The sequence below is a fragment of the Arachis hypogaea genome, chromosome 17 (genome assembly GCF_003086295.3).
Source record: "Arachis hypogaea cultivar Tifrunner chromosome 17, arahy.Tifrunner.gnm2.J5K5, whole genome shotgun sequence".
NCBI lineage: Eukaryota > Viridiplantae > Streptophyta > Magnoliopsida > Fabales > Fabaceae > Arachis > Arachis hypogaea.
In genome coordinates, this window is record NC_092052.1 from 15289451 (window position 1) to 15361539 (window position 72089).

At 34.8% G+C, this 72089-nt stretch overlaps 2 long non-coding RNA genes across 2 annotated transcripts; one reads left to right on the forward strand and one right to left on the reverse strand.

The window, feature by feature from the left end:
• Positions 1–5685: 5685 nt before the first annotated feature.
• On the reverse strand, positions 5686–8866 carry LOC112767283 (uncharacterized). Its single transcript, XR_003184825.2, has 3 exons — positions 8450–8866; positions 6743–6860; positions 5686–6168 (listed from the first exon to the last, which is right to left on the reverse strand). It is a non-coding gene; the product is annotated as an uncharacterized lncRNA (long non-coding RNA).
• Positions 8867–27023: 18157 nt separating this feature from the next.
• LOC140181103 (uncharacterized) lies at positions 27024–41014 on the forward strand. Its single transcript, XR_011875761.1, has 2 exons — positions 27024–27337; positions 40403–41014. It is a non-coding gene; the product is annotated as an uncharacterized lncRNA (long non-coding RNA).
• Positions 41015–72089: the final 31075 nt, after the last annotated feature.

A 72089-nucleotide genomic window follows, 5' to 3' on the forward strand; every position in this document is an offset into this window, starting at 1 on the left:
TAATTAAGGGCAAATCATTGAGTATATATAGCGCTATATATAGCCTTGTTTCATTATATTCAAAGAATTTTATTACTTGGTGAAATATTATTAAATACCTTGAATGCTTTCTTTGTTCAGTGAATGATTGAAGTTTTTTGGTGGGTGGATAGATATTTGGATTAAATGAAATTCTTGAAGAGTGAAGAAATTCAAATTTTATAAGAAAGAATTTGTTAAAATTTTTATAAATTATTTGAGTGAAATTGAAAAATTAGAATTATATATGTTTAGAGTTGGTGAAAGTAATTGTATTTTCATCTGTGTTAGTAATATTTTATTTTTGCAGACATGACGATAGATAACAGAGGTCAATCAAGTGGGTCACATGGTTATGGCCGAGGACTACCCAGTCATTATCCTCTATCCCGACTACTCTGTCGACCCCTGTGACATCACTGGCGGTACCATCGGATCAGCAGTTCATGATGGTCCCAAGCCCTAATTATGTGTCTCCTAGCTCTTACTGCTACGCCCCCTACAGCGATGACAGACGCCGCGATGGCTAATTCCTCCGGGATGCCCCCCAAGAGGATGCCCTGCCACCACTGCCAGTGCATTGGATGAGGATTTTACCCGATGGAATGCAGGCATGAGTACTCGTCTATTTTAATCGTTTTAATTCGCAATCTATTTTGAAATTGTAAAGGTTGTATGTGTTTCTAATTTAAGTTTTTTAATTGATAGGTTCGCCTCGGACAACAATGCCTGCACGCAGGAGATCATGCAGGTCATCAGATCCATGTACGACGATGCATGATCGAGCTACACTCAGGTCCCTACAGACGTCAGAGACCACTGGATCCAGAAGTGGGCGATATGATTTTGAATTTTTCAATTAATTAACTGTATGAAAACTGTATTTTAATTCGATTATGTAATGTTGAATCACTATCTGCAGTTGAAATTTGTTTGGGATCGGGAGCACTCTATCTTGATTCACAAGATTTTCGACCATCGGGCAACCAAGCACTTTTAGTAGATGATGAGCGATCTTCATCACAGGGATAACAGAGGAAGCTGGATCCGTGTAGACATCAAGAAGAAGCGGGACAACCATTTTGCTATAGATGAAGGGTTCAAGCGTTTTCCTTTAACGAACGTCGCCAACCGGGCTTCACTGAAGTCGTCCAAGTATACCGGTGGGTCAACGACCTTCATGAAGATGAAGACCAGACTGGTAAGTAGTTTAAGTCAATAATACTCGTCTGTTATTATTAATTTAGACGAATAATGTTTGCTGATTTAGTTGTTTGATTGCTTGAATTGAATTGGTGTAGTCTAAGTCCTTGGATCCTGAGGCTACACTCGCAGAGACCTTCAAGTATACACATACCTTAAAGGTGAATAAGGAGAGATTTGCTGACAAGCAGTCTGCGACCCATTATGTACGAGTCTCAATTAATTCTAAGTTTTGAAATTAATTTGTTTTACTTTAAAAACAATTATGCGTTATCCTAATCACAACGTGTGGGACACAAGAACAATACACGTAGGCTTTGGAGGTCGCAACATAGCAATCTCAGCAGGCTACTGGGGATAATAGAGCCGGCTTAAAGACCTCAGTAGTGGATCCAAATGCGGTTTGGCGCCAGAACGTCTCTGAACCCCACAAGAATCACCGCTTCAGGTTGGGGTCGTTGTTCTTCGCCAATAGCCTTTACTCCTCCAAATTGGTGACTTCCTCTGCCTTTTCCTTTCCGTTTACCACCAGCCCTTCCGATCCCCAGATAGTTATGGACTTGAGGGAGGGGGTTTAGAAGCTCTCACAGGAGCTTCACCAGACATAGGAACAGCAGACTGATCAGAGGTACAACGACCTTCTTGTATGCATTGCCATGAGCTCCGAACTCAGTCAGAGGCTGGAGCGGGTAGACCGATTGCGGGAGCAGATGGAGGTGGAGGTAGCAGCGCTGGAAGCAGAGACGCTGGTGGCAGCGATGCTACTAGTAAAGAATTGATTTCAGCACCCACTCCGCCGCCCTAGCAGCGGGAGAACGATGACGACTACCGGTAGTCTGTAGGGTGTAGGGATGTCGTTTATTTTTTTCCAGTTCTGATTTTTTGATATTTTAGTTTTGTGACATTTTTGTGGATTCATTCATGCTGTTTTTTTAAATAAATAATTTATTTATTTTTGGTAATTAATTTCGAATTTCGATACATTAATCTTGTTAACCAGAGTGTTATAACAAAATAAGTTGTTCATTTCTATTAGGTATGGCTTTATTGAGAAAAAAAATTAAATTAGAAAAAAGAGACCATCGGATTTACTAGCAAAAAATTCCGACAATGAATTGGCGGCAAAAAACATTAAAGGGCGTCAAAATTACTGTCGGATTAATTCGATGGTAATAACGTTCTCAAATTAGACGGATACAAAGAATAAACTGATGGTAAGTCCAATGCTAAGTTACCGTCGGACAAAATAATCCGATGATAAATGGTTTTTGGCGCTACTTATACTGTCAAATATTATCCGACGGTATATTTGACGGTAAATTCGATAATAATCGGTGATTTTCTTGTAGTGAATTACCAAAAACAAACTAATCCCCTTAAAAAATAAATTATGATTAATAGACTAATCCTTTTAATTAGAGTATATGCATTTAACTATAATACTTTTAAAATTAAAAAATAAATTATTAATTATTAATGATATAATCATTTTACCTCTAGTTTAAGAACAAATAATTATGTACAATTGTAATATAATTTGTATTATTTAGGTGTAGTATAACTAATATTAAATTAGAATATTATCTTTCTCATAATAATATAATTATATATTTTTTCATTATTAATTAATTTAAAATATTAATACACATATTTTAGATTTAATAATACATAAATATTATCTTTTTCATAATAATATATTAATATCTACATTTATTAAATAACATTAGTTATTAATATTATATAATATATGAATATACGTAAAGTATTATATAGAACACGTACTTAAAAACATTCTTTTATTATACATATTTATTATTATTGACAAAGAAATATTATTATTATTTTAAATAATTTAATTTTAAATTATTGATAGATTAAAAATATATCAAAATTATATGACTTATTATCATATTAATAGCATTTTTTACTAAATTATTTGGATATATTACTGATAAAAATAAAGTCATAAATAGTAAAAATATAAAATTAAAAATTAATAAACTAAATATTATATATTTAAATTAAATAAACTTAACTAATAAAGTGAGATCAACTTTTAAATTTTTTAAAAACTAAATTTATCAAATTCTAATATTAGAATTAAGCTATTTAAATAATATCTATGATATTCAATTCTAGATTTTTTATGAATATACATTAGAATTATTTTCGTAATTATAATTAGCGAAAATAATTTGACCAGATTCAATATGTAATTCATACAAATTCAGACCATTTATCTTCATTTTAAATAAGCTCTATCATCTGTTATCCATATAATATGGAAAGACAAGAATAACCACGTTTAGCTTAATAATAAATTCATCTTTCTTATAAAAGATAACTTCACCCATATTTTATTATATTGGTTATAATATATAAAAAGATCCAACTATCATTTAGCAAAATGAAGTTCACTGCCTCTATTGTGTTGAACTCTTATATCCATATATAATTAATACCAAATTAATGAAACAACTCGAGATGGAACATGATGGAGGTGATGCATTGTAAATAATTATGGTAAAAGACAATTCTGCTACAAGGACAAAAGAAAACAAATTGAGTAAGAACACTCATTATATAATTAAAAGAATAAAAGTAAGGTTGAATTTATAAAAAAATGATAAAATCCTAATTTATACCTTAAAAAAATCAATTTCAATAATAAAAAAATAAAGAATGTATTATTATTGTATGAAAATAACAAAAGAAAATTCAAAAATAAAACAAAAAATTTTAACTCTAAAATTTACATTCATAAACAGTAAAATAGAATACTCTATATATAGTACTTATAGAGATATATAAAAAAAATTATTGTAATTATTAAAAAGATATGATGTAAAATATTAATATTATATTGACAAATCTTACCATAATTAATTAATAAATTCTAATAATATATAATTATTTAAAATTAATACTTTTCAAATAGAAGAGAGATGCAAGTATACTAGCACCAAAATGTACCACGTCAACATGTCTCGTCAAGGTAAATATCATATATATAAATGCTAGTTATATATGATTGACAATTATATTATAACAAGTGTAATAACACGTGCATGATAAAATTGAAATTATAATTTTAAATTATTCTATTAAAATTAATTTGAATTATAATAATTTAATTAATAAATAAATAATATGACGTGCATTGTTCGTATTTTTTTAAATATAATATTAAATATATTAACTCGAATGTAGCTATTAAGTGTATAAAAATTATGTTTGAATTATGAATTTTTTAAATGAAATTATCCCGTTTAAAATAGTTAAATTATTATTTAAAAAATTTCTTTGATATAATATTACATTCTTTTCTCTATTTTACTATTAATATATTGATATTGCAAGTATAAATTACAGTATTTTACTGAATCTTGACCGAAAAAGAAAATAATTACGTATTTCTATCATTTAATTTATTTAATATACCATATGCTAACACTAACGGTATTTTTTAAAAAAGTATATTGATAAAAATAGATATAATATAATTACAAATATAATATAAATAAATAAAATATATAAATAAATGCGAAACCAATATGTTTACCAATGTCTTTGTTAAATTTTATAAATTAGAGAATAAATTATGTATTCGGTTGCTTGGTGATCACATAGATGATCAAGTAATTGGATTGTAAATTGATCTCATAATGTACATCTTATTTTTTTTCTCATTTTTGAATGAAAGCGAGAATTAAGAGAATAAGTAGTAATACATAAAGAAAAAAATTGCACTACAACACATATATGGCTTTTTCAGACGAATTTTGAGACGAAATTGAAATAAATTTTGAACAAATTACAGACAAATTTTTTCTTTCAAACAAAATTGGGACAAATTTTTTTTGTCCCAAAAAGCCTTGTTGCAAATTTAAATTTTGTATGAAATTTCGTCCGAAATTTTTTTCAGACGATTTTGGGACAGATTTCGAATAGACATTTATCTGCTAGATTTCTAACTATTATGATGTGTTTTAGACGAATTTCAGACAGATTAGCCAACATAAAAACAACGTATTTCAGACAAATTTCAAACATAAAAATATTAATTTTTAGACAAATTTCAAACAAAAAATATACTTTATTTCAAACAAATATCTAACGAATTTAGTCAAATATAACAAATTTTTTTCGAACAAATTTTAGACAAATCAAATATTTCTTTTCAATTAAATTTCAGACAAATTTAATTTAAAAGAATTTACGTATTTGAAACAAATTTCATACAAAACAAAAAAATATTTTCGCACAAATTTTCTACAAATTTAATATAATATTTCAAATAATTTTCATACAAAATAATTTGCTATTTAATAGATAAATATTTTAGAAAATAAATTGTATTCGATCTGCTTTCTATATTAAGACCATCATAATCATTTTTTTCATATTATATCATCCAAATTCTAAACACATAATAAAATCATGAAAAAGTTAATTACCATAAAAGAGTTAAAAAAATATTTATTATTAAAATATTTTTGTCTATAAATGTAATCAAACTAAAATAAGAAAAAAAATACTTAAACTAAAACAAAAAAAAAGCCTTTAAAAAGGTCAAATATCATGAATAAAATAAAATGTACTAACTAAATCACCTAAAAATTCCTTAATTTAAATCAGAAAAAAACATATACTCCAAATATCAATCACCAATGTTATCATCACTAGAGCCTGTCCCAAGCTCATCTTCCATAGAATCAGACAAGGTTGAAGGAAGTGGCAGATTCAACTTTTTATACAAAGCATGAATTGTCTTTTCAGTAAAACCAATTCTTTTGTGTTGAACTTTTAGTTGACGTCCTTGATCTTTTAACTTGTGCTCAGCATCTTTCAACTTAACCTTTTGCTCTTCATTGATCATTTCTTGCTCCTTAACCTTTTTGTACTTTAATTTACAAGTGTTCTTTATTTTTTTTTAGAACCTGACATCTAAAACAACAAAAGATTTATAAGATTAATAAGACATTGCATTTAAATTTCAGTAACATGTACATCATCGAAAGAATTAAAAAAATAACAATGTAAAATAATACTTAGCTGCCAAAATAATCAATGAGGATGTAAAATAAAGTGCTACTATGCTTTAGTACTAAACTACTAATATATATGTACACATGAGCATTTTAAGAAGTTCATAACAAGGATAATACTATATTTGTGAAAGGAGCAGATTGTGTGAAAGGTGGAAACAGAAAATACTAGAAATTAATTTATCACTATTCATGTTACTACTTAGTAATATCATTCTAACTCAATAATTTTCTCTTTGTTTTTCATTACCAATTCTAACAAGGTAGCAACATGGTTCATTTACAAGCACTCAATTCAACCAAAACAATAATCGCAACACAGACATACTCAAAGTAAATCCAACCATTAAACTATAATCACAATAATATCAACGACAATTATAATTCATAGTCAAAAACCAAAGTCAATTACATCAAATAATCACATAATAAAACGCTAGGTGTTTTAGTAACAAAATTCCAGTCATAAATACCTTTTTACTCCTTTCTTTATTAGAATGCATGATTATGCCGTAGTCTTCACTAAAATATGTGTGCGTGTAGCTTCACTAAAATATGTGTGCGTGTAGCTTGTTACTGACTCCCGCTTTTCTAGAAAGAAGCCATACAAAGGATACAATCAAAAGGTTATATATGATAAAAGTCATTTTAACAAAAGAAATTTGTAGATGAATTATGTTTAAGAATCTTAATTCATCCTTCTATTAGTTCTATTTCTAATCATAACTCTTCTCAATATATATGTAATAGATAATAATAGATGACATATAAATAGTCACTTCTCTAAGAGTACTAGCAATAAAGAAGCACATTCAATTTATGTATTCTACCATGTTCGTTGCTGTGTTTGCAATAAGAGTACTAGCAATAAAGAAGCACATTCAATTTATGTCCATAATTATTTCATGTTAGCACAACAAGCAGCATATATTATATATAAAAGGAGTTCAAATAACACAAGTAAAACATAAAAGAAGTCCAAAAGAAAAAAGACAAAAGATGTATGGTTCACATTCCTCACAAACAACAATCAGCTTAATTATCAATTGTTCTATTTTCTCCTCCTAAAATAGCACAGGACGACAACTTTGAAGTTGGATCATTGGCAGAATTACTCATTGACCCTCGGTTGCCTTCTTGCAGTTTCTTCTTTTTTATTTTTTATTTTTTGCCTTTAATTTTCTAGTTTGGAAGTATGGTTGGAGCCAGCTAATCAATGCAAATACTTAATAATCATTACTTTGTATATCTTGCAACAAAAGGTGTTCCAGCAACCAATCAACTAGTAGAAATTAAAAGTGGCAACTTCATTATAAAAGAGGAGGAGCATGGATAGAAAAGGTTTGAAATCTAATTTTGTTATCTATAAGAAAATTAGGCATTTCCATGACTAGAACCTGCTCTATTCTCAATAGTCTATATTTCTTAGAGTGAAAAAACAGAGAGAACAGCCATGCTGCATCAGGTGATGATTATAAAAAGGTTTAGTTAATTGGTCATCATTAACACTTGGAGTCCTTTTGTTTTGTATAGAACTTTATGAATACTTATTTGTTATTTCTAAAACAAAATGATCTATAGACCCTATAGAATTATATATATTTAACCTAAATATTACCCCAAAAATAATTTGTATACTTAAACTAATGTTATTTCAATATTTTGTACAGAAATACATTATAATATAAATTCTTAACTTCTAACTTTAACTTTTTGATGGATAGATAGATCACAGAAGTATAAAATGAAAAATATTCACTCATATTATTTAATCACTTGTTTGTTGACTCATACTTTTTTTTTCTCTCTACTTTTTTCTGATGCTTCTCTCTACACTTTTACATATATACTGTCCTCATTAAGAATATGCAATTTAGATAGAAACAAAGCAATATAACGAATTACTCAAAATCCTATGAATGATACAAAGGGTTTGAACTTCAATTACCCGAACAAATTCAAATTTATACAAAAGATACCTCAACTCACTGTGAAGATCCGAAAATAATATCTCAATCTTAGTAAATAGTTCAAGCAGCATAAACTAGAAATACCTAATGCCATTGCCACGCAAAATGCGAATCCCACAATAATGATCATACGAATAAGCTGGTGAATGTGAATAGCTGAAACGAAAGGAAACCTAAAACAAAAAGAGCGTTGTGAAGTGTTAAAGCTACCTACGGAGTAGAATGAACAGAGGAAGGCGCAGTGTCTGAGGCTGGCAGGGGCGCAGGTTCTGAGACCGGCAGAGGAAAACACATGCAGGAGGCGGAGCGGTTGTTCGCAAGTGAAGGCTGGTACCTGGGAGTGCGATTGACGATGGTGGAGGTGGTCTGAGGTGCGAGATTGGAGGTTGGAGTGGTGGATGTCTGAGACCAGAGACAGGAGGCAGAGCACGAGCGGCAACGCACAGACAAAGGCAGAGCACGCAGAAGGAGCACGAAGCACGAGCAGCAACCACAAACCGGAGAAGGAGATGAACAACTGACCAGCAAACGGTGAAACCAAAAGACAGTTCTGAAAAAAGATTTGGTTTTTGACCAGGTAACCTAGGTAGAGGGAGAAGACACTCAAAAACTAAATCCCCTCAAACTAAAAGGCGGTTTTGATAAAGTTTTTATTTTTGGCGCAAAGTAAAATTTAATAAGTGGCAATTGAAATAATTATGTACGGCAAATTTTTTAAAATTAAAATTATATCTAATTTTTAATATCAAATTAAAAAAGATAAAATTACAACAAAAATATATTCAATAAGTTATAGAATAGAATATTGATATCTAAAAATTATTTTAAGATTGTAATTTATTTCATATTTGATATTATATAAAAATAAATTATTAACTTAATAAAAAATTAAATAATCAAAAGCATACATTTAATGAAAACATAATTTTATTTTTTAAAATATTAAAAAATATATTTAAAAAATAAACCAACTAAATTTTATGGTAGTCCCATCAGAAGTACCCATTTCATTGGCGTCAGACACAAAATGGCTTCTCCCAGCTGAAGTTCCAATTGGCGTGTGCCCCTCCTAAGATGATGACTAAATCCATTTCGCGGGTGTTTTGCGAACAATGGCCCTGCGCATTTTTGTAAAGCTTTCTGCATGCATATTATGGGAATTAATATATTTTATTTACTTATTTATATAAAAAAACCTGCATAAATAAGCACTAACGTATCTATTAATCTAATTTTTAAAAATATGTATAATAATAAATAAGATGTTAATTGGTATGATGATTATTTCATATTTTGATCAAGAGGTTTTGGAATTAAAAGGTGCAAACAAAAACTGTACCTTTTTATAAGTTATATATAATTAAGGTTATTTTAGAAAAAAGAAACCTTATTTTAGAATAGTAAAAATATTTGGGACAAATCATAGACTAATTTAAAATATAAATAATATTTTTATACTAAAATTTAAAAGTTTTCAATAAATATTTGAAATTTGTTTGAAAATTGATGAACTTTCAAACGAAATTTACAAATGATGCTATTTTCGTCCCAAATTTGTGGGAAAAAATATTGTCTACTTCAAAGGGTTCGTTATAGTAAAAGTATTTAAGATTAATTATAGACAAATTTCGGATAGAATTAATATTTTTTAAAATGCGTCATAAAGCCGTCTGAAGTTATTGCACATATTCAGATGGAATACGGACGAATTATAATTTTTGTCCAAAATGTGTTGCTAATCTGGATGAAAATTTTGGCACCATCTAAAAAAAATTTGGCGCCAAAATTTGGGACAAAATTTAGACAAATTTAGGATAGAATATATTATTCCAATGTCTCCACTAAAAATTGTTCAACATTTGTCTCAAATTTGTCCGAAATGAAAAAGTCATTCGGACGGATTAAATTTCGTTTGAAATTTTCGTCCGAAAAAACCTTATTTCTAGTAGTGAATATAATTATTACCAAAAGAAATATTCATATTAAAATTTTACATGCTGTAAATCATGAAGATCAATTATAATGTACTGGTCACTTCCCTCTATTTTTAATCATGATATAAGTTTTTTTTTTTTAGTCAAAAATCCAATAACATCTAATTGAACAAAAAAATTGAATTAAAAGTACCGAATTAAGGACAAATGAGTGAATAATATAAGAAATTATAACTTCGTACGTATACAAAATAAAGAGAATTTACTGATTTATTTTATGTTAAACGATAAAACTAACAATAGTATATTAATAAAAGGATATATCTTTAAAAAAAAGTCACAATACAATTTCAAATATTTTCATAAATAAACTGTTAAAATTTTTGTTATCGATAAAATGATGCTATTACACAATTTTTTGGCAAAGCTTAAAATCAAAAGGAAAATAATTTTGTGTGGGTTAATATAAATTAATTACATATCAAATAAGTAGAATCGTTCATTTGTTTGTTTCAATATATCAGCATGGGCAAGTAAATTAAAATCATTATCCGGAATTTTACGATCATCGACCGTATGTACTATACGTGACTCCATTTTAAAAGATATTTTGCACGTGTGTACAGTCAGAAGATATATTCCGCTTGATTTTTTAATCTCAAAATTTGAGAAGGCATAGACCTTCCTTTCTACCAATTCATTCTCAAATATTTTTGTCAAATAATTCTTGATTGAACAATGAATTTTATCATATTGCAAAATAAATTAAATATAAAAGCTATTAGCATTTATAAATCTATTAAAAAGAATTGTCTTTGACTTGTGAAATGGTGTACTTATAAAATTAACTTAAAATATGAACTACAAATATTTATAAAAAATTTAATTTTGATGCACTAACAGTGTAAAGTAATTTTACACGTGCATCCAAATACATAATGACACATCAATAAAAATAAATACCTTTCATATTGACCGCGTGAATGGTCATCCAAAAGAATGGATGTAATTGCACGACTATGTAAAACGCTTTACACTGTCAGTGCATCAAAATTAAACTCTATTTATAAATTGAACTTAGCATTACTTGAAAAAATTTAGTAAATGAATCAATTAATCTTATCATCTATTAGAACTATTTTTATGTAAACCGTCTTATTCTTGTCAAACTTGAATGGAACTTTCTATAGCCTTATAATTCTTGTCTTTATTTTCCATACGTTTTCTTCGTATAATCTACTATAAGTGATACTATTGATAAGATCGTAGTCAATAGTCATTAGGTCATTAGGTATGAAAAAAAATAAAATAAAGACTATGTAAAAATTATAAATTTTTTAAATGATAAATATGAAAGGAAATTTACTATTCCTTATTATATATACTAATAATATGTCAATAATTTTAAAATTTTACTAATAATACTAATAATTTAAAGATAATTTACTATAGTTATAATAAATTTAGTTATTACTCTAAATAAATAAATAAATAAAATAAATAATATATTTGAAAACTAAAGAAAAAAAGATTAGCAGTAATTATGTTTGGAATGTTTTCATGTTTTTTTTTTCAATTTTTTTTGCTTGCCATTCTTTCACTATAATGTTAGATCAAAAAAATTCTAAATTTAAAATATAATAATAAATATGTCATGTGATAAAAGAATAATAAACTAATATATATATATATATATATATAGGGAGTCAATACACAAAGATATGTTATCGTAATAAAATATCACACTATGAATAATTATATTTGTCAAGTAAATTTATTTATACTCTATATCTATTATATTATTTTATGTAAAATTAAAATCTATTCTTCTAATTTAATATTATATATATATATATATTTGCTTTTGACATTGTCCAAAATTAAATTGAAATTATGTCTAAAGTCTTAACACAGTAAACAGAATATAATTAATATCTAATATTTTAATAATAAAATACCTAAAATAAGTTAATAAATAATAATTAATACCTAAAATATCATACATATATATATATATATATGTTCAAAATTAAATTGAAACTATGTTCAAAGTCTTAATACCGTAATTGAGGTATAATTAATACCTAAAATTTTAATAAGTAAATACCTAAATTAAGTTAATTAAATAACAACAATTAATACCTAAAATATTGAAAAAGAATTTTTAATAAATGTGAGAAATAAAAACAAAAAAAATTAATAAATAATATTAGTGTTTAAATGAAAGAATTGATAAAGAATAATAATTATAAGTAAAAATAGTATTTTTATTTTGGAAAAAAAACACACATGAAAATTTGTTTAATAATCCATGCCATGTACATGATAATAAATTGTTCAATAATTCGTACTATGTACGTGATAAGGTTGAAATTATAATTTTAAATTATTTTATTGAAATTAATTTGAATTGTAGTAATTTGATTAATAAAAAAGTAACATGTTATGCGTTTATTTTTGGGCAATTTACGCAAATAAAATAAATGAACAAAACCTTTACACAAATACAACATTGGAAATTTCCAGACGCAAATGCAACAAACGTAACTGTATATAATCCGCTACAGGCTATCGCGGATTACGTTGAGGCTGCGTTACTCATAAACCGCTACATCCTGTAGCGGATTATGAAGAGTGTGAAAAATCGGGTTGGCTTATGTTTAAAAAAATTACACTTTCTAAAACCGGGTTTATTTTGCATAGAATAAAGGGCATTTTAAGCCATTTTCTATGCAAAATAATTTTTAAAAAAATGACTTAAAAGATGTTAGGAGTACTATAAAAGTTTGTAACATCTTAGTAATTTAAGTAAATACTGGTTATAACTATATTTTTCTTAATTTTTAAATTATTATTGATTATGTAGAGTATTTCTTTAATGTCCTAAGTCATTAGAATATTACAAATTTTTATAATATTTCTAACATCTTTTAAGCCATTTTTTAAATTATTTTGTATAAAATATAAAATATTTTTTTATAGTATAATTTAAATAAATTTATTTTTTTTCTCAAAAGATAAATTTTATTGGTGCAATAAAATAATAGGTCCATTTCGGACTTACAGCAAAAGAAAAATGGGAATTCCCGAACTAAGCAAATGTGCTGGATATTAACTCCTAATAAAGACATGGAACGTTACTAAAAGGCGTGAAAAGGATAAAGTGAAAAAGAAAGAGTTTTTGGAGGAGGAGCGTCGTTCATCAATGGAGGTGAGTCACTGCTTCCAGAGTTCCAGACCTTGTATTAAAAAAATATTCATGAGCTATTAAAAATGGGCAAAAGAGTATGTATGAAATCCGAATTGATAGCTCATTAATATTTTAAAGAAGTCTCGTAATTAAATATTTTGTTAGCTTTTTTTAATGCATGAAATAAAATATATATTTTTTAATTTTTTAATTATTAATTTTTTTAATTACTTATTAATTTTTTAATAAAATATATAGTTATAACCAATATTTACCTAAATTACTAAGATATTACAAACTTTTATAGTACTCCTAACATTTTTTAAGTCATTTTTTTAAAATTATTTTGCATAAAAAATGACTTAAAAGGGCTTAAAATGCCCTTTATTCTATGCAAAACAAACCCAGTTTTAGAAAGTGTAATTTTTTTAAACATAAGCCAACCCGATTTTCCACACTCTTCATAATCCGCTAGAGGGTGTATCGGATTATGAGTCCTGCACCATATGAGCATAAACCGCTATAGGGTGTAGCGGTTTATGAGTAGGAGGCCACTCAGATAAAGACGCCTAAAATGTCTTTTTTTAAAGATGTTTCTATGTTGTGTTTTAATTGGTTTCTGTATAATTTATTCGGTGTTTCTCATCACATATTATTAAATTTCTCAAAAGATTTTCTTTCCAAAAACAATAAAAAATATTTAATTTGGACTAAAACAAAAAAGGTAATAGATTAACTATTAGATTTTTTTTTAAAAGATTATTTACATAAAAAAATATATCACATTCATTATATACGGTAATTCTATAAATAATTATATACGGTAAACACCATAAAAATTATTTTAATCATATATAATTATTTTAAACCATGAAAACACCGTTTATTTTTAATTATATATAATTAAAAAATAATTAAATAAATATATTCGATAAAAAATTAATATTATTAAAAAATAAAATTTATTTTAAAATTAAAAATAAAGTTTATTTAAAAATAAAATTAAAAATCATGGTTTTTTTTTTCTTTTTTCCAAAATTTATCTATGAGTAATTCTATAAATATTTTATGATGAATAAAAATATTAAACTCGTACTAAAATTTATTCTAATAAAATTTATTTTTATTCTACTAAACGTTAAATAAACTATTGAAAAGAATTTTGTTTTCTTCATTAGAGAAGAATGATAAACTTCCATACTTCTATTATGTTATGGCAATAATTTGGCCTGTTCTTTTTTAATGTACATAATAATAATAATAATAATAATAATAATAATAATAATAATAATAATAATAATAATAATAATAAGAAGAAGAAGAAGAAGAAGAAGAATAAACAAGTATGTATATCACAGTAGAAAAGGAAGCACGTCATCAAATAATTTATCATCCGAATTATATATGAAAATCAAATTGATAATATGAGGGCTAACACTACAAAAATCGATAACAAGGTTAGGGATTTACAAAACCTTTCTTAAGATTATAGAAAAAAACGTTTATATTTGTGTGATATATAAAACAATTATCATATTATTATTATTATTACATTATATATATATGAGCAAAAAGTCTAACTGTTTTAAAGTAAAATTTTCTTTTAATATTTGATTAAATGTTCTTGTATTTAGTATTTTTTTTGGCACTTTCTCTTAGTTAAAAATACAATCATTATAATTTTTTAGTTATTATTGCTAGGGGTGTTTACAGATGGGATATGACTGAAATTTCGATCCAATCCGCACTAAACTCATTAGATCAAATTCGATATTTGCACTTTTTATGTTTGGATCAGATATCAAATATATCCATAAAATAAAAAATATTAAAAATTTTTATTTTTATAAAAAAAGTCAATAATTTTTTTGCTTACTTTTTAAAACATATTTACTTCTATCTGATTAGAGTGTGAATCCGATTCGATCCAATCCGATCATCTTATAATACTTATTGGTTTTTGAAATTATGTTCGTATCTCAATCTATAGTTGTAAAAATCGAACTGGATTGGCTGGTTCGACCGAAAAATTAGTGAACCATACTAGAATTGGAACCAGACTAGGTTTACTCTTTGGACCGTTTAAGGAATAAAATCGGTGTGAACCGATAAAAACCGGTGCAAATCGGTCTAACCAAACTGGTTTGCTTGAAAAAAATTTTAAAATGTCTCCACAAGGTCTCGAACCAAGAACCCTGAAACAAAAGCAACCTCTAATTGCCACTTAGCCATTGCACTTTTAAGTATTATATTTGACAAATACTAAATATATAGTATACATAAATATCTAATTTAATTTAATTTTTATTTTTTCTATTTTTAAAATTAATTATATTTTAATTATATACCATTATTAATATAAATATAAATTTTACTAAAAATTTATTAATTTACTTGATCTATTTTATTGCTAGTATTGTGATTAAAGTTATTTGTTTTGGTGTTAGTGTTAAAATCTACTGATATTATAGTTAGATGATAGGCTTTGTGAATTAATTATTTTTTATTGTGTCAAAATAAGATACTATTGTAGTATTAAAATTTTATGATTTTTTTTATATTAGTTATTTTTAGAAGTTGAGACTTGATTCTTCATAAAATGTTAGTGATAAGATATGTATTTCAAATTTTAATTTTAAGTTTTTAACTATTTTATATTTTATATTTACGTGAGATCGTTTTATCGGTTCAACTAGTGATTTATTAGTTGAACCAATAAACCAGTGAACTAGTAGCTTGACCAGTTCGATCACTGGTTCGGTTCTAACAACTATGTTTCAATCTAATTTTAAAAATTTTGATTTACTCAATTTAGTCTCCCAATTTAATAGTTATGACTCACATTGGTTCCTAATCTTATTTTTGTCACTGTCTCACAAAATCGTTAACGACATGCTGGGATGGACTAACGACTGCTACATTATATATTCTAGCGACTATTTGATGTGACAATTGAAATTTTTTTTACCTTTTTTTTTCCAACTAAACACTTAAAACCCTAATATGAGTCACGGATACCTAAGTTAAAAAATCAAACTAAGTAAATTGAAACTTTAAAAATCATATTAAAGCTCAAATATAATTTCAAAACAGAACTTTAACTTATGTAGTGATTAATTTAAATGAGAATCAAATAAATCAAAATTCAACATAATTTTTATCAATGTTTTCAAATTCGAAATTTCTATACCAAAATTAACTAGAATTTTTCTTTAAATTAAAAATTTAATGAAATAGTGACTTTAATTATCTTAACCAATGTCCTAATTAATTATTTTTATGTCTTAAAAAAACTGTATATGAGAAAAAATAATTAATTTGTCTATTTTAATAAATAGTTATTTTAAAAGAAACTATTTTTTTAGAATTTTTTAAGAACTAATTAATATTATATATATTTTGTTACACTATATTTAGTTATAAAAATTTTATTTATTTCTAATGCTTATATTAAAAATAAAAAAAAATTAAATTAATGAATCTTAATCTATAATATAATAATAATATAATAATTATTTTATATATTGTACGAATATAAATTAATTATTTTTTTATTTATAAAAATTTTAAAAGGCTTGAGCTTGTTATATATATATATATATATATATATATATATATATATATATATATATATATATATATATTTTGATGAATGTGATATATTTTTTTTATGTAAATAATCTTTTAAAAAAAATCTAATAGTTAATCTATTACCTTTTTTGTTTTAGTTCAAATTAAATATTTTTTATTGTTTTTGGAAAGAAAATCTTTTGAAGAATTTAATAATATGTGATGAGGAACACCGAATAAATTATATAGAAACCAATTAAAACACAACATAAAAACATCTTTAAAAAAAGACGTTTTAGACGTCTTTATCTGAGTGGCCTCCTTATGAGTAACGCAGTCTCAACGTAATCCGCGATAGCCTGTAGCGGATTACGTGCAATTGAGTTTCGCTGCAGGGTGTAACGGATTATATACAGTTGCGTTTGTTGCATTTGCGTCTGAAAATTACCAATGTTGTATTTGCGTAAAGGTTTTGTTTATTTATTTTATTTGCGTAAATTACCCTTTATTTTTTCTTAATCTAGTGTTATGTGTATCAACTCTAATATAGTTATTAATCGTTTTTATTAATCTACTTTTTTTTTCCTAAATTTATGATTTAAAATAACAATTATAAATATTAATAATTTATTATATTATAATTATTTACGTTTTATTCCCAAAATTGAAAACATACTATTTCTTTTTTATTTTATGATTTTTTATTTATACTACCAGTATATATATATATTAATCGATTAGTCAATAATTTTTTTATTCATAGGATATATTTATTTATTTTACTTAAATAATTTTAAATCTTTCCTTATTTAAGTATACATATATATTAAGTCACATATATTAATTATTTTTTTATTATAAATATTTTTTTTAGCCTACAATTATTCGATAATTTTGTTATTCCATTAATACCATCATACACGTAATAATATTCATAAATCATACTAATTTCTATATATATATATATATATATATATATATATATATATATATATCAATTGTTTAGTTATTAATTTTTTTATTTTTAAAATATATTTATTTTTTTAAATAATTCTAAATACTTCTTTACCTAGTTTATATATATATATATATATATATATATATATATATATATATATATATATATATATATATATATATATCGCATATATTAATTATTTATTTTTATCATAATTAATTTTTTTTGAGCCTACAATTATTCAATAATTTTTTTATTCTTTATTATTAATGTCATTGTACGTATAATTTTCATAAATTATAATAATTTTTTTATTTATCTATATATATTAATTTTGTTAAATAATTCTATATATATATATATATATATATATATATAAATATATTAATTGTACATATAAAAATTTAAATCATATATATTAATTATTTTTTTGTTATGATTATATATATATATATATATGATTATTTTTTATTCTACAATCGAGTAATAATTTTTTATTTTTTATATGCATGTATATTTCTTAATCTTTTTTCATATGCATGATTAACAAATTTTTTAAATGGTGAAATATTTTTTTTTCCACGTATTTTTATATATTAGCAAGAAAGTAAAACCATGTATTGTGACTCTTTTTCCTTTTTTATGCCTTAATCTTAATTAATCAATCTTGTGTCCACACAATATAATTAAACTTTTAATCATTCTAATTTATTGATGAATTACATTTCTCTTAATAATTGCATTACTAATCTGAAATACAAAAAAAAGTGATACATATATCCAAAAAAGAAAACAAACTTAAAAATTAAAAAAAATCATATTAAAAGGTTTAAAAATAACATATCCAAAAAGAATAGTCATAATATATAAATTGAGACAACAATTTAAATTTCTCTTAAACTAATTTAATCAATTACCAATATTAGAAATAAATTATTTAAATAATATTTAATCTATTCTAATCCTCAAATATGTATAAATTAGAGTCATTCTCGTAACAACCAACCGAAATAATATCATAAGATCGAACACTTAGACTTTGTACAAATTCAGACTATCTTCTTGTTAAAATTGTCAAATTAAATTGACTTTTATTCTCCTTAATGGCATTGCATTAATGCACCAGAAGGCCAGTAGTTTCTGAAAAAAATCACAATATGTTATAAAATTATTTTTAATACAAAAAACTTAAGAGAAAAAAATTTAAATATAGTACCAATCTTTGAATTGCATCTTCAAAGTTGGCACGAATTTTTCAAAACTGAACCTAAATTGAGAAAATTCAATCGTATTATATGCTCCACTTCGAATATTTTCGGACAAACATAAAAAACGTGGAGGGGATGTGACTTGAACTTGACCTACAAAGCTCCTTAGAAACAATTGCTCAGTCAAATTAAAAAAGAATAACAGATTAGAAAAAAAAAGAATGCTTTGATTCTTAGATTTAGACTCACTAACTACAAAGAAACACTATATATAGCCTTTAGTAGTACAAAAATAATTATAAAAATTAATTATTGCAATATCAATTTACCACTATGAATATTAGTATCATATTTATAGCAATTAGAATTATAAATTTATGTTTAATTTTTTATATAATTATAATTATGATATTTTTAAATTAGTATAATTATACATTATTCATTAAATGCTAATTGTAATATAATTTTAATAAAGATATTTTTTAAAATAAATTTAGAAGAGAGAATAGTACTTTTATTTTGAAAAGAAAATAAATTCATGAGGAATTGATACCTTACTTTCATTAGTTGGGGAAAAATTTAATTTTAGTATATTAAGTAGATTACTTTATATAATTATAATAAGATATTTTTTTAAATTAATATAATCATGCATTATTCATTAAATGCTAATGGTAATATAATTATAATAAATATATGTTTCTAAAAATAATTTTAGAAGAGAGAATAGTGCTTTCATTACATGAGAATAGTACTTTTTAAAAATAAAGATATTTTTCTAAATTAGTATAATAATGCATTATTCATTAAATGCTAATTGTAATATAATTATAATAAGAATATTTTTCTAAAAATAATTTTAGAAATGAGAATAGTGCTTTCATTACATGAGAATAGTATTTTTTAAAAATAAAGATATTTTTCTAAATTAGTATAATTATGCATTATTACTTAAATGCTAATTATAGTATAATTATAATAAAAATATTTTTATAAAATAAACTTAGAAGAGAAAATAGTGTATTTATTTTGGTGGGAAAATGGATTCATGAGGAATCGACATCTCATTTTTATTAGTTGGGGAAAAACCCAGTTTTAGTATATTAAGTAGATGACTGATAATTAGATTGATTGACAATTAATATAATTAGAATTATTGACAATTAGAATGATTAACAATTAGTATAATTATTTGTTAAATATTAATTTTTATATAATTATAAAAAATATTTTTTCAAAATAAGTTCAGAAGAGAAAGATATACATACCGACACCAGAACATGTCACGTCAGTATTCTTTTTGTATTAATAATTAATAATAGGATAAAGTATATTTTTTATCCTGGAGTTTGACAAAAGTTTCAAAAGTATCCCTAAGTTTTATTTTGTTTCAAATTTATCCTAAAAGTTTTTTATTTGCATCAAATATACCCCTAACGGCTAGTTTTTCAAAAAATTTAAGACCAATTCAACAACAATTTCATAAAAACCCTCGACACAAACAAATCAAGTATAATTTTCATACATTATTGTTAGATTGGTCTTAAATTTTTTGAAAATTTAGCCGTCGAGGATATATTTGATGCAAATAAAAAAGTTTTAGGACAAAATTAAAACAAAATAAAACTTAGAGATATTTTTAAAACTTTTGTCAAATTTCAAAAATAAATTTTTTATGAGTATTAATTTTTAAATTTAAATTATATATATTTTAAATTTTATTTGTTACATAAGAGTACACAAAAATTTAAAATATAATTTAAATATACGTGATTTATTTGATGATCTAGTTAATGGATCTCACGCATAGAATATGAAACCTTCTCTACTTAAGTTGATTGTAAAAAGTTTGTTACAATGTGATTCGGGTATATAAGTGTGCTCTGCAAGGTAGCTAGAGCCAGCAAGGTTCTTTCGATGCACGAGGAATTGACTCTTATTCCTTAACCAATCAATCCATCTCCATTGACTTCTTTATGAGATAAAGTTATTTAAATTATATTTCAAATTTTGATGTACTTCTATGCAACAAACGAAATTTTTATGTATTTTCATACAATAAATAAAATTTTAAATTTTTATATAAATTCTAATAAAAAACCGTCTAAGTGAATGGAAGAAGCAAGTGTATTAATAATAGGTAGTTAAAAAAAAATAATTGTATTAATAGTGGATAGTTTAACGGTGTACTTATGTGTGCTTTCACTTATTTGAGTTATTTCATACACGTGTTAACGTGTTTATTTTAAATCAACCATCCATATTTTCTATTATTTAAAATGTACTGCTTATCTTTTCTATTATTTAAAACCGTCTATCTTTTCTATTATTTGAAACATTCCATTTTAAGAGTTTGGTCCAATTTAAATTATTAATATTTTTTATTATTTTTAAAAATTATATTAATTATTTATAAATACATATATCTTGTTTACATTATAAACGAGATAATTTTTCATGTATCTCGTTTATACTGTAAAACAAGATATATAAAAATTGAAAAAATACACCTATCTCATTTAAATTAAATACGTGTAAAATTATTTTGTTTACCGTATAAACGAGATAAATAAATATGGTGTAAATTAGTAAATATGCTACAAATTATTTATTTTAGTAATTAAAATAATTAAATTATTTATTTAAAAAAAATCATATAAAAGGCATGCATATCAGACAAATATTAAACATATGTGGTGTTCAGAATATATTTAACACATGAACATAACAATATGTGGCTATGGAGTGTATCTTTCTTGGTTCAAATTTTATCTCCTGGTCTAGTCAAAAACACGCATCTACCGGCCCTTCCAATATTAAGGGTGAATACCGTGCAATTGCAGCCACTGATGCAGAAATTGTATTGTATGGATACAAAAGCTTTTAAAAGAGTTACGTGTATATAGGCTCCGTGTAATGAGAGTGAATTTTGTTGAGTTTTGGTCAATTTAATTAAATTTGATTGTAAAAAAAATTTGAATGTATAATAAAATCTATATAACATAATATTCATAATTATATATATATAATATCTATAATTACATATTTATTATATTTAAAATTGCACAATTATTCTAGTAATAATCAATAAATATTAAATAAGATAACTACTGGTTGTTTTGGTTAATTATTTTTTATTATTTTTCAAATATTATTGTAATACAAGCATGATTTTTTGTTCTTTGATTAAAAATTAAGATGACTAATTAGGAGTAGGAGTAGACACATCATTCTCGCTCCTTAATTGAACTAAATCATCTTATATTATTTTTGTTTTCAAAAAAACCGTATTAGTTTGTTACAACTACATTCTATTGCATGGCATTATTGTCGGACGATGAGGAGAATGTTTCCAAACCCTAAGATTTAAAACCAAATCACTTATTACACATAGCAGATCTTATGCACTTACTTGAAAAAGAGTTTGAAAAAATAGTTCCTACTCCATTTGATATTGTGAAGGGAATGGTAAAGATGAACTCATTCCTCGCATTAGGGGCTTTAATGGGTATGCTATGGACCACCAAGCACTCAAATCTTGGTTGCACCAACATCCTCGTTATCTCTTACACCTCCTCCTTCTTCGCCTTCTTGACATGTGCAATCTTAGACGAGGTCCACCGCATCCGTGCCTGCTCCAGACCTATTATAAAAGAAGAAGACTATATTCTTAGGTGGTGTTGTGGCGCTGGTAGGATAGTGTGTGGCGTAGCTTTTGCTTACGGGGTTGTCCTCTTCGTGTTGACGGTGGCCTTTGAGGGAAATATGCTGCTAAAAATGCATGACACATGTCATAATGGTCTTTTTTCTTTTTTTTGGCTTGACGAGGACACGTTTGAAGAAAGCCTTGCAAGGTTACTCTGCATTTTTATTTTATCTATTTTCCTGTACTTCATCTCGGCTACTAATCTTGGTCTATGGTGTCCTTAGTTTAATTTGCTTTATATCATAAGAATGAATAAATATGCGTAGAAATATTACTAATTTATTCGTACCGATACGATATATAAAACGTAGATAACTAAAAATTTCTCATGTGAATTATATTTATTTTTTAAGAATCTAATTTTTATTTATTTTTTAAAGAATATTAAATTATTATATATACAAAAATACTCTCATATATAATTATAAAAAGATAAAAAGTTTAAATTTGATGCATTGACAGTGTTAAATATTTTACACAGTTATACAATCACAACCATTTTTTTAGATGACTATTTATACCGTCAATGTAAAAGATAATTATTTTTGTAAATATAACGTTATGTAATTAGATGCATGTATAAAACAGTTTTACATTGGCAGTACATCAAAATTCAATTCAAAAATAAATATACCCTTATAATTAATTTTGTTAAATGACTAAATAATCTTTTTTATTTCTGTAACAAAAATATCTTTCTTCAATAATAATTTAAATTAAAATAAAATTATCAAATTATTTAAAAAAAATCAAAATTAATTAATCAGAAATACTATCTGTGCTTGTTCTTCTTCTTCTTTCATCATCAAAAGTGTCCAAAAAATGATGAATAAACCCTAATCCAGACAAAAGCTCTCAAAATTTGTCATTGTCTCCCTCTCCCTACTCACCACGCCCTTCCTTCTTGCTTCCCTAGCCCTGTTTACGCTGCGTGCTCCCTTGCCTCGCGATGTCCCGCCTTCACCGCCTTGTCTCGCGCCTCTGTGTTGTCGCCGCCTGCCTCGCACCGTCACCTCGTCCGTGGGTGTTGTTGTCGTACGATACTCCCTACTGCGGCCTATGGATGTTGCCGTGTGCTAATGTCGTCGTCATTGTTGTTCTCTTCTCCACTGTGGCACCGCCAGTTTAGGTAAGTGTTAGTCAAAAACAAATAAGTTATGAGTTTCGAAGTAGACACTTGCTTTATGAGGCTTATCAAGAATGGTGTATCAATAAAGGAGTAAATTTCGATTGACAAGGGCTCATCGAAGAAGAGTGAAGTAATCGAAGAAATGAAGTTGATAAACAAAGTTAAATAATGGCAGTTACCCACGACGTATAAAAGAGTGAAAACGGTTACTCAAAGATTAATTCATATGGGAATTATATATATTCAAATTTGATTAGTCGAAAACTCCTATAAATAGATGAAGAATCGGAAGAAAAAGGATTAGAATCTCTTATCAAAAAATACTCTCGCACACTCACATTTCCAACGAATTTATGAGTCTACTTAGAGCTTTTTTTTTTCTGTATAGTTTCTTTCATTGTCTTTACTTTTTATTTAAATTTCTTGTAATCTTTATTTTTTTTGAAATTTATCTTTCCAACAAGTTTACTTTTTTGTTCTCTTTTAAGATTCAGTACTTTTTTTTCAATTTCAAAGCCATTCGATCTTGTCAAAGGCAGTTTGTTGCTTTATTTAAATTCAATGTTATTCTTTTCGATTCCAGTCATTTTACTTTTAAATTTACTTTGATTTCTTTTCAGATTTCTTTTGTGTTTTTTGTTCAATTGAAAGAACCTTTGATGCACTTTTGAAAACTGGTACTCACAAGAGGAGTAGATTTCGCTCCCAGATCACTAGATATCGAACTACTCAGATTTGCTAAAAATTGGTAAAACAAATTGGCACGCCCAATGGGACAGTTTTAAAAAATTAGTGTGTCAAAAAGTGTTTTGAAATTATCTAGTGCATGCAACTAGGAAGTGGCAAAATTATTCGAATGGCAGAAGAAATTACTAATTCTAATGTGAAATCATCTGCAAATGATAATGTTGCTGTACTTGCACCAATTACGACGAAGTTATCATCTCGTCCTGAAAGTATTACAATTGAGGAGAATGTAACAGTTACTAATCCCCCAGTTGGGAACAGTGGGCAAAATCAACGCCCATGAATTGCTGTAACACAACTTCTAGTAACGGTTGGATGGCTTCCTTATGGCTTTCCTCTGAGTTATACTCCAGCAATAGGTGGGTATGCTTCACCAACTAGATTTGGAAATTCATCAAGTTTTGGTGGTAACCTGGTGTCTCCATCATTTTGAATTTTCTCGAGATCATCAATTGGGTTCTACATCGAATGCCCCTAATTCGATGGCTGCCTTTCGACAACATGTCGATGAAAGTCATCATGATTTGGTCAATTTATTGACCCAGCAGACGACTACAATTTTAAACCATATGATGGCTGATCATGAATTGAAATTCGAGCGCCTTGCTAGGAAAGTGGAGAGAATTGTTTGGGTTGTTGATTATGATGAAGGAGATCAAAATTTGCAAATGAATCAATAGGATGGGATGAACATGCCCAGAAATATGGGAGGTGACATCCATTTTGAAAGAGATATTCCTCGATTTGTTAGACAAGATCAAAATGTGGATGATGTGTTGGCTCGAACGAGAGTCAATCAGCATGGTGAGAGATACCAAGTTACTAAGATTGTCGAAGATGTACTTAATAGGGTTGGATTTAATGTGGGTTTTATGAATCAATCATTTTTTTTTTGCTTTTCCTGCTGCTGTACAAGTGGCAGAGGTGCTTAGGGGAGTGAAAAATCTCAACATAGTAACAAAGTTTGTGAAAAAAGTTGGTGAATCAACTACTGAGCATATTGTTCGATATATAGTTGAGTTAGGAAACATAGCAAATGATGAAAATTTAAAAGATGAATTTTTTTTCTTCTTCTTTAACAAAGAATGCATTCACTTAGTTTTCTAATCTTAGGCCTAATTCGATTGGAACTTGGGCACAACTAGAGAGTGCTTTTCATGCTCAATTCTTTAGAGAAGAATTGAATGTGGCTATTACTTACTTGGTGGCTTTAAAACGTGAGGATGGGGAATCGATTGATGACTTTATGATTCATTTTAAAAATATTTGAAATCAATGTTATATATCTCTTCCTAAAAGTGAAGTAGTTAAAATAGCCATCATGGGCTTGGACTTTTATATGCCTCGAAAATTGCTTAATGTTCATATTCCTGATTTGGCTTATTTGGCAGAGAGAGTACGTCAAATAGAGATTCTTCAAAAAAAGATAAAGAAATTCAAAAATGAAAATAGGATGAAAAGTAAAGTTTTTTCCTCAAAAAGAGAATGTTTCATATGTTGAAATGGAATCCTCAAGTGAGAAATCCGATTTTGAGCTTCTCGAAGTTGATTTGGCTGAATTAAAGAAAGGACCACCTTATGTATGTTCGGACAGTATACCCTGGTTCTGGTGAAGGATTGTTGGAATTTTTGATGCAACAAAAGTTAAAAGATCGATATGTGTCTTTACGTCCTCGATATAATACTATGTTTGATGCTGTTGCTGCAACTATATTCGAAAAAGAAAGAGTGAAAAAGGAGTTAGCTCATAAGGAGGAGCAAGTTCGACAAAGACAACCTCCTCGAAGACAAAAGGGACAAAGTTCTAGTGTCTCTCAAAGGAATTCCTCCTCCAATAAAATTTATCATGTGAATTATATTTATTTCTGTAAACATTTATTTTTTATTTATTTTTTAAAGAATATTAAGTTATTATATATATACAAAAATATCCTCATATATAATTATAAAAAAACTAAAAAACTATAAATTTGATGTACTAATAGTGTTAAACATTTTACACAATTATGCAATCACAGCCATTCTCTTGGATGACCATTTATGTGGTCAATGTAAAAGATAATTATTTTTGCTAATATGACAGTTATGTGATTAGAAGCACGTGTAAAATAATTTTATATTGCCAATACACCAAAATTCAATTCAAAAATAAATATACCCTAATAATTAATTTTGTTAAATGACTAAATAATCTTTTTTATTTCTGTAACAAAAAAATCTTTTTTCAATAACAATTTAAATTAAAATAAAAATCATTTAAAAAAAATAAAAATTAATTAATCAGAAATATTATCTGTGCTTGCTCTTCTTCTTTTCTCATCATCAAAAGTGCTCAAAAAATTATGAACAAATTCTAATCCAGGCAAAAGGTCGTCTCAAAATCCGTTATTGTATCCTTCTCCCTACTCGCCACGCCCATCTTTGTTGCTTCCCTAGCCCTATCTCCACTGCATGCTCCCTTGCCTCGCGCTGTCCCGCCTTCACCACCTTGTCTCGCGCCTTTGTGTTGTCACCGCCTGCCTCACACCGTCACCTCGTCTATGGGTGTTGTATCGCACGATGCTTCCTGCTGCGACTTGTGGGTGTTGTCGTGTTGGAAGTTGCTAGTGTTGTCGTCGCTACTGTTTTCTTCTCCGCCATGGCGCCGCCGGTTTAGGTAAGCCACAAATCTCCATCCTCTCTCCCCTCTCTGATAGTCCTTTCTTACTTTTATTCAATACTTCAGTTCAATATTCAAACTTCAATTTGCTGTTATATTCTTCTATTTTATTTGTTCTGGATATGATTATAAATTTATAATTCTACTGGATTGACATTTATATATAATTAAAACATGATTCATTCTCGTATTACTTACTATATACTTAGTTAATGCATTACATTCACAAACTGTCAAAGAAGCACTATTAAAGAAAGATGGACCACATCATCTTATCGTAATGATTAATTCATAAACTGCTATTGAAAAATTCAACTTTAATTTTTGAAATTATAAACCAGCTAAAGATTTATATATTTATATATAAAAAATAGATGAGAGTATATTAATATAATAAATTACAAAGAGGCTTGTATATTAGAATAATATTGAATTGAACTCAGTTAAACGTTTGAAGTCGTTTAGTTAAATTTTTTTCTATTCTATTTTGTTCTGAACCCCATAAATTGAATAACCATTCATAAAGATGCTTACTCATAGAGTAACGTAGGTTGTTCAATTAGAAACTAATTAACAACAAAGTTAAGAGAAAAACTATATCAGACGAAGATCAAAAACTAAAACAAAAAAATAGAATAGGAACAAGCTGCTGATACACTCTTTTTTATCAACGAATTAGTATTACGCACACTTAGTTTGTACATTCATGTATATTTTAAGATATTGAAATCCATGAGATTGTACTATTAATTATTTTTTTATTGGGCATATATATTTTTATGTTGTTATATTTGTATAGCTATATAGATAAAGATGATGTTCCTAATTAATAAGTCAAATAATTTTTTTTAAACGGGTTATATTCTTGTTTTTTAAAAAAAAATTAAAAAGATTAGTATTCATACTCTGACCCAATGATAAGGCCCATGTCCAAACGAAATGCCCAATCCAAAGGATTAAACCTCGCTCTACACCGACCTTCATCCCACGAAGTTGGTTCCTATCACGACTTACTCTAAAGAAGTCGGGACGAAGATTAGCTGGCAGATAAACACCCATTCAAATGAGTAACTGCCCCTAAAATGTCTCTACCCACTTCCTGGAGCCATATCTCAACCTCCCTAAGATAAAGGGACGGTTATTCCCCATGAATAACGGAACTACACCAACGGTGGTTATGGGTTCACGACTATAAATACACTGACACTTCTCAGATATCTCAGAAGCCCAATACTCTCTAGACCTGTTTTGCTCCCTTTGCTGACTTTGGCATCGGAGTGTCTTTGCAGGTACCACCCCCCATTCTCTCATACCGAAGTCGGATGGGGGCCTTGGATCATCAATCCACTTGGATACTCCCTCATTCCAACGATTGGGCCAGCCAAACTAATCCAACCCAATAATCTCTGGTTACCTATCGTAATATTGGCACCGTTGCCGGGGACCCGAGAGATCAGCCAGTAATGGCGGATGTATCCCCTGAAGATGGTCATGTGGCGTCGGATTCCGAGCAAGAGAATCTGGATACTGAAAACCACAACGCAGACCTGACCCTCCACCAGGAAACCAACGACCAACACAGGGAAGGAACCTCCGAATTTAAAAATCCGAAGACAAATTCCTCGGAGGGGCGTGAGTCAGAAAAGGATGGACCACCCCACGCAACTGAACTAATGGGGCTAGTCCATGTCCACCAAAGTCGCTTGGAACAGCTGGAACAGGAACGGGAGCGACAAAGGAAGATAGAAAAGTACCTAAGAGAGGAGATGGATCGACGAAAAGAGTTAGAGAAAAAACTCTTAAAGTTAGAATCCTCCCTCAGAGGTCGGAACTCCCGTGAAGATCGAGAAGAGTCGCCCCCGGGAGGGGAGGACCCTTTTAGTGAGGACATAATGAGGGCAAAAGTTCCAAAAAACTTTAAAAGCCCCGATATGGACCTCTATGACGGAACCACCGATCCAAAACATCATCTAAGCAACTTTAAAAGTCGGATGTATCTGGCTGATGCTTCTGATGCAACGCGCTGCAAAGCTTTCCCGACCACCTTATCGAAAGCAGCGATGAAGTGATTTGATAGTCTCCCTCCAAGGTCGGTCACCAGCTTCGAGGACCTCTCGAGGAAGTTTCTGATGAGGTTCTCCATTCAGAAAGATAAAGTAAAGCATGCACCGAGCCTCCTGGGAATAAAGCAGGAGGTCGGAGAACCTCTACGAGATTATATGGAAAGGTTCAACAAAGCATGCTTAGAGATTCAAGACCTGCCCACCGAGACAGTCATTATGGGGCTGGTAAATGGACTTAGAGAAGGTTTCTTCTCACAGTCCATATCAAAAAGGCACCCTACCTCCCTGAGTGATGTACAAGAAAGAGCTGAAAAGTACATCAACATGGAGAAAAATGCCAAGCTGAGAGAGTCGAGCTGGCGACCTGGGCACCTTCCCTCAATAAAAGAGAGAGAAAGGGAGCCCAAGAAGAAAGAAGACCTCGGTCCTGAGAGACCCAAGAAATATCACTCTTATACTCCTCTAAAGGTTTCTATAGTGGACGTATACAGAGAAATTTGCAATATTGAAAGGCTGCCACCTCCCAGGCCCATTAAAAATAAAAAGGGGGGGGAGTCGCAGCAACTACTGTGAGTACCATAAAATATATGGTCACTCAACAAATGACTGTTACGACCTTAAAAATGTGATAGAAAAGCTGGCCAGAGAAGGCTGACTTGACAGATATCTCATAGAAAGGTCAGACAATCATGGGAAAAGAAAGCGAGACGATGCGGATAGAAGAGACCCACCACCGCAGACTCCGGAGAGACATATACATATGATCTCAGACGGATTCGCGGGAGGGGGACTCACCAAGTCCGCTCGCAAAAGACACCTCAAGCGAGTCTACTAGGTCAGAAATGAATCATCCGACCTCCCCACCATCTCATTTACAAAGGAAGATGGGCAAGGAGTAATCCCTGGACACGACAATCCAGTGGTAATAACTATGATCCTAGCTAATGCCCATCTCCACAGAACCCTAGTGGATCAAGGAAGCTCGGTGGATATCCTTTTCAAGCCCGCGTTTGACAAATTGGGGCTGGATGAAAAGGAGTTGAGAGCCTACCCCGACACCTTGTATGGGCTAGGCGACACGCCAATAAAACCACTGGGATTTCTACCCTCCACACTACCTTTGGAAAGGGGGAAAAGTCCAAAACTCTGAGCATAGACTTTATAGTCATCGACGTGGGGTCAGCATACAATGCCCTAATCGGCAGAACTACCATGAATCGACTCGGAGCGGTGGTGTCTACCCCCCATCTTTGCATGAAATTTCCGACACCTGCGGGAATAGCAACAGTGCGGGAAGACCAGAAGTTGGCAAGAAAGTGCTACAACGAAAGCCTGAACCTGAGGGGAAAAGGCAAAGAGGTTCACACCATAGAGCTCGGTGGTGCAAGGGCCAAAGAAGAGCTACGACCACAGCTAGGAGGAAAAACTGAAGAAATACAGGTCGGCGAAGAGGAAGGAAAGAATACCAGCATAGGAGCCAACCTAGGGGAAACCCTGAAGCAAGGGTTGACTAAGCTCCTAAGAAACAATTCCGACCTCTTTGCCTGGAAGGCTTCCGACATGCCCGGGATAGACCCCAAGCTCATGTCCCACAAACTTTCGGTACATCGGGGATCCCGACCTGTACAACAGAGAAGGCGCAAGCTCGGCCCGGAACGAGCCCTGGTGGTGGAAGAGCAAGTTTAGGCACTCCTAGAAGCCGGCTTCATTAGAGAAGTTAAATATCCAACATGGCTAGCAAATGTAGTGCTAGTCAAGAAGCAAAATGGCAAATGGAGGATGTGTGTTGACTACACCGACTTAAATAAGGCATGTCCCAAAGACCCTTATCCACTCCCGAGTATTGATACCTGTTCATACCCTGGGTCAAGATGTCCGACCCGGGATGTTTAGCGACAAGCCGACCGACCTCTTCAGGTTAGACTATCCGACCTCTTCTCAAAGAGCTCGGCCAATGACCGACCTCTTCACAAAGAGCTCGGCCAAAACGCTACAGAGGCCCAATAAGGGCCCAAATAGAAGGAACACAGCCCAATCCAAAGGCGGCTCAAGCCTACAGAGAGAAGGGCGGTTCCGTTGAAGATAAGCTGACCTCGCCCAAAGATAAGATAAGATAAGATAAGATAACTAACTTATCTTATCTAAGAAGGTCACTTCTCACCATTATAAATACACTGGAGCACCCAGGTATAACTCATACTCTGATTCTACATAAAAACCTGTTTAATACCCATGCTAACTTAAGCATCAGAGTCTCTTGCAGGTACCCCCACCCTCCGGTGACGAAGGAATCAGCAGTGCAGCAGCCAACAAGTCGGAAACCATCGCTCCGGCCGCCCCCCACCGGCCGGACACGTCGGCACCGACCAGCACAGAAGATCTCGACCGAGATCGACCTCCAGTTTCAGGTAACCCTCGGAACATTGGCGCCGTTGCCGGGGAACCTGGAAGTCATCCCATCACTATGGCGGACAACCATGACAACGATCACAACTCTAGTTTGGTGGACCGAACGCCAAACAAAGACACGGACGCCACCTCCAAAGACGCACCTCAAAACGGGGGAAATAAGCAACCCCCAAACACAGAAATTTTGGAAGCTATCCGTGAGCAACAGAATCGCCTTAAACAGCTGGAACAAGAAGCTGAACATCAACGAGAAGCCGAAAGAGACCTTCAGAAGAGAAACAAGACGACGTCGGAGGACAAGCTCCTAAAACTCGAAGCGGATCTCAAGGCCAAAACAACTCGATCCGGTCACGAAGACAGCCCCCACAAAGATCAAAACCCATTCACCAAAGAGATCATGAAAGCTAAAGTCCCAAAGGACTTCAAAGCTCCCGATATGACCCCGTACGATGGCACATCAGATCCAAGCCATCATCTTAGAAATTCCAGAAGCAGGATGTATCTCACGGAGGCCTCAGATGCAATCCGTTATTCTCCATCCAGAAGGATAAAGGCGAACACGCTCCAAGCTTGCTAGGGATTAAGCAAGGAGATCGGGAAAGTCTTCGCAACTACATGGAAAGATTCAACAAAGCGTGCCTGGACATACAAAGTCTGCCAACAAAAGCAGATATTATGGGTCTCATCAATGGCCTACGAGGAGGACCTTTTAGCCACTCAATATCCAAGAAGCACCCAACATCTCTAAACGAGGTACAGGAACAGGAAAAGAAACACATCAACATGGAGGAGAACTCTCGACTAGGAGAGAGCTCAGAAACCGAATTCTCCTAACCCACCACAGGACAAGGATAAAGAGTCTAAGAAAAAAGAAGATCAACCCGGAAAGCCTAGAAAATACCGCAATTACACCCCTCTTCGGGTGTCTTTTGTGGAGGTTTACCGAGAAATATGCAACACGGAGAAGATCCCACTACCTCGCCCAATCAAAAACAAAAGAGGTCGGGCAAGTTGAAGGTCCACCTCACACCAAAGAGGTCGGACGAGTTGAAGGTCCACCTCACACCGAAGAGGTCGGACGAGTTAACGTCCACCTCACACCAAAGAGGTTGGACGAGTTAAAGGTCCACCTCACACCAAAGAGGTCGGACGAGTAAAAGATCCACCTCACATCAAAGAGGTCGGACAAGTTAAGGTCCACCTCACACCGAAGAGGTCGGGCGAGTTAAGGTCCACCTCACACCAAAGAGGTCAGACGAGTTAAAGGTCCACCTCACACCAAAGAGGTCGGACGAGTTGAAAGTTCACCTCACATCAAAGAGGTTGGACGAGTTAAAGGTCCACCTCACACCAAAGAGGTCGGACGAGTTGAAGATCCACCTCACACCAAAGAGGTCGGACGAGTTGAAGGTCCACCTCACAATAAAGAGGTCGGACGAGTTGAAAGTTAAGCCCACATACTCACCTCTCAACGACTCCACCCATACTTTCAAGCTCACACTATCAGATTTCGGACCAACCAGCCCATAAAAGGCATCCTACAGAAAACAAACTTAGCTGGAAGAATCCTACAGATGATAGCTCGGATAATTCGGGGGACCCTGGACAAAACCAAAGAACATCTCGGACAATTCGGGGGACCCTGGACAAAAACAGAAAACAGCTCGGACAAATCGGGGAAAATGAAGTCCGACACATAGAATGCCCGAGCTGATACATTTTCAAAACCAGCCAGCACCAACAGCTCAGACAATTCGGGGATATGAGGTCCGACACATGTCTCGGGAGCAGAATGCCCGAGCTGATGCATTTTCAAAACTAGCCAACACCAAACCAGGGGGCAATAACAGAAGCCTCATCCAGGCTACATTACAAGACCACAACAAGTCAATCTCGAAGGCGGTATAAGGGATGTACTCAGGGTCAGCCACAGTAACACGCATTAAAACTATGGAATTCAGCCAATCAAACATGCCGTCCAGGATCTTAGTATACATCTCAAAGACATAGGTCGACTATGGGATTACTACCAAACAACTCGGGCAAATAAGAAAACAACTCGGACAATAATAGCAGAACATCAAGTGACAGACGTGGCAGTAAAAGGGAAACCCCAGGACTCATACGAAAGTCTAGGGGCACCCTTTGGAGGCAACAACAGGGCAAGAACACAGAGAAAAGAAGTCGACAATCTATACCCAAACAGTCCGAACACCTCTCAAACAAAAGGTCGAAACAAAAGCTATAACTTTTGTACAAAAGGAGTCAGGCAACGATGAAAAGAAACAGGAACAGCAACCAAACCCTAAGCAAACCACACATTCTTCTCAAAGGCGAATGACAAAAGAAAAGTGACAACAAACAATCAAAGATGCAAACTTTTTGCAGAAAAAACCAAAGTTCTGCAGAGCAAATACAAAGTCAAAGCTTTACATGCCAACTTCCCTATAGCCCCACCTGAAGAGCTCCCACAAGTCCTATGGGCATATCGGACAATCCCACATTCCACTACTAAGGAATCACCCTTCCGATTAGCTTACGAAATGGAGGCAATGATCCCAATGGAGGCCAAAGAAGGATCGCCCAGAGTGATCCACTACAGTGAAGAGGCCAACTCCCAACTTCAAAAGGAAGAACTCGACCTACCTATAGAAACCCGAGAAAGAGCTCGGATCAAGGAAGAGGCGTTAAAACATCAAATGGCCTCAAGATACAATCAGAAGGTAATCTAACAACAACGATCTCATCCTAATCCGAAATGACATCAAAATAGGTCGGCAGCCAACTGGAAAGGACCATACCAAGTTGTTCAGAAGAACTGGGGAAAGGTTGCTACAAAGTGTCCAACCTCGAGGGGCAAGAGCTACCAAGGTCATGGCATGCATGCAATCTAAAAAGGGCGCTAGGCCGAGATCCAAAAAGATTGCCGACCTAGAAAGGTAAGTACTAACATGTACACATCCTTATCTTCATTTTATTGTTTAAAAGATTGTAGATTCCCTAGAAAGTTTCCTACCAATACGCCCGACTCCGGCAGGTCGGCAAGGTGAAAAATAATTTCACTGCACGATCACGATAAAGACAATCGTCCGATAAAGGTGAAAACGCGATTCACCCAAAAGACGATCTAGAGATGACAACCACTTTCTACAAATTGGCAAAGATGAACACAGAATAATGTAAGAAGTTATCAAAAGTGATCCAAAAAAGAACCTGACGAGGTCTTACGGATTGCTAAAATAATAACTTAAAGACTGGCCGACGTTAAGAAGTCGGACCAAGTCAACCCAAGTTATAAGTAAACCCTGGAAAGAGGTCTGGCCAACCCTATTAAAGAGGATTACTTTAACTTAGAAGGGCCAGACATGACAAAGTCATCCCAAAATGAAAAAGTTATAAAAGTAGTCCCTGAAAGAGACCTGACAAAGGTCCAAAAAAGAGGACTACAAAAATAACTTAGAAAGAGGACGACACAAAGAAGTCGACCTCCTACAAACAAGTTATAAAAGTAATCCCTAAAAGAGACCTGACAAAGGTCTAAGAAAGAGGATTACAAAAATAACTTAGAAGAGATCGACATAACGAAGTCGGTCTCCTACAACAAACAAGTTATAAAAGTAATCCCTGAAAGAGACCTGAACAAGGTCCAAGAAAGAGGATTACAAAATAACTTAGAAGAGATCGACATGACGAAGTCGGTCTCCTACAAAAAAAACAAGTTATAAAAGTAATCCCTGAAAGAGACCTGACCAAGGTCCAAGAAAGAGGATTACAAAAATAACTTGGAAAAGGACGACGAGAAGAAGTTGACCAACAAAAGCTACAGCTTGGACCGACAAGAAGAAGTCGGACCAACGAAAAACGTGCGCTAAAACGGACATAGCTCCGCCCAAAAAGCCACGGCTCCACGACAAGGCTATCAAAATTGTTCAGAATGACTAAAAAGTGTTCTACGAGAACACTAAAAAGTCGTCGGACAAGTTAGCCCCAAGGACCACCTCGACCAAACAGAAAATGGACAAAACCAGAAGTGATCAAAAGAGGTCGGACAACAAAGTACCGACACTCTACAAAGATCCACAAAGGGGACAAAGACATCTCACAAACGGCCAAAGGAAGGCCAGGAATGCTTCGCTGAAAGGTTCGAAGTCTTGAAAAAAGATACTACTTAAAAAGCGAAAAGCACGGCCTCAAAGACGGAGCTAAAATGTCGTCCAAACAAACTATACCTAAAAAGTTGTTGGATTATGAATAAAAAGCCCGAACAGTGAAGACAAACAAGTCGGAAGAAAGCTGAAAAGACCTCTCAACAAACTAAAAAAGGCAATACCAGAGTCGCACAAAGGAGAAACTACTCAAGATCGACCAAAGTCAGGATGCTTGAGCACGACTTCCTCAAAGAGATCGAAGCTCCGAAAGCACGATCTCGCGGAAAGCTCCAAACTCAAGTAGGGGCAAAGTCGTACAGGTCGACGTCAGCTAAGAAGAGGCGCAAGTACGATCTCAAAAAAGAACAAGCCAAAAGGTTGAGAAACAACTTAAGGCTCAAATGTTCTTCGCTAAAAGGGATACAACTCCACTCAAAGAAGGCACAATCTCAAACAGGGCTACGTACGTCATCCGAGACTAAAAAGGTTCAATATAAAGAACACTAAAAAGTCATTGGACAAGTCACTAAAAGCCCGGATATCAAGCCGCAAGGATAACTTCGCCAAAGCAGAGGGTTGTCAACATAAAAGCAAGGCGTGATCCAGAAGGCAAGGGTAGAAAACCCACACTACCACTCAAAAGAGGACGAACTGTGAAGTACCAAACCTCTAGAAAATCTGCCAGAATTGCAAAGCAATGAAGAAACAAGCCAGACAGATGCTTCAGCATGACTTCCAAAGAGATCGAAGCTCGATCTCACGGAAAGATCGAACTCAAGCAGGGGCACTGTTCATACCCTGGGTCAAGATGTTCGACCTGGGATGTTTAGCGACAAGCCGACCGACCTCTTTAGGTCAGACTATCCGAAAACGCTACAGAGGCCCAATAAGGGCCCAAATAGAAGGAACACAGCCCAATCCAAAGGCGGCTCAAGCCTACAGAGAGAAGGGCGGTTCCGTTGAAGATAAGCTGACCTCGCCCAAAGATAAGATAAGATAAGATAAGATAACTAAATTATCTTATCTAAGAAGGTCACTTCTCACCATTATAAATACACTGGAGCACCCAGGTATAACTCATACTCTGATTCTACATAAAAACCTGTTTAATACCCATGCTAACTTAAGCATCGGAGTCTCTTGCAGGTACCCCCCACTCTCCGGTGACGAAGGAATCAGCAGTGCAGCAGCCAACAAGTCGGACACAACAGCTTCGGCCGCCACAGGCCGGCCAGACACGCTATCTCCAGAATCTCTCCATATAGTTGCGGAGGCTCTCCCGATCTCCTTGTTTGATCCCTAGTAAACTGGGGGCGTGCTTGGCTTTATCTTTCTGAATGGAGAATATGGCTAGGAATTTTTTAGCTAGGTCATCGAAGCTTGAGATGGACTTTGGGGGTAGGTTGTCGAACCATCGAATGGCTGTCTTTGTGAGAGTTGTTGGGAAGGCTTTGCAGCGAACAGCATCTGGGACGTCGGTGAGGTACATTCTGCTTCTGAAGTTACTGAGGTGGTGGTTGGGATCCGTGGTGCCATCATACAGGGTCATATCCGGGAGTTTGAAGTCTTTTGGGATTTTGGTTTTCATGATTTCCCTAGTGAACGGGTCTTGCTCTTTGCGTGAATTTTCTTCGAGATTGGCCCGAGGGGCTTTTGATTTGAGATCGGCTTCTAATTGCTGTAGTTTTTCTTCCAACTCCCGATGTCGCCGTACCTCTCTTTGTAGATCCCTTCCTATTTCCCGTTGTTGTTGAGTTTCTTTTTCCAGTTGTTTTAGGCGATCTAGGAGCGCTTCTATTGCCCCTGAATTTGAGGAGTTTTTGTCTTTGTTGATTTCTGGAGTGTCTTGTAGCGTGACATCCGCGTTCTTGTGCGGTGTTCTCTCTTCCAGACCTGAATCGTGGTCGTTGTTATGGTTGTCCGCCATGGTGATGGGATGACTTCCAGGTTCCCCGGCAACGGCGCCAATGTTCTGAGGGTTACCTGAAACTAGAGGTCGATCTCGGATGAGATTTCCAGTACTGGTCGGAGATAGCGTGTCTGGCCGGCCTGTGGCGGCCGAAGCTGTTGTGTCCGACTTGTTGGACTTGCTGCACTGCTGATCCTTGGCTACCGGAGGGTGGGGGGTACCTGCAAGAGACTCCGATGCTTAAGTTAGCATGGGTATTAGACAGGTTTTTTAGTAGAATCAGAGTATGAGTTATACCTGGGTGCTCCAGTGTATTTATAGTAGTGTGGGCTGACCTTTCTGATAAGATAAGTTAGTTATCTTATCTTATCTTATCCTGTTTTGGATGAAGTTAGCTTATCTTCAAGGGAACCGCCTTTATCTCTGTAGGCTGGGATTTGCCTTTGGATTTGGGTCGTGTTCCTCTATTTGGGCCCTTTATTGGGCTTTCCTGTCGATTTGGCCGAACTCTTTTAGAAGAGGTCGGGTATTCTGACCTGAAGAGGTCGGTCGCTTTATCGCCAATCATCTCGGGTCGGGTAGCTTGACCCAGGGTATGAACAGAAACCATCGCTCCGGCCGCCCCCCACCGGCCGGACACGTCGGCACCGACCAGCACAGAAGATCTCGACCGAGATCGACCTCCAGTTTCAGGTAACCCTCGGAACAATACCCTAGTAGATTCTAGCTCGGGATATCAATACTTGTCGTTCATGGATGCCTACTCGGGATATAACCAAATCCCAATGTATGAGCCAGACCAGGAAAAAACATCATTCATCATGCCCAGAGCAAATTTTTGCTACGTGGTCATGCCATTTGGATTAAAAAATGCAGGGGCCACATACCAAAGGCTAATGAACAAGGTGTTTGCTTCCCACCTTGGTAACTTAATAGAAGTCTATGTAGACGACATGCTAGTAAAAACCAAGGAAGAAGCCGACCTCTTAGCCGACCTCTCGCAAGTATTCGACACCATAAGGTTACACGGGATGAGGCTAAATCCCGCAAAGTGTACCTTCGCGGTGGAGACCGGAAAATTCCTAGGATTTATGCTAACATAGAGAGGGATTGAAGCAAATCCTGATAAGTGTAAATCTATCCTGGAAATGAAGAGCCCGACTTGCTTAAGAGAGGTTCAGCAACTGAATGGCTGACTCGCAGCCCTCTCTAGATTTTTGGCAGAATCGGCACTAAAACCCCTTCCACTGTTTTCCTTATTAAGAAAGGGATGCCAGTTCGAATGGACTCCAGAATGCGAAGGAGCGTTTCAGGAGTTCAAAAGATTCTTGAGCCAACCACCAATACTAACCCGACCTCTAGTCGGGGAGGACCTCGTCCTTTATTTGTCCGTAGCAGACAAAGCTATCGCATCAGCCCTGATAAAGGAGGACGAGGTCGGACAACATCCAGTTTACTTCATCAGCAAAATTCTACAGGGCCCCGAGCTAAGGTACCACAAACTAGAGAAGTTTGCCTACTCCTTAGTAATAGCCTCACGTAGGCTACGGCCTTACTTTCAAGCACATACAATAGAAGTCCGGACGAACCAACCCATGAAGCAAATCCTCCAAAAGACGGATGTTGCGGAGAAAATGGTTCAATGGGCAATAGAGCTCTCCGAGTTTGACTTGAAATATGAAACTCGGACAGCAATCAAAGCCCAATGTCTCACCGACTTCATAGTAGAATACGCGGGAGATCAAGAGGAAAAGCCAACTACATGGGAATTTTATGTAGATGGATCCTCAAACAAGACAGAAAGCGGTGCAGGTATAATACTGGCCGACGAAAGGGGAACTCAAATAGAGGTATCCCTCAAATTTGAATTCCCAGCTTCAAATAATCAGGCAGAATATGAAGCCCTGATTGCAGGACTGAAGCTGGCCGAAGAAGTCGGTGCGACAAAAGTGATGATATACAGTGATTCTCAGGTGGTGACCTCCCAGATAAATGGAGAGTATCAGGCCAAAGACCCAAACATGAAGAGATACCTGGAAAAAACTCTGGAATACCTCGGGTGTTTTGCCGAAACTGAAGTTAAGCATATAACTCGGGATCTCAATAGCAGAGCAGATGCCCTCTCCAAGTTAGCGAGTACTAAGCCAGAAGGGAATAATAGAAGCCTGATCCAGGAAACTCTCCAAGAGCTCTCTGTAGTAAAAGCAGAGGGCAAACAAGATGTCCTTGAGGTATCCGGGCTAAATCTCGGATGGATGAATCCTCTGGTCGAATACCTAAAATTCGACATCCTCCCCAAAGAGGAAAAAGAGGCCAAGAAAATCCGGAGGGAAGCACAATATTACACTCTGGTGAAAAATATCCTTTATAAAAGAGGAATACTGATGAGCGGATATTTTATACGCTTTTTGGGGTTAATTTCATATAGTTTTGAGTATGTTCTAGTTAGTTTTTAGTCTATTTTCATTAGTTTTTAGAAAAAATTCATATTTCTGGACTTTACTATGAGTTGTTTATTTTTCTGTAATTTCAGGTATTTTTCTGGCTGAAATTGAAGGAGCTGAGCAAAAATCTGATTTAGGCTGAAAAAGGACTGCTGATGCTGTTGGATTCTGACCTCCCTGTACTCAAAGTGGATTTTCTGGAGCTACAGAACTCAAAATGGCATGCTTCCAATTGCGTTGGAAAGTAGACATCCAGGGCTTTCCATCAATATATAATAGTCCATACTTTGCACAAGGATAGATGACGTAAACTGGCGTTCAACGCCAGTTCTCTGCCCAATTCTGGCGTCCAGCGCCAGAAAAGGATCAAAAGCTGGAGTTGAACGCCCAAACTGGCACAAAAACTGGCGTTCAACTCCACAAATGGCCTCTGCACGTGAATTGCTTAAATCTCAACCCTAGCACACACCAAGTGGGCCCCAGAAGTGGATCTCTGCATCATCCATCATAGTTTACTCATTTTTTGTAAACCTAGGCTACTAGTTTAGTATTTAAACAACTTTTAGAGACTTATTTTGGATCTCATGACATTTTAGATCTGAATTTTGTACTCTTTGACGGCATGAGTCTCTAAACTCCATTGTTGGGGGTGAGGAGCTCTGCTGTGTCTCGATGAATTAATGCAAGTATTTCTGTTTTCTATTCAAACACGCTTGTTCCTATCTAAGATGTTCATTCGCGCTTAACTGTGATGAAGGTGATGATCTGTGACACTCATCACCATTTTCAACCCATGAACGTGTGCCTGACAACCACCTCCGTTCTATATCAGATTGAATGAGTATCTCTTAGATCTCTTAATCAGAATCTTTGTGGTATAAGCTAGAATTGATGGCGGCATTCATGAGAATCCGGAAAGTCTAATCCTTGTCTGTGGTATTCCGAGTAGGATTCAAGGATTGAATGACTGTGACGAGCTTCAAACTCCTGAAGGCTGGGCGTTAGTGACAAACGCAAAGGAATCAAGGGATCCTATTCCAACCGGATCGAGAACCAACCGGTGATTAGCCGTGCTATGACAGAGCGCGTGAGCGTAGTTTTCACTGGAAGGATGGAAGGTAGCCATTGACAACGGTGATCCACTAACACACAGCTTGCCATAGGAGGACGTGCGTGCGTGAACAAGAAGACAGAGGAAAGCAGAGATTCAGAAGACAAAGCATCTCCAAAACTCCAACATATTCTCCATTACTGCATAACAAGTAACCTTTAATCCATGCTCTCTTGTTTATTTGCAATTCAACTGATAAACATAATTGACTTCCTGACTAAGATTTACAAGATAACCATAGATTTCTTCAAACCAACAATCTCCGTGGGATTCGACCCTTACTCACGTGAGGTATTACTTGGACGACCCAGTGCACTTGCTGGTCAGTGGTACGAGTTGTGAAAAGTGTGATTCACAATTTGTGCACCAAGTTTTTGGCACCGTTGTCGGGGATTGTTCGTGTTTGGACAACTAACGGTTTATTTTGTTGCTTAGATTAGGAAAAATTTTTCTTTTTTGGTTTAGGGTCTTTTATTATTTATCCCTTGTTAAAACACTTTAAATTTATAGCTCAATTAGTTAGAACGTGGTGTTTATGTTCATGGTAATTGGCTATCATATTTTTAAAATCTTTTTCAAAAATAATTTTTTCTATTAAATCCTGTGCCAAACTTTAAGTTTGGTGTTTTCTTGTTGATTTTTCAAAAAAAAAAAAAATACTTCTTCAAAACAAGTGTTACATTCATAACTCATTTGGCTAGAGCGTTGGTCTGTGTTCTTGGTAATTGGGTTAGAATCTTTTATATTCTTTTCAAAATCTTCTTTTTCATAAATAATAATTTCTCTATTAAATTTTGTGCCAAACTTTAAGTTTGGTGTTTTCTTGTTGATTTCTCTGTGTTTTTCGAAAATTTTAGTTTGGTTTTCTAAAAATTTTAAGTTTGGTGTTCTTCCTTCGTGTTCTTGTGAATCTTCAAAGTGTTCTTGAGTTTTCCTTGTGTCTTGATCTTAAAATTTTTAAGTTTGGTGTTCCTTAGTGTTTTTCCCTTAAAAATTTTCGAAAACAAGGAGCATCAGATCTAAAAATTTTAAATCTTGTGCTATCTTATTGTTTTCTCTCTCCTCTTTAAATTCAAAAATATCTTTTCTCTCTGTTTTAAAAGCAAATTTTCGAAATCTATTTCTAAAATTTAGATTTTTATTTCAAAATTTAAAACCTTTTTCAAAACTTCCTAACCACTTTCTCTCTCCACATTTTTTCGAAAATCTTCACCTATTTTTATTTATTTTATTTTAATTTATTTTATTTTCGAAATAATTAAATAAATAAATAAATAAATAAAAATATTTTTTTATTTTACATCATCTCCCTTTCTCCATCATGGATCTAAGTGGAAATGAACAGTCCAGGAGGACTCTGGGGTCATATGCTAACCCCTCTACTGCTTCATATGGGAGTAGCATCTGCATACCCTCCATTGGAGTCAATAGCTTTGAGTTGAATCCTCAGCTCATTATCATGGTGCAGCAAAATTGCCAGTATTCCGGTCTTTCACAGGAAGAACCTACAGAGTTTCTGGCACAGTTTTTACAAATTGCTGACACAGTACATGATAAGGAAATAGATCAGGATGTCTACAGACTATTACTGTTTTCATTTGCTGTGAAAGATCAAGCTAAGAGGTGATTAAATAACCAACCTAAGGCCAGCATAAGGACATGGAAACAGCTGACAGAAAAATTTCTGAATCAATACTTTCCCCCAAAACGGATGACACAGCTAATGCTGGACATCCAAGGCTTTAAACAAGGAGATAATGAATCTCTTTATGATGCCTGGGAGAGATACAGAGAGATGCTATGAAAATGCCCCTCTGAAATGTTTTCAGAGTGGGTTCAGTTAGACATCTTCTACTATGGGCTTGCAGAAGGAGCTCAGATGTCTCTAGATTACTCAGCTGGTGGATCTATCCATATGAGAAAGACAATTGAAGAGGCTCAAGAGCTCATTGATACAGTTGCCAGGAATCAGCATCTGTACCTAAGCAGCAACCCTTCCATGAATGAAGAGATTAAAACAGTAACTGCTGAACTCAGTCCTGTAAAACAAGCTGCTGAATTCAATCAGCAATTAGACTTTCTAACAAAGCAGCTAGCCGAATTTAAAGACAGGTTACAAGAGACAAGGATGGCTAATATACATATGGACAAATAGTTTAAGCAAACAAAGCAGCAGCTGTCAAGGCAAATAGCAGAAGAATGCCAAGCAGTTCAACTAAGAAGTGGAAAAACATTAAATACCCCACCTCAAGGCAGCAAAAAGTTAATAAATGAGCAAACCACCCAAAATTCACCTGAGGACAGTAAGAGCCCAGGAAAAAATAATTCTGGCACTAAAACGCCAGAAAATTGGTGGAAGGCTGGTGCTGAACGCCCAGACCATGCCCAAAACTGGCGTTCAACGCCAGAAACAAGGCAAAACTGGCGTTCAACGCCAGAAATGGGCAAGGATCTGGCGTTGAACGCCCAAAATGGGCAAGATCTGGCGCTGAACGCCCAAAATGGCCACAGTTCTGGCGTTCAGACGCCAGGAGCAGACAAGGAGCTGGCGTCCAATTTCACTCCAGCTTCTAACTCTGGCACTCAACTACCAGTGAGGGATCAGACACACAAATGCTGATAACAACCCCTCTAAAAAGGCTTCTTCAACCACTTCTGTAGGCAATAAACCTGCAGCAACTAAGGTTGAAGAATATAAAGCCAAGATACCTTATCCTCAAAAACTCCGGAAAGAGGAGCAGGATAAGCAATTTGCTCGCTTTGCAGATTATCTCAGGACTCTTGAAATAAAGATTCCATTTGCAGAAGCACTTGAGCAAATACCTTCTTATGCCAAGTTCATGAAAGAGATCTTGAGTCATAAAAAGGATTGGAGAGAAACAGAAAGAGTTCTCCTTACTGAAGAATGCAGTGCAGTCATTCTGAAGAGCTTTCCTGAAAAGCTTAAAGATCCTGGGAGTTTTCTGATACCATGCATATTAGAAGGTAATTGCACCAAGACAGCTTTATGCGATCTTGGGGCAAGCATCAACCTAATACCTGCATCCACTATCAAGAAGCTTGGCTTAACTGAAGAAGTTAAACTAACCCGGATATGTCTCCAACTTGCTAATGGTTCCACTAAATACCCATCAGGCGTGATTGAAGACATGATTGTCAGAGTTGGGCCATTCGCCTTTCCCACTGACTTTGTTGTGCTGGAAATGGAGGAGCACAAGAGTGCTACTCTCATTCTAGGAAGACCCTTCCTAGCAACTGGACGATCACTCATTGACGTCCAACAGGGGGAAATAACCCTGAGAGTCAATGATGATGAGTTCAAGTTGAACGCTGTCAAAGCCATGCAGCATCCAGACACATCAACAGACTACATGAAAGTTGATCTTATTGACTCTTTGGTAGAAGAGATCAACATGGCTGAGAGTCTCGAATCAGAGTTGTAACATATCTTTAAGGATGTTCAGCCTGATTTGGAGGACTCAGAGGATATGAAAGAGCCTCTGAAATTTCTTCTGGAAGAGGAAAAACCTCCTAAACCCGAGCTCAAGCCATTACCACCATCCTTGAAATATGCATTTATGGGAGAAGGTGATACTTTTCCAGTGATCATAAGCGCTGCTTTAAATTCACAGGAAGAGGAAGCACTTATTCAAGTGCTAAAGACACACAAGACAGCTCTTGGGTGGTCCATAGGTGACCTTAAGGGCATAAGCCTAGCTAGATGCATGCACAAAATCCTATTGGAGGATAATGCCAAACCAGTGGTTCAACCACAGAGGCGGCTAAATCCAGCCATGAAAGAAGTAGTTCAGAAAGAGGTCACCAAATTACTGGAGGCTGGGATTATTTATCCTATTTCTGATAGCTCCTGGGTGAGCCCTGTTCAAGTCGTCCCAAAAAAGGGAGGCATGACAGTGATTCATAATGAAAAAAATGAACTGGTTCCTACAAGAACAGTTACAGGGTGGCGCATGTGTATTGACTACAGAAGGCTCAATACAGCCACCAGAAAGGATCATTTTCCTTTACCATTCATAGACCAGATGCTAGAAAGACTAGCATGTCATGATTATTACTGCTTTTTGGATGGCTACTCAGGCTATAACCAGATTGCAGTAGATCCCCAGGATCAAGAGAAAACAGCATTCACATGTCCATCTGGAGTGTTTGCTTATAGAAGGATGCCATTTGGGCTATGTAATGCGCCTGCAACCTTCCAGAGATGCATGCTCTCTATTTTCTCTGATATGGTGGAAAAATTTCTGGAAGTCTTCATGGATGACTTCTCAGTATATGGAGACTCATTCAGCTCCTGTCTTGATCACCTGAAACTTGTTCTGAAAAGATGCCAAGAGACCAACCTAGTTTTAAACTGGGAAAAGTGTCACTTCATGGTGACTGAAGGAATTGTTCTTAGGCATAAAATCTCAAACAAGGGAATAGAGGTGGATCAAGCAAAATAAGAGGTAATTGAAAAATTACCACTACCTGCCAATGTTAAGGCAATCAGAAGCTTTCTGGGGCATGCAGGATTCTATAGGAGGTTTATAAAGAATTTTTCAAAAATCGCAAAACCTCTAAGCAATCTGCTAGCTGCTGACATGCCATTTGTGTTTAACACAGAGTGCCTGCAGGCGTTTGAAACGCTGAAAGCTAAGCTGGTCACAGCACCAGTCATTTCTGCACCAGACTGGACGTTACCATTTGAGCTAATGTGTGATGCTAGTGATCACGCCATTGGTGCAGTATTGGGACAGAGGCATGACAAGCTTCTGCATGTCATTTATTATGCTAGTCGCGTTCTAAATGATGCCCAAAAAAACTACACAACCACAGAAAAAGAATTACTTGCAGTGGTTTACGCCATTGACAAGTTCAGATCATACTTAGTAGGATCAAAAGTGATTGTGTATACTGATCATGTTGCTCTTAAATATCTTCTCACAAAGCAGGATTTAAAACCCAGGCTCATTAGATGGGTGTTGCTTCTGCAAGAGTTTGATATAGAAATAAGAGACAGAAAAGGGACAGAGAACCAAGTGGCTGATCATCTATCACGGATAGAGCCAGTAGAAGGGACGCCCCTCCCCTCTCTTGAGATCTCTGAGACGTTTCCAGATGAGCACTTGTTTGCCATTCAGGAAACACCATGGTTTGCCGATATTGCAAACTATAAAGCTGCAAGGTTCATACCCAAGGAGTACAACAGGATACAGAAGAAAAAATTAATTACTGATGCAAAGTACTACTTGTGGGATGAACCTTATCTCTTTAAGAGATGTGCAGACGGAATTATCCGTAGGTGTGTGCCTAGAGAAGAAGCACAGAGGATCCTGTGGCATTGCCACGGATCTCAATATGGAGGCCATTTCGGAGATGAGCGAACAGCCACCAAGGTTCTCCAATGTGGCTTCTATTGGCCCACACTCTATAAAGATTCCCAAGAGTTTGTACGTAACTGTGACAGTTGCCAAAGAGCTGGCAATCTGCCTCATGGTTATGCCATGCCTCAACAAGGAATCTTGGAGATTGAGTTGTTTGACGTATGGGGAATTGACTTCATGGGAACTTTCCCACCATCATACTCAAACACTTATATTCTGGTGGCAGTTGATTATGTATCAAAATGGGTTGAGGCCATTGCCACACCCACCAATGATACAAAAACGGTGCTGAAGTTCCTTCAGAAACATATCTTTAGCAGGTTTGGTGTCCCTAGAATACTAATCAGTGATGGGGGCACTCACTTCTGCAATAAACAGCTTTACTCTGCCATGGTTCGGTATGGGATTCGCCACAAGGTGGCTACTCCATATCATCCACAAACTAATGGGCAAGCTGAAGTCTCTAACAGAGAATTAAAGAGAATCTTGGAACGGACAGTAAATACCCATAGAAAGGATTGGGCACGGAGCTTGGATGATGCTCTGTGGGCTTACAGAACAGCATTCAAGACCCCTATAGGGACCTCTCCATACCAACTCGTGTATGGTAAGGCATGTCACCTGCCCGTGGAACTGGAACATAAGGCCTACTGGGCAACCAGATTCCTAAACTTTGATGCCAAATTAGCAGGAGAAAAAAGATTGCTCCAGCTAAATGAGCTAGAGGAGTCCAGATTCACAGCTTTCGAAAATGCCAAGCTTTATAAAGAGAAATAAAAAAAGTGGCATGACAGAAAGCTGTCATCTAGAATCTTTGAACCAGGACAGAAGGTTCTGCTGTTCAACTCTAGACTCAGGCTATTCCCCGGGAAATTGAAATCCCGGTGGAGGGGACCATACGTGATTACAAGCGTATCACCATATGGTTATGTAGAGCTTCAAGATATTGACTCTGACAAGAAGTTCATTGTTAATGGACAGAGAATCAAGCACTATCTTGAAGGCAATGTTGAGCAAGAGTGCTCAAGGTTGAAGCTAGATTAAAAGCTCAGCAAGGTCCAGCTAAGGACATTAAAGAAACGCTTGTTGGGAGGCAACCCAACTTTTATTTACTTTCATGTTTTTTTCATGTTTTATTAGGTTCATGATCATGTGGAGTCACAAAATAAATATTAAAAATTGAAAACGGAATCAAAAACAGCAGAAGAAAAATCACACCCTGGAAGAAGCACCTGTCTGGCGTTCAACGCCAGAACAGAGCATGGTTCTGGCGCTGAACGCCCAAAATGGGCAACATCCTGGCGCTGAACGCCCAGAACAAGCATGGTTCTGGTGTTCAACGCCAGAAATGGCTAGTAAATGGGCGTTGAACGCCCAAAATGGGCACCAACCTGGCGCTGAACGCCCAGAGTTGTGTGCAAGGGCATTTTACATGCCTAAATTGGTGCAGGGATGTAAATGCCTTGACACCTCAAGATCTGTGGACCTCACAGGATCATTTCAAGATCTGTGGACCCCACAGGATCCCCACCTTCCCTCCTCATAATCCTAGTTTTTTTTTTCACATCTTCTTCTTCATCTATTCCTTCTTCTTTTGCTCGAGGGCGAGCAACATTCTAAGTTTGGTGTGGTAAAACAATTATGTGAAGGATCTATAGCTCAGTGGTAGAACATGTGGCTGCAAATCAAGAGATCCCTGAGATACCTCAGGGGATGCACTTCCCTCCACATAATTATTGGAAGCAACTGAGGATAGAAATACCAAAAATCACTAGGAATCAAGCCACAAAGGCAAGGAAGAGACATAAAAGAGCTCAAGAACATCATTGGTTCCTCAAGAAGGAAATGCCATCATCACTAAGGTGGACTCGTTCCTTGTTCTTACTTTCTCTGTTTTTTGTTTTCTCTATGTTAAGTGCTTATCTATGTTTGTGTCTTCATTACATGATCATTAGTAGTAATTAGTGTCTATTTTGATTTTATCCCCAATTAAGTTATAGTCTATTTTTCTCATCATCAGCAAACATGAATAAAATAGTAGATCTTTTGAATAAGAGGCAATAAAATTTCGAGTTTTTAATAAGAAAAATTCTAATTAGTAACATGTGGTGGCAATGCTTTCTGTCTTCTGAATGAATGCTTGAACAGTGCATATGTCTTTTGAATTTGTTGTTTAAGACTGTTAAATATGTTGGCTCTTGAAAGAATGATGAACATGAGACATGTTATTGATAATCTAAAAAATAAAAAAAATGATTCTTGAAGCAAGAAAAAGCAGCAAAGAACAATATATATATATATAATAAAATAGGCGAAAAAAAATTAGAAAGAAAAAGAAAAAGCAAGCAGAAAAAGCCAAAAGCTCTTAAAACCAAGAGGCAAGAGCAAAAAGCCAATAACCCTTAAAACCAAAAGGAAAGGGCAAATAAAAAGGATCCCAAGGCTTTGAGCATCAGTGGATAGGAGGGCCTCAAGGAATAAAATCCTGGTCTAAGCGGCTAAACCAAGCTGTCCCTAACCATGTGCTTGTGGCGTGTAGGTGTCAAGTGAGAACTTGAGACTGAGCGGTTAAAGTCAAGGTCCAAAGCAAAAAGAAGAGTGTGCTTAAGAACCCTGGACACCTCTAATTGGGGGCTTTAGCAAAGCTGAGCCACAATCTGAAAAGGTTCACCCAATTATATGTCTGTGGCATTTATGTATCCGGTGGTAATACTGGAAAACAAAGTGCTTAGGGCCACGGCCAAGACTCATAAAATAGCTGTGTTCAAGAATCATCACACTGAAATAGGAGAATCAATAACATTATTTGAATTCTAAGTTCTTATATATGCCAATCACTCTGAGCTTCAATGGATAAAGTGAGATGCCAAAACTGTTCGGAAGCAAAAAGCTGCTAGTCCCGCTCATCTAATTAAAATATGAGCTTCACTCAAAAACTCTGAGATATTATTGCTTCTCAACCCATTAGTCTTCTATTTTATTTGTCTAGTTGCTTGAGGACAAGCAACAATTTAAGTTTGGTGTTGTGATGAGCGGATATTTTATACGCTTTTTGGGGTTAATTTCATATAGTTTTGAGTATGTTCTAGTTAGTTTTTAGTCTATTTTCATTAGTTTTTAGGAAAAATTCATATTTCTGGACTTTACTATGAGTTGTGTGTTTTTCTGTAATTTCAGGTATTTTTCTGGCTGAAATTGAAGGAGCTGAGCAAAAATCTGATTTAGGCTGAAAAAGGACTGCTGATGCTGTTGGATTCTGACCTCCCTGTACTCAAAGTGGATTTTCTGGAGCTAAAGAACTCGAAATGGCATGCTTCCAATTTCTTTGGAAAGTAGACATCCAGGGCTTTCCATCAATATATAATAGTCCATACTTTGCACAAGGATAGACGACGTAAACTGGCGTTCAATGCCAGTTCTCTGCCCAATTCTGGCGTCCAGCGCCAGAAAAGGATCAAAAGCTGGAGTTGAACGCCCAAACTGGCACAAAAACTAGCGTTCAACTCCACAAATGGCCTCTGCACGTGAATTGCTTAAATCTCAGCCCCAGCACACACCAAGTGGGCCCCAGAAGTGGATCTCTGCATCATCCATCATAGTTTACTCATTTTTTGTAAACCTAGGCTACTAGTTTAGTATTTAAACAACTTTTAGAGACTTATTTTGGATCTCATGACATTTTAGATCTGAATTTTGTACTCTTTGACGGCATGAGTCTCTAAACTCCATTGTTGGGGGTGAGGAGCTCTGCTGTGTCTCGATGAATTAATGCAAGTATTTCTGTTTTCTATTCAAACACGCTTGTTCCTATCTAAGATGTTCATTCGCGCTTAACTGTGATGAAGGTGATGATCTGTGACACTCATCACCATTTTCAACCCATGAACGTGTGCCTGACAACCACCTCCGTTCTATATCAGATTGAATGAGTATCTCTTAGATCTCTTAATCAGAATCTTTGTGGTATAAGCTAGAATTGATGGCGGCATTCATGAGAATCCAGAAAGTCTAAACCTTGTCTGTGGTATTCCGAGTAGGATTCAAGGATTGAATGACTGTGACGAGCTTCAAACTCCTGAAAGGCTGGGCGTTAGTGACAAACGCAAAGGAATCAAGGGATCCTATTCCAACCGGATCGAGAACCAACCGGTGATTAGCCGTGCTGTGACAGAGCGCGTGAGCGTAGTTTTCACTGGAAGGATGGAAGGTAGCCATTGACAATGGTGATCCACCAACACACAGCTTGCCATAGGAGGATGTGTGTGCGTGAACAAGAAGACAGAGGAAAGCAGAGATTCAGAAGACAAAGCATCTCCAAAACTCCAACATATTCTCCATTACTGCATAACAAGTAACCTTTAATCCATGCTCTCTTGTTTATTTGCAATTCAACTGATAAACATAATTGACTTCCTGACTAAGATTTACAAGATAACCATAGATTGCTTCAAACCAACAATCTCCGTGGGATTCGACCCTTACTCACGTGAGGTATTACTTGGACGACCCAATGCACTTGCTGGTCAGTGGTACGAGTTGTGAAAAGTGTGATTCACAATTTGTGCACCAAATATCAACGCCATTGTTGAAGTGCGTACCGACCTCAAGGACCACTGAAGTGCTAGAGGAGGTCCACAATGGGATCTGCGGAAACCATCTCGGAGCCAGGTCGCTATCCAGAAAAGTAATCCGAGCTGGATTCCACTGGCCGACCTTGTAGAAAGATGCCACAGAATTTGTGAAAAAACGCCAACCTTGCCAAATGCATGCAAATTTCCACGTGGCTCCCCCCGAGGAGCTCATTAGTATAACTTCTCCATGGCCCTTCGCAAAATGGGGAATGGATTTGTTAGGTCCTTTTCCCCAGGCGCCAGGACAAGTCAAATACTTAATTGTGGGAATAGACTACTTCACAAAGTGGATAGAAGCAGAACCATTGGCCACCATCACCACCCAGAGAAGTCGGAGGTTCCTCTACAAAAATATCATCACAAGGTATGGGATACCTCACTCCATTACCACAGATAATGGAACCCAGTTCACCGATTTCACCTTCAGAAGCCTAGTGGCCAGTATGAAAATCAAACACCAGTTCACCTCGGTGGAACACCCACAAGCAAATGGACAAGCCAATGCAGCCAACAAAGTCATACTGGCAGGGCTAAAGAAAAGACTACAAGATGCAAAAGGAGCCTGGACAGAGGAGCTCCCCCAAGTGTTGTGGGCTTATCGGACGACACCCCAATCTGCAACTGGAGAAACACCCTTCCGACTTGTCTATGGGGTAGAAGCTATGATACCAGTGGAAATCAGTGAGCAAAGCCCAAGAGTGATTCTCCATGATGAAATCGGAAACATACAGGGGCACAAAGAGGAGCTCGAGTTGCTCCCCGAAGTCCGAGAACAATCCCAGATAAGAGAAGTAGCGCTGAAGAAAAGGATGGCTACCAGATACCACAAGAAAGTCATTCGAAGAAGTTTCGCACTAAGCGATCTGGTCTTAATCAGAAACAACATAGGAGTCAACAAATCGGGGGAAGGAAAACTCGCCGCCAATTGGAAAGGACCCTACAAAGTTAATGAGGTCTTAGGAAAAGGTTATTACAAGATGACCGACTTAAACGGCGCCGAGCTACCAAGGTCGTGGCATGCTTGTAACATGAAAAGGTACTATAGCTAAAAGCGAACTCTACTCTCTGATGTACTCTTTTCCCAACTTCATGATTTTTTCCCAAAAATTAAAGGGTTTTTTCTGAAGAAGGGTTTTTAACGAGGCATCAAAGTGGAGGCTAAGGGGGGAATAGATCATTAAACCCTTAGTAGCCGCAAAAGTACCTCCCCAAATAAATAAAGGTCTTTTTTTACAATATCTCTTATAAATTCCTTCTCGTTTACTTTTCTATGAAACGCGCCGACTTAAGCTCGACAAAACGTGAAAATCCCATGAACCGACCCAGATGGTCGTCAGGATAAAACGATGAGGTACAAGTCGGTGTAAAGAGGTTATAAAAATTGATCGTGAGGAACTCGAAAACATTCCGACTCATAAGTCGAAATGAAAAACCGAGTAGAAAAGAAAACGTATCGCAAAAATAACCTAAGTCATAAATACTCAATAAAACAAAGTTGAGTACTAGGAATAACAAAAAAGGGATCGAAAAAACCTAGAAAAAGCTTAAAAAGCTGTCCTAAAGTCCTTAAAACGAAAAGGCTCAGGAAAACAGACAAGCCAAAAGAAAGGTTTTTTAGAAAAGATCAAGGGGACTTCGAAAAAACAAAATCAGAAAAGCATGCACACAAAAAGGTAGCTGAAACCCTTATACCAAAAAGGGTATTTTTGTTAAAATAACCCTTATCCAAAAAAGGGTAATTATAAATATTTTTTGTTTACGGCCACAAAAGGCCAATGTCAACATACCACCACCACAAATATAAAGAGTTAAAAAGAGGGGACCCACAGGCCGGGCCCCCATATAGCCAACAAATAATAAATTTTTAAAGAGCATCACCACTAGGACCGAAGGGAGTAGTCGGATCACCACCAGAGTCGGGAAGAGAAGTCGGAGCGCCATCAGAACCAGGGAGAGAAGTGTCCATAGGAGTCGGAGAAGAGGCGCCGTGAGGTCTTGAGGAACTCGGAACATCCTCTTGAGGAGGAGGGGACTCAATGATTCTCTGCCCCCGAGTCTTCAAATCTGACTCGGTGACGACCTCGGGAGCTGGGGGATAAACTATGGCACCATCAATAACGACCTTGTCAGGATCCAAAGGAGAGAGATCCAGGTCGGGAGCTAGAACTCCGACCTGCTCCTTAAAAATCCTCCAGGCCTCCTCGGCCCCCTCAACAATAGAGTCCTCCAACTCGACATAGGTAGTCCGAGAATTCAACAAATCCCTCCTTACAGCCACAAGGTCCTCAAATAAACTCTGATAACTCTCCTGTGCCTTCTTTCTCAAGCCCTCCTCCATGGTACATTGGGCTTGTAACTTGCTCTCCTTCTCTCAGAGGCCATCCCTCTCCTTCTTCAATTTGGCAACCTCCTTCTTCAACTCCTTCTCATGTTCCTGATATATGAGAAGCCTTCCCTCCAACTCTTCAACCTTAGAGGTTGAACCCAGAGAGCTAAGAGGAGTCTTCTCAAAAATATCAAGGAACTTGGCACAAATCCCCGCCGCCCTGATGCTCTCCTTAGCCAGAATAGTGAGGTGGTTCCGAATAGAAACATCATCCATACCTATACGGGTATGGGAATAGATGAATTTTTGGATAAATGTAGGAGCATCCACCTTAGCCTCAGCTTCAAAAGAAGAGCCAGACTCTAAAGCCTTGCGCTTCTTCTTCTCTGGCTCAGGGAAAGGTCGGGGAGGAGGGGACGGCTGAGAAGAAGCCGAAGAGGAGATAACAATGGGTTGAAAAGGAGTCCCCAAATTTTGGGAAGAAGGGGGAGGAAGAGGAAAAGGAGAGCTAGTTACCCTGGCACCACCAGTTCTGGCGCGAGACCTCGCCTTAGCCTCTTGGACTCTCTGGTAAGACTCATTGGAATTCTTCCTCGCCATCTCTGTAAAAGAAAAACAATTAGTAAAACAAGTTGGTAAACTTCAAGTCGGTAGAAACAAGTCGGAAACAAAGTAGATAAAAGCTACCTAATTGTGTCTGGACAAAAGACGACGACCCCTGGAGAAATTTTTTGGTATCCAGATATGGGGTCCTCCCCCACACTTCTCGGAGGAACCCTACAATAGCTGCCTCCACCTCATCCAGATCCTCCAAACCATATTTCTCACAGGGGAAAGCCTCTAACCAGTACAAGGAAAAGCGAGGAGAAGAATTCTCATCCAAGAAAAAGGGGTGGTGACCCTCTACGCCTTGAACTTTGAAAAAATAATTTTTGAAGTCATGGAAGGATTTATCAAAAAGGGTGAAAACTCTCTGACCTTGTATAGCTCGGAAAGACACCCATTATTGCTTGTTATTTTGCCCACTGAAGGGCTTGGTCATGTGGAAAAGAAAGAAGAAAATCCTCAAAGAAGTCGGAAAGTCTAAAGCATGGCTGATAAATTGGTAAATTTTCAGAAAACCCCAGGAATTGGGGTGGAGTTGGGTAGGAGCAACACGGCAGTGACGTAAGACAGCCATTTCGAAATCAGAAAATGGAAGGAAAACACCCAAACGAGTAATCATGCTCTCATACATAAAGAAGAAATGAGGGGCCGTCTCAGTAGCCCTCCCGAAGCAAACCCGGTCTTCCGGACCCGGGGCAAGCAGTTCATATTTTGGCTCATCCTCATCAGAGGTGCAGAGCCGGTGACGAGTGCGAAGGTCAGTAATAAAATCAGTGTCAACCAGAGGTTCCTCTCCTAAGACTGTGACATCGACCCACTGAGCAAGAATTTCTACGGAAGACATTTCTTTTCCTAAAAAGGTGAGTAAAACCTACAAAGGAAAAAGAAAAGAAAATAAAAAACATGGTCTCTAAGGAGAATACGGAATCAGAGCCTACGAATCAACCTCTCTCTATCTAAAGAATAAAAGCATGCAAACAGAAAGCACGTCGTAAATAAGAGAAGAAAAGACTAACCTTTATCTGGAAGTAAGGTAGAGGAAGATAAAGCCTTCAAACAAGGGGTGCTCCACGAACAGATGAGAAGAAGAAAATTTGAAAAATCGCAGAAACGAAGCAAAGAAAGAGAAGGAAAGTATTTATAAACACGTTAGGGGCATAATGGTAAAAACGGACGCAGTCATTAATGGGTGCACCGTTACCAAGACAACCCCTACGCAAACCTCTAACGGACGCGACGTTTGATTAGACGTAACTGTGAAAATCAAAAGTCACGAAAAGTCACGTCGGTTCCAAACCATCACGTCGGTCCTCCAACAAGTCGGCTACGACCCCGAGTAGAATACTCGAACCCAAGTCCTAAAAGAAATTGGGCTCGAGTAGGGGCACTGTTCATACCCTGGCCCAATGATAAGGCCCAGGTCCAAACAAAAGGCCCAATCCAAAGGATTAAGCCTCGCTCTACACCGACCTTCACCCCAAGAAGTCGGTTCCTATCACGACTTGCTCTAAAGAAGTTGGGACGAAGATTAGCTGGTAGATAAACACCCATTCAAATGAGTAACTGCCCCTAAAATCTCTCTACCCACTTCCTGGAGCCATATCTCAACCTCTCTAAGATAAAGGGACGGTTATTCCCTATGAATAACAGAACTACACCAACGGTGGTTATGGGTTCACCACTATAAATACACCGACACTTCTCAGGTATCTCAGAAGCCCAATACTCTCTAGACCTGTTTTGTTCCCTTTGCTGACTTTGGCATCGGAGTGTCTTTGCAGGTACCACCCCCCATTCTCTCATACCGAAGTCGGACGGGGGCCTTGGATCATCAATCCGCTTGGATACTCCCTCATTCCAACGATTGGGCCAGTCAAACTAATCCAATCCAATAATCTCCAGTTACCCATCGTAACAACTAGTAAGTTAGAGTTTTTTTCCATAACTTTTTATTGATATTTTTTCATTGTAACTGAAATTAAAATTTATTATATATTATTAATTTGATAATTAAAATATATTATATTATAATCTTTTTCATTGCAGTAAAATAATTTTTTTTTCTAAAATTAAGAAATTATCTCTCTTCTCGACTCATTCTATCTCTTTTGATTTTTTAATTAATATGACATAATTTTTAAAATTTATTACCAAAATACCGCACTTTTCAAACTATTTATTCATATGTTATTATTTTTTAATGGTAGTACCTATTATTTTTTAGTATCAAAAGTGTGTATTTGGAAAGCGCTTTTAACAAAAAAAAGTACTAACCCATAAAATATTCATCAGATGAAAGTAGAATACAAATCTCATATATTTTTTTTATTTGATAAATTTTTTAATATTTATTACAAAAATGTTAAATATTATAATTTTTAAATTTTTAATAAAATTAAATATTAAGATTAATTTATTTTAAAAAGCTTATAATTCCATAATATTATTACCGTTAAAAATACTTGGCATAATTTTTTTATTTTACCCTCTCCTCTTATGCGAATCTAAATCACTATATTGTTGTTGTTGTTTGAATTGCAAAATTAAATGAATTAGGTTACTTCATATTCAATTATAACATATCATACATCATATATCCCATTATTATTGGTTCTGTTTGGCGAGAGTATGTTAAAAAGAAAACAATTTTAAAAAAATGATGGATATTGACGGAAAAAAAAGAAAGTTAGATCCCAAACTTATCAATAAATAGATAAAAGATGCACATATTTTGAAAGAGGGAAGCAGTGTAGCATTAGTTTATTGCTTGTAAATGTGTTCGAATAAAATCATCATAAACTATTATTCAATTAGGAAAAAATCGAAAGAAGTTCTGAATTTATTTTTAAGAAAAAAAATAAATATTAAACAAATTATCCTTTTAGTTCATTACTTATTGTGTTAAGTTCGTTTAACATTTCATTTTCACATCCAAATATATTTGACCTATTTTGAAAGCTTTATTATTCATATCTTTATAAAATATCTAACTTAATATTTGAGTAATCTGTGAAATGTGAATAACTATCGATATTATTAAATTTCAATCTTTTACATTTGTTTCCCACACAATTTTGTAAAGTTAATCCTATTAGTTTTTTTTAACAAAAAAATCGAAGGTAGAAAAAATAAAACATGGTCATATTCATTTCAATATGTAAAACTGAATCTCTCTTTTAAATTAGAAAAATAAAAATTAAATTGAGAGGGTGTCTCACTCTCACACCTTCTTTAGCAGATACGCATGGATTGGATTGGAACAGCATCAATGGTCCAATCTATCTAATTGGATTGGATTGGATTTTGTACCTACTGCTTAGTTACTAATTTGATACACTACAAGATTTCATTTTTTGTGTAGCCTTTTTTTAATCCATAAGAAGGCAACAATCCATCATAAAGAGACATCTAACAAACAAGCAGCAAAGAGGTAAACAAATAAAAGAATAAAAGAAGCATGTATACCTCAAAAACACTCATGGATTATGAACAAAATGAATGAAATGTATGTAAACAATGGTCAATGGGAAGCATGTTTGTTTGTTTTTGCAAGCAAATGTACAGAGAGTAGATACAGTAGGTAGAAGGAGATATAGAGAGTCTAGTTTGGTGCATAAGCAGCAGGGTCTTGCATTCAAAAAAGGTTGCAGAGCTTGTGAATGTTCAAAAAACAGCTTCTTCATATCTCACATACATTGCAACAGCTCCTAGTTTCTCATCTAAACAATGCCTGTGTTTTGGAAAAGCCTGAAACACATGATCAATTACTGTGATCAGCTGCATGCATTCTCAATAATATAAGCTATGATTTGGACATACCCTAGAAAATAGGCTCTGCTGACCACTTGATAATGCATGATCTGCCAAAAGCTTCTGAAGGACAACACCCAAGCTATGTAATAGAGCACTCTTAGCATTCAATTTCCCACTCATTGCATATCTGCAATAATAGTAACATAAAAAGAATAATATTTCATTATTATTTCTCCAACTTGAACCACCCAAGAATGAAGTCATTGGAATTGAATTGATACTACTCTTTTCTAGTTATTGCACATAAAGCATATGAGACTAAATCCATATCAAATGAAACTGAATTGATAACGAAGAACTTACTCTGGTGCATCGTAACCAAAGGTTCCAAGGGCACGGGCATCTTCATCCCCAGAGTTAACCGTAGTTTCTTTCAGTTCATCCAGCGGTGGCAGAGTTCGATCTTGAATCGGCTCAACTTTATCAGTTCTTGGAGAATCAGCATTATTTGATGTTCCTATCGAAATTAAATCAAGAATATCATCACAATTTAGGAACTTAATTGAAACATGTCATCAAGTAATGATTACCATCGAGAAGGAGTGGAAGGTGTTCATGGTGATGAGGAGGATGTTCTTGAGCTTGTCCTTGGGCGATGGCGTCAAAGTGAGGTTCCTGGTGAGGAGGATGATTCTCCGGTAGAGCCGGCTCTCCGCCGTGGCCATGGCCGTGTTGATCCAGAGCAGCCATCTCTTGATCTCCGCCTCCGTGTTCATTCACAGGACGCACTTGAACTGTTTTCCATTTTTTCAGAAAGTAATATACCGACAAGTACCAGATCACAACACACACCAGGATCGCTACTATTATCCCTAACATCTTCAGTGATGACTCTGACATGATGATTCTTGTGCCTCAGAAATATTCAAGAATTGGAGAAGAGAGAGAGAGAGAGAGAGAGAGAGAGAGATCAGAATTATTGCAGTAACAGCTTCTACACTACATTATTCTGATCAATAACCAATTATAAAATATTTGTAACTAACTTTCCCGCCAAGCTTAACAAACTAACTAACTTGCTGCCTTCTTACAAAGTTGCCTCTGAAGCTTCCACTAATCTTATTCACACTGGAAGGAATGGTGACATATAGTATATTTTAAAATTATTTAATTGATGGGATGATAAAATTAAATTTTATAGGTTAGTTTTTTTTAATAATATATTTTCCACATATTAAAAAAAAGGGTAAGAAATATTTCGAACAAAAAATATAAAATATAATGAAGAGTACATTATTAGATAATATATGCCAAGAATATTCTAAAATAAATAAAAGGAATGCACGCACTAATCTTGGAATTAAATTATCATATTAGATCCTTAAGTCGTAAACTTGAATTCAGAACTTAAAATTAATCTACTTATCCAGTTTTTGAACCAAAATACTTTACACTAAGAAAAACTATAGATAGACAATAATTTTTGTGAATAATACGAACAATAGATATATTAAATATTTAATTCATTAGGTGTGCAGATAGTTATCCTAATAATATTAAAATTTAGGTGGATAATTTGGATGTCAAAATTTTGACTCATGTATTTATTAGTAGTGAATTGATTAGCTTGCTTGAACTTGCTTAGAACTAAGATATTTGATATACTATCTATTAGTATTATGATGTAAATAATTTTTACAATAAAAAAAAAATTAATGAACATATTATTTGATATATAGTAAAATTTTTTTGAGTAATTACAAATTTAATTTTTTATTTTTAAATTAAATTAATAATTTTATTTAATATCTTTACACTAAAATACACTATGAGTAGGCTATCGAAGTGAATCGTTTTTATCTTAAGGGGTTACATTGTCATTCTAAAAAATGATCAAAAACGAATTAATAGTTCACTCAAAATATTTGTTTTCAACAATAAAATTGATAGTAAAATCTTTGACACTCATTCATTAAAAGTAATATATATATATATTTGCTTTTATAATCAAATTTTATAAGTAATATAATCAAATTTGAGAAATAAATAAAAAACAATATTATATGATCAATATGATCATTTTTTGAGCAATTTATCAATAATATTTAAAAGTATTAACTTAAAAGTATGATATTAAATTACTAATTAAATTAAAGGTAATGAATGAATTATGAACTAAAAATAGTGATGAATATAAACTAAAATTGCTGAAATTTAAATTTTTTCATAAATAAATAAAAGATGAATATACATAGGAAGAAGGATACAGTATTGTAAGTTTATTGCTTGTCACCGTATTTGAATAAAAACACAACAAAGTATTATTCATATCTCTATAATATATCTAACATAATCTAAGAATAATTAACGATACTGTTAACCTAATTAAAAAAACGAAGAAGAGAAATGCAGGATAAGCAATGAGAAGAAATAAAATAAGAATAAGGATGAGTCGGGGAAGGAATTCAACAAAGTCGAGATTGTGGTTCAAAAGAAAAGAAAGAAAACGACTATGACATGTCACATTCGTTTTCAGGTGCATATTAGACTCTACGGCCACCGCCACCGCCAAGAGGACAACCGCGAAAGCAAAAACCGCCGAAGCTGTAAACCAACCCCACCGAAGACGCAAGTCAAATTTGGTTTTATTGTAAAAAGATAAGGCGCGAGTAACTTCTGCCAAAAAGGCAGAGAACAAGAAGAAGAAGAAGAAGGAAAATGTGTAAAAAGTAACAACAATGTTGGTGCAACCAAAATTGATGTTGTTATGCGACTGTTTAGGGGTCCATAGCAAACCTATTAAAGCTCCCGAAGCGAAAAAAATGCACAACTTTACCATGCCCTTACAAGTTTTGGCAACTATAGAACCAAATGGAGGAGGAGAACTCATTTTTGTAAACCACATAACTAAATGCTCAACTCACTTGCTTTTAAACCTTAGGGTTTAGAACTATTCTCCTCCTCATCCGAGAATAATGCCGTGTAATAGATTGTAGTCATAACTAATTACTACGCTTTGTTTGGAACTATGACTAGGAAATAATAAAATGCTTTTAATTATTTTATAAAAAAAATGAGTATAATTTATACCCACATTTATCATACAGAATTTGTATAGAGATCATAAAAGAGATCCCACGCATAACTTATATTTGATATTCGTTCGATATATATTTAATTAATTGTGTCTTAATGAATTTAAAAATATTTTTTTAAATATACTTGAACATATTTAAATATAATTTATCTAAACATTTCTTTACATTACGTCTTATGTTGTGTTGTATATCTCTCTGTCTACATTAATATCCATGGATCCATCATAAATTTTAATTAACAAAATTTGTTATTGTCTTATTTATTTTGTTTTATTTGTGAAGATATGTTACAATTATTATTATTATTATTATTATCCTCCTTAAACTCAATATATATATATATATATATCTTTTTATATTTTTAACAAGTTCTTCAGAATACTTAGCTTGTTCACACAACTTTTAATAATATAGCATATGCAATCTACATGTGTTGTATTAAACCTTAATGATGATGATGATGATGATGATGATTAGTAGCTTTCCTGTATGATTTAGTAGCTTGTAATTTTTTGTTTGTAACGGTGACGTGTACTTGTATATCTTTTGGTTTTGTTTGTTGTACTCTCTGCCAATTTGGCGTTTGAGAGGTTCAAATAATAATAATAATAAATAGATGAAAAAAGTTATTGAATTCAAAGTTCAACCAAATGAACTCAATTAGCATTTAACATATTTTTGTCTAATAATAAGGATTTCAAAAATAGAATATCATTTATTTCTTTTGGGTATTGTTTATGTACCAATATCATTTGAAACAAATATATAATTTTTCTTTGTTTTATTATTTTAAAAATATTATAAATATTTTTAATTATTTAAACTTGAATTTAAAACCATTAATTAAGGTACCAAATTGAGATACTAGTTATCAACTTAACTAAACAGAAATTTATTACTATTATACTACATACATTATGTGAATTAATCAACTATCTAGTTAGCTAAGTATAAATTAAAGAACATTGGCTGGAATAATGCTCTCAGTTTGGAACAAAACGACATTATGAAGTACTCAAGTGTGGATCGGAATTCAGATCTTCGAGCATAATAAAATTGACATAAAATAAAAAAGATAAAGATAAAGAAAATCAAGAAGAAGAATTAAGGATCGAAAAAGGATTAAAAAAATGACTATTCACATGAAAACATATCTTCATATAAAATTAATAACTAAGATATAAACACGTATTATATTAAATAATTTAATTAAATATATTAAATTATTTAATAATTTTTTATTATCATTTTGACATAAAGACATCTTCCTTAAATAGTTACAAAAAAATATTTACTAGTTATGACCAATTTAAATACACTCGATCATCAGTGCTTCCTATTGAGTTATCTCTAATGAGGCCAATTTCAATTTTTCTTTTCTTTCTTTCTATAAGAAGGAATTCTTACTCCATGTTTTTCCCAATTTAAAGATGTGCAAACAAATTAAAGTGCAGTTTAAGATTTCAAAAGAATAATAGTTTTTTAATAATTTCTATTTTTGTACAGTAATTTAAGTTGATGTATAATTTTTTTTAGTGCCGAAGTATAATTCATTTTTTTGTTTATAGAATTTTCTGTCCTAAGAACATAGACGTCGAGCTATACTTCAATCATCAAAAAACATTGGAGATTGAGATCTGCAAAGAAACTTCAATGTTCAAGTCAAAAAAAGTGTTTTAGCTTTTCTTAAAAGAGAAAATAAAAGAGAGAGTTCTCTGCGTACTTATCCTACTATATTTACTTGGTTCTATTTTTATAAGATTTGTATCTAACTTGATTGTGGTATGTTTTCCTCATTCCGAGATATGAGGTATGGATATGGTCGAAAAATCTTGCAAGGAATTGTTTGCTGGCTTCTTTGAAGAAGTCCCCTTAGATTTATCAGTAAGTAACCGTTCCTTCTTTTGAATTTGCTGCATGTGACCGAGTTATAGCACACACAGGTGACTTATGTATACAAATGGATCACAAAAGGCTCTATTTTGAATTTGCATATGGCTGAATAATAGCTTACATGGCCAATTTATACGGATGGATCACAGCCTCCAAATTTGACATGTTTATCCGAAAAAAATAGACTGGGCTTATTGTAGTAGTTAGGTCGGGTATGAGCTATAGCTCAGACATGTGTGGTCTGGGAGCCCCCAAGATCATCGTGTTTGGATAGGATGATAAGAACAGTTGTAATTATAGGAGAAATTAAATGATGGCATTAAAGTGGCATAAAGTGGCAAAAGATTGATGTAATAGTTTAAGTTTGTTTGATATTTATTTGCCTGTTTAAACATTTGAAACTTTGCATTTTGTGTTGCAAGTAGTTATAGGATGCATACTATTGTTGAGTTTTTTGGTTTATTTTGATATATAGATTGTTTATTTGAATTCGGGCTACTTGGTTTGAATTCTGACGAGTTGTCAGAGATGGCCAAGCTGTTTTGTGTCTAGCTGTGATAAGCACTGGAGAGTTGTGTGTTGCTTTACACATAATTATAATTATAATGGATGATAAATAAAGGAAAAATAAACTAAATTAAGTAACATACATTGATAATGAATACCTCCCATTGTGGTAGGTGTGAGGTGATGTGCCTCGTTAAAACTTCTCCCAGCCAACACCTAATGTGGGAAAAAAAGCTAAGGAGTAAAAAAAATCGTACACCCTCATCCCCAATTTTGTTTCATGAGCTAGGATTAGCTATAGTATTTATGGAGTGATGCTATATTCCAAGTATTGGGTAGGTTAGTGCCTAATATAGTTTGTAAAACATATGCTCCCTTTCCAACAACTCAGCTGATATGACAAGGCCCTTCCCAGTTCGCAGCTAGTTTCCCGTGACCTGGTGGTTTACACACATCTTTGACCTTTATGAGCACAAGGTCTCCAGTGTTAAAAGATCGGCGGACGACTTTATGTCTATGTCTGTGTTGTATGGTCCTCTTCCTTGCTAGTACTTGCTGGCGATCTTCATCCATAAGATCCAACTCGGTTAATCTTACTGCTTTATTATGACCTTCACTATGCAAAGTGATTCGGAGATATCCTTCTGATATTTCAAAGGGTAGCATTGCTTCTGCCCCACCCATACACAAGTCCAAAAGGGGTCTCATGAGTTGTTGAGTGCTCTATGGTGTTATAGCTCCACAAAATCTCTGGAATAAGGTCGGTTCATTCATCTTTTGCCTCGTCGAGCTTTTTCTTTAGGACCTGTAAAACAACTTTATTAGCTGCCTCTGTTAACCCATTTGTTTGTGGGTATTCAACAGAGGAGAAATAATGCCCTATATGATATTGCTGTAAAAAATATTTAAGTTTCTTATCTGTAAATTGTCTACCATTAATCTGTAATAATTTCTTTGGATAAACCATAACGACATATAATAGATTTCCATATAAAAGCTTGTACCTTTTCTGCTGTGATTTTTGCTAAAGGTTGTGCTTTAATTCATTTAGAAAAATAGTTTATAGCAACTAATAAAAATTTTACCTACCCAGGAGCTAATGGAAAAGATCCAAGTATATCTAGCCCCCATTTGTGGAAGGGCCAACTTACTTCAGTTGTATGTAAGAGCTTGACTGGTTGATGTATGATAGGAGATTATCTTTGGCAATCGTCACAATTCCGTACCTTGGTCCTGTAGTCATTCTTTATGGTCGGCAAGTAATATTCGGCTCAGAGTATTTTGTTTGCTGAACTGTGTCCTTCGATATGGGTTTCGCAAATCCCTTCATGGACTTCTTCTATCGCAAAGTCGGCGTCTGTCCTACTGAGACACTTCAAAATAGGTCTTGTGAGTCCTCGGCTATATAGTTTATCCCCTACCATGATGAAAAAAATAGCTCGCCTTTTGAATGTTCAGTGATCGGCTATAGTGAAAGGGATTTCTCTTGTTTGCAAGTATGTTATGTAGGGTGTTCTCCAATTTGGTTCCTGCAAGTATGTTATGTAGGGTCTTTTACCTGGTAGTTACATGTAACTTGTTGAACTACCAAGAGGGAGTCACAATGTACTATTATTCTCATTGCTTCGAGTTCTTTGGCTAATCTCAAACCATCTAGTAATTCCTCATCCTCAGCTTGGTTGTTACTAGCAGAGAACAAAAATTGCAAAGACTGTTCAATCATTAGTCCTTCATTATTCTTGAGGTAAATTCCAGCTCCACGTCCTTCACTGTTATATGCTCCATCTATGAAGAGCTCCCATGTTGGCCGAACTACCTCCAAATTTGGTATGGTGAACTCATTGATAAAGTCGCCAAGTATACGTGATTTGAAAGCTCGGCGTGGCCGGTATTTAATATCAAACTCGGAAAGCCCTATGGACCACTTAATAAATCATCTAGCAAGATCGAACTTAGTTAAAATCTTCCGTACTAGGTAGTCAGTCTGAACTATAATTGTGTGGTTCTGAAAATAATGCCGCAACTGCCGAGCTATAGTAATGAGTGCTAAAACAAGCTTTTCCATGGTAGGGTATCGGTGTTCATCCTGTTGCAAGATTTTGCTGACGAAGTATATTGGTCGTTGTCCTTCATCTATTTCTGCAATAAGCATTGAATTCATTGCGTAAGCTGAAATGGAAAGGTACAACTATAAAGGTTTACCCAATATTGATTTGTGGACTATTGGCGGAGAAACTAAGGTTTGCTTGAACTCTTGGAAAGTCCTTTCACAGTCTATAGTCCACTTGAATTTCTTGTGCTTTTGAATAGATTGAAAAAATGGGGACTTTGTTTCTAAGCATGGAAGGAACGTCGAAAGGGCTGACAGTCGACTTATTAACCGTTGCACATCTTTTACTGATCGAGGACTTTGCATCTCCAGTACTGCCTTGCATTTATCCAGGTTTTCTTCGATTCCTCTTGTTGTTAACATGAACCCTAAACACCAAATGTGCATTTTTTGTTAATTATAGCTTCATGTTGAACTTTTGCAATTGGTTGAATGTTTTGAGCAAGTCAGTGCAGTAGTACTTGTCCTCTAGGGTTTTAGTTACCATGTCATCTACGTACACTTCCATGTCTTGGCCAATTTGTTGCTGAAAGACTTTATCAATTAGGCGTTGGTATGTAGCTCCAACGTTCTTAAAGTCGAAAGACATGACCTTATAGCAGAAGTTGCCATGTTCATTTATAAAGGTTGTTTTGTCTTGGTCCTTTGGATGCATCAATATTTTATTGCTGCCTGAATAGGCATCCATGAATCTCAGCATGGCAAATCCCGAGGTGTTATCTACCAGTCGAACTATGCACGGTAGTGGGTAGGCATCCTTGGGGCATACCTTATTTAGGCCGGTGAAGTCGACTCACATCCTCTAGTTTTCATAACTCTTTTTGACCATCACCACATTCACCAACCATGTAGTGAATCTAATCTCCCTGATGAAACCTGCATTGCGGAGCTTTTGTGTTTCTTACAATGCAGCTACCTTCTTTTCAGTTCCCATATTCCTTTTCTTTTCTGCTACTAGTCGGACTGACGGGTTTATAGATAACTCGTGGCAAATAATGTTTGGGTTGATTTCTGGCATGTCTACTTGGGTCCATGAATATAGGTCCGCATTCTTCTGGAGTAGTTTAATCAATTGTTGTTTTTGACCTGCACCTAGAGAGTTTCCAATATATGTACATTTGTCGGTATCATTGTATAAGGTTACCTTTTCTAGGCTCTTAGTGGGTGTAGGCCGATCTATATCCTTGGCTCGAGGATCCAGTTCAAACAACAGAGGCATAGTTTCCGAGTTATAGACTATCTTGATTTGCTGGATTGAAGGAGATGGTGGTTTGGGTGCAGTTGATTTGAGACATCCATTATAACATTGTCGTGCCTCTCGTTGGTCAACGTGAACTGCACTTATTGTACCATCCTGCATAGGGAACTTAACACAAAGGTGAACAATAGAAACTATATTAACAAATGAATTTAAAGAAGGTCTACCGAGGATTATATTATATGGATTGTGGAAATCCACCACAAGATACTGAATATCCCTTGTTTTTAATTTTGGGTGGTCTCTCATGGTAGTCTGTAACCAAACATAATCGAGGACAGGTACTCCATACTTGCTTGCCTGAGAACCCTACCAGCTTTTCGGTTGTCAGTTATAGTGCTTTTTCACTGAGTTTCATTTTTCGAAAGGTTAAATAGAAAAGGACATCTGCAATGCTTCCAAGGTCGAGGAGGACCATTTTCACTAAAAGCTCCCTTGCTAAGATTGAAATGACTACTGGGTCATCCAAGTTCCTATCATGGGATTGAAAATCATCAACGTCGAAGGTGATTGTTGGTGTGTTTTTCTTAGCTAATTTGTGGATAGGAGAGCCTTCAATAGTGAGCATCGTTCGGTATGAACGCTTCTTGCCCAAGCTTGTATAACCTCCACCTGCAAGACCACCTAAAATACAGTTTATTATACCTCGTGAGTGTGTTGGCATTGTTGGGTCCTTAGTTCGGTCTTTGTTGAGGTTGTCAACAGTTGAATGGCCCCAAGGCACTGAAAGGTTGCTAGTAGGAGCTCGGTGTGTTTGTTCCACAATGTACTTGTCCAATAACCCTTGTCGTGATACTTTCTCGAGAAGATCTTTGGTTATCACGCAATCGTCGACACTGTGGCCATATTTTTAAGAAAAGATCAATATTTTGATTTATCCGCGTGTTTCTGATCTTGATAAGCACAGCTTTTCTCGGAGGCTTGATTATCTTTAAATTTAGGATCTCTTTAATGATGTCCTCTCTTCTCATGTTGAACCAAGCATAGGAGTCGAATCGAGGTGTGGGCTTAAAAAATGTTTTGTTCTCCCGAGTTGGTTGCTGCTGTTTGTTCGTACCATCATCACGTTCTCTAGTTGTTTTTTCCAACTTTTGAGCTTGGTGTAATTCTTCAATCTCCATTTGTCCAATTTCCTTTTCCCTAAACTCGTTTAGGGTTTTTAGTATGGCTACAGGTACGGTCTCCTGGAACTTTTCTGGTCAGAGGCCACTTTTTAGTGCATGTAGATGTACGTCCGGATTGAGATTTGGGATTTTCATGGGCGTCTTATTGAATCTGGTCTTGTAATCCTTGAGGCTCTCATGTTGTCCTTGTTTAAGGGTCCTGAAGTAGTCTGAGTCATGCACGTATATCTTATATGTCGCAAAAACTGTTAACAGACAGGTCGACAAACTCACCAAAATTTGATATAGAACCTGCAGGCAAGTTAGAGAACCAAATCAAAGCAGCACCATCTAAAAAAGTAGGGAAAGTACGACATAATATTAGGTCAGATGCGTCATTTATAAACATCATAAAATAAAATTTGGTGGCGTGGATGTTAGGATCTCCTATCCCATCATAGGGCTTCAACGTCGTCGGCAGTGCAAAATTCTTAGGCATTTGGAACTACATGATCTCCTTCGTGAAGGGATTTGCCCTTTTGGTTGCATTTTGCATTTTGCGTGACTATGGTCGGGATCTTGATATCGGAGGGCTCTTCATCCTCGTTATTGTCAACATCAGAATTTTTGCTATTTTCTTTATCACCTCAACCATTCTGTTGCTGATTCGGGAGCTTGGTCACCCTTTGGACTTTAGCTCTAAGGGACTCATTTATAGCTAACAACTCTGCCTAGGAAGGGGTCGAGATGATTGGATTTTGTGGTTCTAGCATTGGTCAGAGGCCTGCAAAAAGATAGAAAATGAAGGAGAGAGCTAGGAGAAAAAAAGGAAAGAAATAAAAGCAGAGGTGGGGTGAGATTAAACTCATCGGTCTCACGGTGAGCGCCAAATATTCCTACACAGTAATTTGAGCCGAGGTATAACTCCTTCTTCTGTTTATATAGAGTTTTCTATCCTAAGAACATAGACATCGAGCTATACTTCAGTTGTCAGGGAATACCAAAGGGAGTTGGGACCTATAAAGAGACTACAAAGCTCAAGTCAGAAAGAGTGTTTTAACTTTCTTTGAAAGAGAAAATAAAAGGGAGAGTTCTTTGTGTACTTATCATGCTATGTTTACTTGGTTCTATTTATATAAAATTTGTATCTGACTTGATTGTGTTATGTTTTCCTCATTCTGAGATATGAGGCATCAATACGGTCCAAAAATCGAGCAAGGAATTGTTTGGTGGCTTTGTTGAAGAGGTCCTCTTAGGGTTATCACCAAGTAACCATTTTTTTTAATTTGATACACATGGCCGAGTTATAGCACATGCGGCTGATTTATACGTACAGATCACAAACTGCTCTGTTTTAAATTTGCACGTGGCCAAGTTATAGCTTACGTGGCCAACTTATACAGACGGATCAATTTCTTTCCAGTTCTTTCTCTTAAAACCCAATATCATTGGATTTTTTCAATCATTAAATTATTAGATAGCTTGACCCAAATCGAAAGAAAAGTTCATGAAATAATTTATGTTTAATTAATTAATTCTTTTGACATTATCATCAAGATAGTTAATCTTTTATAAGACATATTCACATACAATAGTTATTTTCTAATAGTAAAACCAAAAAAACACCCTACACCCTACACATAACCATCTACTCCAACTACAACCCCAATACATGTGATGACATGTCATTATGTCATGTTTTTCTATGCTTTTTCATACAAGAAATTGATGATTAGTGCTTAAATATTGAATGATTTTGTGCTTAAACGGTATATTTCTTTGATCTTTTGATTTTATAAATTTTGTAGGAAATAAGTGAAAAAAGAAGCAAAATAGCACAAAATCAACTCAAAAGAAGAAAAGAAGAATTTTGGGGCACGCTTGAAGATTGAGCACGCTTTGAAACCTTAGGCCACGCTTTTAAAAGCGTGGCCCATGACCATGGAGCCTTGGCATTAGCATCATGAATTATCATGCATTAATGCTTATGCATGGATGCATTTATTTATTAATGACCGAATGTATGAAATGAATGCATGCATGAAACATTTAACTAATAAAGCTAATGAATGCGTGCATTCTTTGCCAAGGTGTTAATGAAAGCGTGCATGAAACCTTTATTAAGTAATGCCATGAACCAATGGGAACAAGGAAGGAAGTCCAGCGCAACGCTCAACCAAAGGAGCGCTCAACCAAGGGAGCGCTCAACAAAGGCCAACGTTCACAAGGCTGGCGCTCAAAGAAGTGAGCGATACGCTCACAAGTGTGAGAATTCTCGTGCCTTAGAAGGAAGGAAAGCAAGGCCAAAGCAAGGAGTGCTCAAAGAAGTGAGTGCTACGCTCACAAGTGTGAGCATTCTCATGGCCCTCACCAAGGAAATAAAGGAAGCGCATCACTCATAAAAGGGAACACCAAGGCTCGAAGGGGGAGCACCCAAGGGAGCGCTAGACATAGCGCTCAATTAAGGAAGCATAGCGCACACTAAAAGGAATGCCAAGGATCGAAGAGGGGGCACACATTGAAGAAACAAGGAGTAGCGCTCACAATTTGAGCGCAGCGCTCACTTAGTGAATGCTAGGAGAGCTAAGCCCACGAAGGAAGCATGCTTGGCCAAAGGAAAATGAACGCTGCGCTCACAAAACCAAACAGAGCACTCCCCTGGGAGCTAACCACACACACCATGACCCATGCCACTTGAACCAAGCCATCCAAATCCACTCTTCTTCAAATCCAAAATTAAAAAGCCCATGGACATAACTCAAAGGCACAAGAAACAATTAGATTAGGAATTTCATTTTAAATTGTAATTTGTTTTCAATTTCAATTTCATATTTATTTTGTAAAGCCTATATAAAGGCATCAATTTCATTTCATAAGGAGGCTGGCTCTATTAGAGAGCAATAGGAGTAGGAGTAGAATAGAAAACTCTCTTTGATACACTTTTAATTTTCTGCACTCTTTACATTTCAAAAATCAATTCAGCTTTATGCAATTTCCTTTCCTGGAATTCTGTTCTTCTGCACTTTCATAATTTTGTTTCCCTTGAGCTTGATTTACTCTTCTGCACATTTACATTCTGCAACTTTACAATTGAGCTTGCTGCAAATCTGAATTTACTTTCATGCAATTTAATTCTTCTGCAATTGTTCTGCATTTTACAATTCTTGCTGTGATATGAATTTACTCTTCCTGCAATTTAAATTTCCAGTCACTTATTCTCAAGATCTCTTCAATTGCTTGCTTTACTGCTTTTTTTAATTTCCAGCACCCAGCCCCTTTTACATTTGATGCAATTTACTTTTCTTGTTCTTTAAGCTTCTGCCATTTTAAGCTTCTGTCCACTTTACTTTCTGCAATTTACAATTCATTGCAATTTACTTTCTGCCAGTTCAATTTCATCCAATTCACCAATGTTAGCTTGACTAAACTAATCACTCACTGAAGTTGCTTGATCCATCAATCCCTGTGGGGTCGACCTCACTCTTGTGAGTTATTACTACTTGATGCGATCCGGTACACTTACAGGTGAGTTTTATGTGGAATCGTTTTTCTCTCATCAAGTTTTTGGCGCCGTTGCCGGAGATTGATATAGATCAACAATGATTAAGTGGGTGAGAAGTCTAGATTAAGCATTTTCTTTATTTTTGTTCTCTGTTTTAAATTTTCACCAAGGTGTTTGAGGTATTGCCTCACTAAGAAATTCTTTTCTGAGATATGAATTTCAATTTTCATTGGTGTTGTGTTTTACAAAATTCAAATGGAGTTCAACTCATCTTATGATCAAACAAATTTTATGGGATATTACCCATCATCACTAATTTCTAATGATGGCTAGGAATATCACCAACAAATTACAGATCCTGAGCACTCCGATCCATGGAAATATGTCTCATAACCACAAGATGAGCAAGAGAATCATATGGGATATTTTTCACCACCACAAAATGATTCAAGTCATTATTCTAATGGTGGTTGGGAGTATCACCAAGAATTGAA